The 67,912-nt window shown below is 58.7% G+C and overlaps 2 protein-coding genes and 1 long non-coding RNA gene across 6 annotated transcripts; 2 read left to right on the forward strand and 1 right to left on the reverse strand.

Moving 5' to 3' along the window:
* Nucleotides 1–466: 466 nt before the first annotated feature.
* Nucleotides 467–31,441, reverse strand: LOC308356420 (soluble calcium-activated nucleotidase 1). Of its 3 annotated transcripts, XM_080825402.1 has the most exons (9): nucleotides 31,330–31,429; nucleotides 20,281–20,933; nucleotides 18,222–18,425; nucleotides 8,198–8,353; nucleotides 6,761–6,841; nucleotides 5,615–5,806; nucleotides 5,027–5,158; nucleotides 3,671–3,929; nucleotides 467–1,887 (listed from the first exon to the last, which is right to left on the reverse strand). In XM_080825402.1, the coding sequence occupies exons 2-9, from the start codon at nucleotides 20,909–20,911 to the stop codon at nucleotides 834–836; spliced, it is 2,709 nt and encodes a 902-aa protein (XP_080681528.1). In that variant the 5' UTR covers nucleotides 20,912–20,933; nucleotides 31,330–31,429; the 3' UTR covers nucleotides 467–833. The 3 variants fall into 3 exon arrangements, with proteins under 3 accessions (XP_080681528.1, XP_080681529.1, XP_080681530.1); XM_080825403.1 differs by lacking the exons at nucleotides 18,222–18,425; nucleotides 20,281–20,933; nucleotides 31,330–31,429 and having other exon boundaries at nucleotides 8,223–8,353; XM_080825404.1 differs by lacking the exons at nucleotides 467–1,887; nucleotides 3,671–3,929; nucleotides 5,027–5,158; ... (1 more) ...; nucleotides 6,761–6,841; nucleotides 8,198–8,353 and adding an exon at nucleotides 16,886–17,343 and having other exon boundaries at nucleotides 31,330–31,441.
* LOC308356422 lies at nucleotides 6,920–8,186 on the forward strand. The gene is made up of 3 exons (XR_013968080.1): nucleotides 6,920–6,975; nucleotides 7,576–7,735; nucleotides 8,043–8,186. It is a non-coding gene; the product is annotated as an uncharacterized lncRNA (long non-coding RNA).
* Nucleotides 31,442–38,639: 7,198 nt separating the features above from the next.
* On the forward strand, nucleotides 38,640–56,673 carry C1QTNF1 (C1q and TNF related 1). Of its 2 annotated transcripts, none has more exons than XM_080827125.1 (5): nucleotides 38,640–38,725; nucleotides 44,035–44,131; nucleotides 51,383–51,545; nucleotides 53,877–54,016; nucleotides 54,591–56,673. In XM_080827125.1, exons 1-5 carry the CDS (start codon nucleotides 38,684–38,686, stop codon nucleotides 55,139–55,141), a joined length of 993 nt encoding a protein of 330 aa, XP_080683251.1. In that variant the 5' UTR covers nucleotides 38,640–38,683; the 3' UTR covers nucleotides 55,142–56,673. The 2 variants fall into 2 exon arrangements, with proteins under 2 accessions (XP_080683251.1, XP_080683252.1); XM_080827126.1 differs by having other exon boundaries at nucleotides 51,386–51,545.
* Nucleotides 56,674–67,912: the final 11,239 nt, after the last annotated feature.

A 67,912-nucleotide genomic window follows, 5' to 3' on the forward strand; every position in this document is an offset into this window, starting at 1 on the left:
GTCTGTGGGTCGCCCAGTACCGTTCAGCACATCCTTCTGGCCAGTCCACCCTGTCGTGGGTGTTGTGGCCGGCCACCTTGCTGAGGGCCATGGAGGTTGCTTCCAGGTCCTATTCTACAGGCACGGGGTCCCCGACCCTGCACACACATGAGGATTGACAGAAGCGCGGAGCTGAGCAGTGGCCGCTCCTTCTCCCTGGAGCGCACCCCCCCCCCCAGTTTTCATGCACCGCTGCTCATTCCTCATGTCCCCACAGAGCTCTAACCCCGAGTGGGGCCCCCGCCACCCCCCGCATTTCCTTTGGTTTCCTTCACCTGTCTCTCCAATTTTAACAGCCCCGCGTGTCTGTCTGCTTGTGTCCTGACCCCCAGATTGTAGCTTCATGAGGACAGGGACTGTGTCTGCTCATTCTGTGCCCCAGGGCCCAGCACGCCCAACGCCCGAGTGCGGAATGGACTCATGACTGTGCACGAACACGGGAACCTGGGAATCCCCAGGCAATCTTAGTGATCTCAGATGGGGGACAGCAGAGGGCAGGGGAGTGAAAATCGGCGTGGAAAATCCAGCAGCTGCCCCACCCAGGTCCCTCTGCTTCTCCACCTGGAAACTAGCCGGGCGGCAGCGGTGTCGGGGTTGGGGGTGGGGAGTGGTCCTGGGACTTCTGGGCACAGTGGGAAGCATTTGTTGAAACCTTCCAGTACTTTCTCTAAGCTCAGATCCATGAAAGCAGGAGGGCCCTCTGGTGGCCACTATTAGGGATGTCTGCAGACGAGAAGCAGCTGGGGGTGGGGGTGCGCAGCTCTGGGAAGCCCCCGGGTTCTCTGCGCCCCCTTCTAGTCCACGTCCGAGGAGTTGGTCAGGTAGAAGGGGCGGATGACCGCTTGGTAGCTGCTGAAGGAGCCTGCCGGGCAGGGGAAGAGGGAGGCGCTCCGGGAACTGTTGGTGCCCAGGGCACTAGGGATCCTGGCCTTCCGTCCCTCAAAGTCGGTGACCTGGGCCACGAAGCGCCCCCCACAGACCATCAGGGCTTTGTTTTCATAGCCGATGGTGGGATCTGAGTAGTCAGACTTGGAGAGGCCCAGGAGGGGGACCTCGTCTGAGGAGCACGAGAACCCGTAGTTCCAGCAGCTCTGCACGGTGGGAAGGTAGACCAGAGACCAGGAGATGCGCTTGTTCTGGAACAGGAAGCTGGGGTGCTGTGGGGTCTGGAAGGACCGGTAGTTGTCGTTCCAATAGCCGGACGAGACCCGGGAATTGCCGGAGACGGAGGCGCTCCAGGTGGGCGAGGCGTACAGCCGGGGCCGGTAGGCGTCCTCGCTGAGGTTCAGGCCCCTGTACTGCGCCAGCAGCCGCAGCGGCACCGTGTGGAATTCCAGCGCCTGCAGGACCTTCTTCTGGAACAGCGCCTCGTGGCCCCCGTACAGGGACAGGTTGAACTGCAGCTCGAACAGCACCTCGGGCAGCATCATGGGGAACCGGATCTGCTCTAGCAGGCCTTCCACATCCCCGCGGGGAGGCTGCTTCTCCCGGCTCCACCCGTCCAAGGCCGTCAGCAGGGCCAGCTCGCTGGGCACGGCCAGCTCGCTCCTGGACAGCAGGATCCGCAGCAGGGCGGTGGGCACGGCCGGCCAGGCCTCGGCCTGCGTCAGGGCCTCGAAGTTCCAGGCCAGGAACTGCACACACAGCTCCTCCAGCGCGGGGTCCCGCGTGGCCAGGGCGTAGGCATAGAGGTCCAGGGGCGTCTGGAAAGAGGGGTCCTCGGGGAGGAGGATGGCAAAGAGACCGGCGCAGAAACTCTGCAGCTTCTGGGCCCCGTAGGCGGAGGCGAGCTTGTGGAAGCACTTCATGGACGTCAGGGAGACGGCCAGCCTCCGGGAGTAGAAGTACCTGGGAGGGGAGCGAGAGCTGAGCACCCGGCGTCCCCTGCCCCTGCAGGAAACGGGGTGCCCGGGCGTGTGCCGAGCCTGCCTCTCCGACACCACCGCCGACCAGGTGTTGCCCGCTGACCCACAGACACCCCCTGGGGTGCTACCCATCGCGAGGGGCATTCTGTGCCCCATGGATTTATCCTTTGGGTCAACCCACCTTCCCGTCCCAGGCTGGCTCAGAGCCATGTGCACAGACAAGCAGGCAGATCCCAGGGTCCCAGAGCACGAGGCTCCGTCCCTCCCCCGTGACCGAGGCCGCCCCACCACCTTCTGCTCTCCGCCTTCCCCGTCACTGCCAACCCCTTGGGTGGGCACAGGTGCCTGGAGCGGCGGTGTGGCACTGCCCCCTCTTCCCGCTGGCACAAGCCCAGCCGGACCCTTTCGGTCCCCGTCACCTGTCTCGTGCCCCCGTGACATGGGCGTCACCCCTGCTTGCCCCCTGTCCGCTTCCCCTGCCAACTGGGAGCCCCCGCTCCTGGTGACCCAGGGCACGACTCCAGCTGGGCCCGGGAAGGGGGGAGTGGGACGGGCACATGCCCTCATCCTCCAACATATCACAGAAATCCCTGACCCCACTGGGAGGGGCGCAGGCTAGCTACCAACTTCTCACGTGGCCGGAAAGAAACCATTTTCATCTCTTTCCGTGGCCATTTGTTGTTTTCTCTTATATGTCACTTCCCGCTGTATAAAGCTTTAGATCTCAAGAACAAAAAGAAGCAGTTCTTTTTAAATGGATGCTTTCTGAACACCGGCCCCCGGGAGGCCCCAGCAGGGCGGCCTGGCAGGAGGGCGACGGCCCAGGCGCAGGACAGGCTGGTCCCTCGTGTGTCAGTTTCCTCATCCAGGGCATTGGTTCCCGCGTGCTGCCGAGCCCACCACGTGCACAGCGCAGCTGGGTGCAAAGGCCTGGGTAAGACTTTGTGATGATTTGGGGTCACAGGGTCCCTGCCTTTCACACAAGCAAGGTCATTATGTGAGGAGTGGGAGGATGAACTCATAACTGGGTTGTAGGTTCTTGGAAATCTTATACCACATCCTTACGTTACCTAAGAGGTAGGGGTATGTGTGTTTGTGTGTGTTTCTGGGCCTCCTGATTTCTCCCCAACTACATGTATGTCTGGGCCTCCCCAGAGGCTGTGTGATGTGGTGTTGGGGGGCAAGTGGCCCAGACCCGCGGCCTTGAGTGTGCAAGGAGCCTCCTGCTCTGGGCGACCCCCGGGACTCCTTCCCAGCTCTGCCCTAGGCCCCTGTAGCCACCTCTCACCAAGCCGGGCCAGGCATTTTGTTCCTGGAGAGTTCGGAACCCACAGAGCACTGGAAACGTCTTAGAATAGTGGCAGTTACTCCGGGAGGTTTTTTATGCAGTGTTTGGTGAAAGTCGGTGTATCGGTGTGTGTGTGTGTGTGTGTGTGTGCACGTGGGTGTCAGTGCAGAGTATACACATATACACAGGAGTGTGTGAATGGGCGCGTGCACACAAGTGTGGCAGGGAGAGTGTGTGTACACACCGATGAGTGTGGAATGGACATGACTGTGAGCCCAGCCTGTGCACCCACGAGTGTGCACGCGTGCACGAGTGTGGTTGCACGCAGGTGTGTGTGGGGGTGAGTGTGCGAGTACGTGTGTGCCATGCACATGTGTGTGTTCATGAGTGCACCGGTGTGCTCGGCGCCGTAGCCCTGTGGTTCGCTGTCGGAGGGGACAGGCCTGAGCCCTGGTACCCCCAGCCCGGGAGCGGTCACCTGATGAAGTCTCTGACGACAGGCAGGCACTCCGCGTCCACCTCCATGGTGACCGTGCGGCCCGGCTCCTTCCACAGGGCCTGGGCCTCGGGGTTGGAAGACAGGATCAGCCTATGGGCACAGAAGTCCAGGCCCTCCTGCTGCTGGTCGCGCGCCCTCACCCTGATGGACAGGTCACAGCCCGTCTGGCTGTCGAAGATCTGCTCGAGGGCCGTGGGGAGCTCATCCGACAGGTCAAGGGTGTGGGTGCTCTGGGTTTCTGGGAGGGGCGGAGAGGAGCGCATGGTCAGGTCAGGCGCTGTCACCGAGAGCACTTCTCCTCCCTGGACTCAGCCTCCTCCCAGCCCCAAAGACCAGGGTGCCGCTCCCGGCTGCGACCCAGAGCCCCCCCCGCCCCCTCCAAGCACCCCGGGTTAGCTGCCCTGCTCCCCCACACTCAGGCGGCCCCTGCTGACTTCCAGAGCCCGAGGCCCCACTGTTTACAATCTGGACCCATCAAGCAGTGACCCATGTGGCCCCTTCTAAGAACCCAAACCTTCTCCCTGGCTTGACAGTCCGAAGAGTGAGGGTCTCTTGGAAACTCAGTTTCGAGCTTTGGGGTCCCCGGCAGCCTCCCTCAGGGACCAAGGCCTAGAGAAGCAACTCCTTGCCGCCCCCCTCCCCGTGACAGTCCCAACGCCGAGCTGAGAACTAAACCCACCTGGTCTGTCTGTGCCGCCAGCAGGTGTGAGTCGGTCCTGACACGTCAACCAGGTGGGTTCAGCCCCCCATTCCTCCGGCCCCCACTCCCACTGTGGGCTCCCCACCAGACTGCTCCCGGCCCTGCCCCCTCCCACACCCCACCGCGAGCCCTCCACGCCGCTGCCCTATCCTCGTATCAACGCTCTGATGTGCCCTCCGGCCCCGTGCGAAGCCCAGGAAGGACAAGGGACAACGGTGACGCTGGGCTCAGGGACTGCAGAACACAGAGCGCCTGGTGAGGTCGGCGCGTGTCGTGGGGCAGGGGAGGGGGGCCAGGGGAGAGGCGGGAGGGGCGGCCTTCCACCACGGAGCAGGTTGAAGGCACATTCTGCTTGCTGTGCAGGCATGTGGGTGCCGCCTTCCACGTTCCAGAACGAGGACTGACGACGGGGAGGGGCTGGGGTTTAGAGCAGCATCACGCAGGTGGCCCGTGCAGGTGGCCCACGGCTCTGGCGTGTCGGGCCCAGGTGAACACGGCCTCCACGAGCCGCTCCGCTGGAGGACGGTGGGGAGTTTGGGATCGCTGCTGGGCTCTGGAGGTTGTCCTGCCCCCTCTGGGCCTGGGGGCGTCCCAGGGGAACTTGGTGCGGAGGGTGTGTGTGCCCCAGGGCTCACCATTGGTGCAGACGGCGCTGGCGTCCTGACTGTGCCTACACCGGCTCTTCAGCCAGCCCAGCGACGTGCAGTTGGCCAGCGAGGGCTCCGTCCCTGTGCACTCCACCTCGTCCAGCATGACCGGGCCGGTGCCTGGTGGCACAGCAAGGAGGACGGGGGGCTGGGCGGGGCTTGGGGGGAAGGGCCGGTGCACGGGCTGCTCCCCCAGAAGCCGTGCAAAGGCGGGAGAGTGGCCACAGGGGAAGAAGAGCTCTGTGGGCCTCCCGACCTGCGACTGGGACCACGGCTCTCCATCCCTCCCGGTCCCCTGTGCCGTCCGCCACCCGGTAGGACCCGGGGCTGCTGGAGCGTACCTCCGGGTTTAAGCTTGGAACTCTGCCACAAAGCAGTCTCTGCTGAGCAGTTGGCCTAGTTCTGTGTCATCGGAACCACCCTCCCTGCACCAGACTCGGGGGGGGGTGTTTCAGGAAGGGATGCAGCCCGAGGGAACGGGGCGGCAGGATCCCCAGTGTCTGCCAGGGCTCTGTGAGAAGGAGGGCCACGCGCGGGGCTTGGGTGACGGTCCCTTCCCGGGGCAGGCAGGCCTACCTGGCCCAAAGGCTGCTCCACCCAGAGCCTCAGTGGCATTCGTAAACCCCAGGGCCCGGCAGACGACGCTGGCATCCGTCAGGTCCCACAGGTTGTCACACACGGTCCCCCACTGGCCTCTGTAGAAGATCTCCACGCGGCCCTCGCTGGGGGTGTTCCCGTCTGCCAGCCGCATGTCCCCATCTTCCGCGCCTACGGGGCTCCCGAGGGCACAGACATCAGCAGGGATGGAGGCCAGGCAGCCGGGGCCCCGTCCCAGCAGGGAACCTGCCCGTCACCTCCCCCACCTGGAAGCGTCACTTGTCAAGGTCCTCCCCGGGGGTGCCCACTGCCCCTGTAGCCGTATAGCCCCCCCATCCATCTTCGAGGGCTCCCCCACTGGGGAGGAGTGGGAGACAAGCATCCCCCCGAGGGTAAAGCACCTTTTCTTGTCTTCGAGGCCTGAGTCCTTCCTCCACACATAGACAAGGGGCGGAAGGGGGAACCAGGGCCCTAGCACCTGAGGGTGGGGGAGGTGGGGCCCCCGGGAAGAACAGCGGAGGAGGAGGGGCCCACGCTGCCCCCACCTGAGGGTGTATGGGGCTTGGGGTGCACCGTGCGCATGACAGCAAGGACCGCTGGGACGGCTGTGGGGGGAGTCCCGGGGCAGCAGGCCCAGGGACCCCCAGCCCAGGGACCCCCAGAAACACTGGCAGAATGAGTCGGGTGCAGAGACAAAGTGGGACTGTTCTGGGACGGGATCAGCGAGGGGCCGGGTGCCATGTCCGAGGGCAGTTCTCAGCTGGGGGAGTAGCCAGGCTCCATGGGGTCTCCTGAGCGCGGGGTGCAGAGAGCACGAGGACTGGCGTCCAGGACACTGGGAGTCTGACTGTGCGGAAGCGTCCTGATTCAGGCGCCACCCACCCCCGCTCCCCGCATCTGGTCTGTCCGATGGGCTCCTCCTGCTCCGTCCCTCTGGTTCCCACGGGATGAAATCAAGAATCCCTTGTTACCCCACAGAACCTACAAGCCACCATCACTTAGGATAACTAAGGGCTTCAAGCAGGAGAGAAGACCCGGGCTGACCCCAGGGACCTAGGCACCGAGCAGAACACTGCCCCGGTTCTCAAGGGGGAGTGGTGGCTTCTTAAACGCGGCACAGCTCACCTTGAGTCCCTGCCACCAGCAGCCACATCCAGAGGAACAATGGGACGGCCATAGCCTCTCCTGGGAGGGGAGGCCCTTGTCCTGGGGCGGAAGGAAGCCGCAGAGTCAGAAGGCAGAGCTGGACAGCCCTTGGGACCAGGCCCTGTCAGTCCGGGACCGTTTAGACCCTGGGTGTGGAGGACAACAGCCAGGCACCGTCCCTGCTCCTCTGAGCTGTGAGTGGGACGGGGACCCCTCAGCTGCTGGGGGAGGTGGGGTAAGACTTGCCCAGACAAGGGAAGGGGCCCGGGGAGGGCTCTGAGCAGCGGGACAGTAACAACAAAAGCCCTTCTCAGAGAACCAGGCCCTGGGCGTGGCCGCCGGCAGGGTTGGGAGGGAGGGGTGGAGGGAGGAGTCGGGGGCCTGCGGGGCCCAGACGGGAGAGGCCTGGGGGGCCTTGCTAACGGTTTGGCTTTATCTTCAGGCACTTGGACCCCTGGGGGAGTGCCTGGGAAGCTATCTGTGAGCCCCTGAAGGGAGGGGACGTATCAGGAGGCCACAGAAAGCCAGGCAGGAGTGACAGAGAGGGCCAGAGGAGGTGGCTGGGAGGGGGACGGAGGGGGATCAAGGCTGAAGTCTGGGACTGACTCTGCAGCTGGGTAGGGGCTGGGGGAGCAGGTGCCTGGGTGGGGACCTGCCTGAGGTCAGTGTCCCCAAGAACCAAAGGCTATGAGAAGCTGGGGCCACCAAGACCACACAGTCAGCCTGGATGGGGCCCGGGGGGTACGGGGAGGCCCAGCTCTTCCAGCTTCTGCCCGGAGTTCGTGCTTCTCCAGAATTCTTGGTGCTTGCTCCAACCTGCTCTCCACCTGCTGTGTCCCCGCCACGCCCTGAACATGGAGGAGCCAGTCCCTGTCTCTCGGGCTCCAGAGAATCTCGCGGCCCCCGCGGCACTCCTGGGCCCAGCAAGAGGCAGCTGTTGCAGGCACCCTACAGGTCAGGGCCTGCTGACCCCGAGGCAGCACCCCGCTTCTGCATTAACAATGGCCAATCGTGCCTGGTGTATTGGACGCAAACGTGGCTGCCCATAGGGTGCTCACGGCCACCTACTGTAGCCTGATTCCCTCTCCCACTTATGCGGTTGGGATAGGGACTGCTTGCCCCTGGCTCATTTGGTGCCTTTGGCAAATTAGAAAAAGATACTTTTCCCCTGGACAGGCGTAGGCCTGGGCTGAAATGCACAAACTGGGGAAAGCACACTGGGCTGAATTTCAAGCCGGCTTGCCCCTTTGTCCTTGTGCAGTGAGCAACCTGAGCAGCTGTCCATACAGAGAGACCTTCTGGATCTGGGAGCAGCCATGATGGTCCCTGGGCTGAGGAGGAGCACCAGATCCCCACTTGGGTACAAAGGGGGCGATTATGCCCACTAGGTGACATTGGGTAGAGAGGGACACCCACCTGAGAGCAGGAGGCACGAGCTTACCTGCCTGAGGCAAGTTCTGTCGGCTGCCCTGGAGCCTCTCCCCTTCCTGCCGCAGGCTCCCTCTGCAGGCTGTCCTTCAACCCAGAACACCCTCCCAGTGTGGAGTGTGGTCAGGCTGGTCCCAGGAAATACTAGAGAAAACAGTCTAGTTTCGATTCCTAGAAACCACCTGACTTGGGTTTCTTCTGGGGTTGGCTGCCGACAAGACTCCTTGGGCCCCTCCTCCCCCTCAGCTCTGACCGTGGGTGTCGGGGTGGCGGTGGCCCGGGCGGGGAGGCATAGCTGCCCATCACCAGAGCAAGACGGCCAAGAGCCATGCGTGAACATCAACAATCTTCCGAGCCGGATGGGCCCCCAGGGCTGGCGTTGGGGGAGGGCGGGAGGAGCGTAGGGGGAGGCGGGGGGGGGGGCAGGCACAGACAGGCAGGGTTGTGCCGGTGTGACCGGGGGTTCCCCCTGAATGCTCTGAGCCGTGTCCCAGGTCTGGCAAGTGGCCAGCAGGGTGGACGCCGCCGGGATGGCTGCTCACTCTGAGTCCGCCTGGCTCTGAGCGCTTGGCAGGCCTGACCCCCCCAAGAGGCCCCCCTCTGCGAGGCCACACGGAGCCATCCCCCAACAGCGGGAGGGAGGCTCCGAGACATGAGACAACACGCCCTGGTATGCAGCCGGCACGGGAAAGAGCTGGGCCCCCCACGCAGCAGCGACCCCCAGAGCCTGTGCTGGTCACCGGCAGAGGATGCCACCCACCCCCGAGGCCGGCTGTTCTCCCAGTGTCTCTCTCCCGGCGGGGCCGGGGACGCAGCCTCTGGAGTGGCTGTAGAGAGTGGAGCCCACCTTCCAGCCAGCCCTGGCCTCTGGGAGAAAGCGGCACCGCCGTTTCCCCTCAGGGAAGCACCCTCTCTCGCTCCCAGGCTGTGCTCTGAGGACCCCAGGCTCTCCCGGAGTCGAACCCAGAGCTGCCAGCTCAGAGCCCTGCGGGCCCCTTGCTACAGGGACGGTGTCAGGGAGGGCCCGTGAGGGCACCCAGCGCAGTGAGAGTCAGCTTCGCCTCTTGGAGGGACCCTCTAGGGGGCATGGGGCAGAGCCGGGACACGGAGGCAGCAGCAGGTCCTGATGCGATGGTCTGAGCCACTGGCTCCAGCTGGCCTCAAGTCAAGGTCAAGTCCTGGGATTTGCGGTTAAATGAGGCAATCAGCGCCCTCTATGTTTCGGTCACCTGCATCCCAAGGTTCTGGACGAGAGCTGTCCTTCGGAACGTCCCCCGGTCTGCACGTGAGAATCAGGTGGGAATTTTACCAACTCCTGATGCCTGTGTCCACTCGGTCACCGTCTCTGGGTGGGGACAGGCACCTTCCAGGTGGCTGCCCTGTGCAGCCAGGGCTGAGAGCCACTGGCAGGGACAGACCGTCTCCCCGGCGGCCTGTGGTCCCGGGGCTGAGGTCGCGCATTTAATGTCACGCATTTAATGGCTCTTTGCCCAAGACATGAGGTTTTGGGGAGTGCCAGGGTTCAGCCGACTCCCTCCAAGGACACTGCAGACATCTGGAAATAGGGCTGGCGGAAGAGACGGTGAGTCTTAAGACCCCACCTGGATTAAGAAGCTTCAGGTTTGCGGGCACAGAACCTCCAGAACCTTCCTCACACGGTTCCACGGGCCCCCCCCCCCCCCGACACGTGGCCCGTCAGGAAAAGGAGACAAGGAGGCCCTGCGGGAGGGGTTGGTGGTGTTGACCGCACACAGGAAACAGCCAGTTGTCCTGCCGGCAAAAACCTGTTTATTCCGGAAGAGCCGCGATTTGCAACCTGGACCAAGGAACCCACGCAGAGCCAGGGGCGGTCCGCGGGAAAGGCGGGAAAGGAGGGTCATTAGAAACAGAAAGGCCGGGAGTTGGCAGCATGGGGGCGTCTCCCAGGCTGGGCTGTCGTGGGGGAGGAGTGGGGAAGGTAAGTGGTGTGTGTGTGGGGGGGGGGCAAGCAGCTCCCTCCCGCTGGGTCTGCAGCAGCCACGGGCGCCGGCCGGGAGGGCGCCCCCTGCCGGCCACCCCGCTCCACTCTAACGGAGCTTCTCTTTCGTTAAGTTCACAGCGGCAAGTTTAAAACTCAAGTTGCTGAAGCCTTAGCCCCACAGTCCTGGGAAGTCCTTCAAGTGGAAGGGAGTAAAATACAGGATTGAGGCCTCTTTGCGGGATCAGCGTATCTGCTTCCCCGGGGCTGTCTGCAAGGGCACCACGGACCTGGCACTCGAGATGCCTGGTCCGGCGAGGAGTGGCTCAGTTCAGAGAAGGAGACTGAAAGCCCCGGACACCGCGGATGCCTGGGCCCGGCCGTGATGGTGTGCACGCTGCTGCTGTCCCCAGGAAGCCACGGCCACCGAGGCAGGAGAGATGGCTCAGCCAGCCTGTGGGCTACCCCACCTCCTGCCCAGTGTCCATGCCACCAGATACTGCCATGGACTGTCCACATGCGTGATGTTCACCCAGTGCTGGGAGCAGCTGCTCTTCTTAACCCCCTCTGTAGGTGAGAAAACAGAGGTGCGGACAGGCAGCATCCAGCTGGAAGGGAAGAAGCTGGGATTCAAACCCACACCTTTTCTTTTTAAAAAATTGGCTTGAGGGGCACCTGGGTGGCTCAGTGGATTAAGCCTCTGCCTTCGGCTCAGGTCATGATCTCAGGGTTCTGGGATCGAGCCCCACTTCGGGCTCTCTGCTCAGCAGGGAGCCTGCTTCCTCCCCCCTCTGTCTCTGTGCCTGCCTCTCTGCCTACTTGTGACCTCTGTCTGTCAAATAAATGAATAAAATCTTAAAAAAAAAATTGGCTTGAGAACAATCTACAAACAATAACACGTGTGGAGTGAATGAGTTCTGACCCAGACGGCAACCGGGACCACAGTCACGGTACACAGAATGTCTTCATTACCCCGACAGAACTCTTATGCGCCTTTGCAGTCAGTCTCCTCCAGCAGCCCCTGTCCCTGGCCACCATCGATCTGTCTGTGTGTTCTAGAATTCCATAGAAGTAGAAACATTCGGTCCGTAATGTTTCGTATCTGGGTCCTTCTACTGAGTGTGATGCTTCACAGGTTCATTCATGCAAATACCAGTGACAGGCTCGTTTCTGTCCTCTGTTCTCGCCCCCCAGACGGACGGACTGCCGTTTGCTTCTGCTTTTCTGTGTCGAGGCCATTTGGGACATTCCCGGGTTGCGACTGTTATAATAAAGCTCTTCGGACCGTTCGGGGAGCAGACTTGGTGTGAACCTAAGTTTTGTTCTCTTTTGTGTAAAATACCTAGGGATAGGATTACCCGGTCATATAGTAGATGTTGAACTTTTTTTTTTTTTTAAGTAGGTTCCATGCCGAGTGTGGGGCTTGAACTCACAACTCTGCGATCAAGATCTGAGCTGAGATCAAGAGTCAGAAGCTTAACTGACTGAGCCATCCCGGCGCCCCTAGATATTTAACATTTTAAGAAACTGTCTGACTGTTTCACGCAGTGGCCCGACGGCTCTGCATCCCCGCTGCCAAGCGTCGCAGTGTCCCTGCCAGTCTAAATCCTCACCGACCCTTGGTGTCGCCAGTCTCCTTAACTGTACCCATTCTGGCGGGAGTGCAGCAGGGCCTCATAGCGCCAACGCCGCTGAGCTCTCGTACGCTTGCTTGTCGCTCGTACGTCCTCTTTGGGGAAGGGCCTGTTTGGAGCTCAGGCGCGTTTTAAACGGGCTGCCTGTCTTCTTACTGAGTTGTCCACGTCCTCTACACACTCCGAATGCAAGTCCTTTAGCAGATGGGATCTGCAAATCTTATTTTCATCTTTCCATGCCTTTTCATCTTAACAGCGTCCTCTGAAGGACGAAGGTTTCAAATCTAGATGAAGCTCAAAGTATCATTGTTTTGGTGACGTGCGGAAGATGTCTCTGCCCGACCCAAAGTCCGTGGTCTCCTGGAGTTTCGTAGCGTTCGTTCTTGCCTTTAGTTCTATGATCTACCCTGAGGTAATTTTGCGAATGGTGGGAGCTAAGGGTTCCAGTCGTTGGTCTCCACAGAGATCAGACTTGTCCCCACGCCACTTACGCAAAGACAACCTTCTCCCCCACTAAACTGCCCTGGCCCCTTGGCCCCGAAGCCATGGACCACACACATAGGGGCCTATTTACGGGCTCCTTTCTGTGCCTTCGATGTACAGGCCATTGTTCTCCTGCCAATATGACAGCTTTGATTGCTTATGGCTTAATATATATGAAGTCCGGAAGCCAGAGAGTGGAAGGCCTGTGACTCTTTCCATCTCAGATTCAGCAGTCCCGTCCGTCGAGACGGCACCTCGTCCCGTGTACTCGGGCTTTGATCTCATCCGTGTTAGCAGTTTCGGTCTATACGCCTTCCCCGTGTTTGTATCTAACCATTTCCATCTATTTTGTGGTTTCCAGTCACTCGCTGTAGCTACCCAGGAATGTTAGTTTCTGTACGGGCACCATGCGTCCCTTGGCTTTGCTAAACTCAACTGCTAGTTCCGGTGGCTCTTCTTTGGAGATGTCTTGGGCTTCTCCATCCAGTTCATCTTGTCATCGGCAAGTAGAGCCAGTTTTGCTCTTTCTCTTCCAGTCTGAGTGACTTTCTTGTCCTTGCCTCACTGCGCTGTCCGGGACACCCCGTCGGACGACGGCGACGAAGCGTGGTGACATAGCGACGGTGCTTACAGGCGTGGTAAGTGGAAGGGTCGCACCGGAGAAGGCTGCGTGCGGGGAACAGAGCTTCACTGAGGTTGGCAACGTCCGCTGTTTAAAATGATTTCACCGTAAGAAGCTAAGCCGTGGTGCGGGGGTGGTGACAGTGGCCTTTCTTGCCTTGTTTCCAGAGGAAACCCTCCAGTCTTCCAGCACCAAGGAGGACCTGAGCTGTAGGGTTTCGCATGTGCCCTTTACCAGGTTAGAGACGTTCCTTTTCCGCTCGGTTCGCTAAGAGTTTTGTTTGCTTGTTTTAAAATCATGAATGGGTAGTGCGTCTGGTCAAGTCCTTTTCCTGTATCTTTGGAGATGATCATATGGTTTTTCCTTCTTAGTCTGTCCATGTGGTGGATTTTGGCGATTTTCGAATATTAAACCAATCTTGCATTCCCAGAGTAAGCCACACTTTCTCCTGAACTATTTTCACTTTCATATGCAGCTGGATTCAACCAGCTAAACGTTTGCCGAAGATTTTTCATCTGTGTTCATGGGGGGATACTGGTCTGGATTTCTTTCTTTCTTTTTTTTTTTTTTTTGGTAATATATTTGTCTGGTTCTGGTATCAGGATAGTGAAGCCCCCATAAAATGAGTTGGGAAGTGTCCAAAATCACAGAAGATTTTGTGGGGGCTTGGCATCATTTCTTCTTCAAATCTTTGATACAATTCACCAGTAAAACCATTTTCTTTGTGTGAAGGCATTTCATTTTTGTTTTATTTAGATCTTTTTAACAATTTTATTAAGGTACAGTTTACTTTGGAACTTACCAACTGGAAGTGTACATGACAGGGTTAACAGGGGGAAGAAATTAATCTCAGTCACTTGTGTTTCACTCCGTCCCGAAGTGGCTTTTGGGAGTTTTCTTTCTGCTGATCAGCTGCGCGCCGAACAGACGGAGAACCGTGGGGGCCGAAGTCACCGCGTGCGGTGCCCAGAGGCTCACGGCTTCTCAGAGGGCCGAGGGCGGGTTTTCGGATCCTTGCTCCTTGCTTTGTGATGCCGTCTCCTCCCGCCCCAGGCTGACGCGCTCCTGCGTCTCCCTCACGGCTCTCCTGGGACTGTTCTTGCCAGGATCGCCAAGAACACTGGGTCCTCCTTGTCGCTCAGTCCGCGGATACTTCCAGACCTTCCTACTTGACCTCCCTGCGGTGTTTGGTGGTGGGTCGGGCTCCCGGCAGGAAACAGAAGGCTCCAAACCGGGGTCACCGAGGGAGCTTAAAGAAATGGGTTAGTTACAAGGTGTGAGTGAGCAGGGGAGGGACACCACGGGGGTCGAGTGGAATCTGGAGCTCGGCCGCTCTCGGGCCGGGAGGGACCAGGGCAGGGAGGCTGGAGCACAGGCTGAGAGAGTAGAGGGACTCGGCTCGTGCGATCGCGCCCGAGGCAGCCCTGCGGGAGGGAATCAGGGACCCCCAGCTCATCCTCCTGCCGGTCAGGGTCATCTCAGAGGGCATAGGTAAGGCTCACTCCGGTCAGTCTCTGGGGACCAGAGCAGGGCAAGGAGGGGAAAGTAGGGTCTGAGGAGACAAAAGGAACTGTGGGCGCACTTGGCTTTAAGACCTCACGCTCTCGTGGTTTCTCCTCTTCCGGTCCAGGCCTCCCTTTCCAGTGCTCCGGAGGCTTGGACGTAGAGCTTCCTAGGATCCTGCCGCCCTCGGAAACGGTCTCATCCCCGCAGCTTCACAGCCACGCTAACGAACCCCTAACGGGTCTAGCCCTCCTTCCTGGGATCCTCCTCCTGCCCAGTGATCCGGGGCGCCCCAGTGCCCGGGCAGCCGCGGGGGGGTGGGGGAGCGCACACTAACCGAGCGAGCATCGGGCCACTCCCGACAGCATCCTCCCTTTACAGACGAGGAACCCGAAACAGAGAAGTTAGGGCAGCTGTCCCAGGTCACATGCAAGTGTCAGGGCCAGGACTGGAGCCTGCGAGTGGCTGCCCAGCCTGTGATCTTAACCACCACGACCAAAAGAGCCTTCTTCAGATTCAGGAAAAGCCGGGACTGGATGATTCATTTTCCAGAAAAGTCTTTCCCCATCTGCCGATGGTGCCTGTCCCGTGAACTCCCATGGCATGTCAGACCCCAGCCCCAAAACAGAAGGACAGAGCGCACCCCTCAGACAGCTGTCCTGTGAAACCACCGTGGCTCTGGCTTTCCCGCGCAGGCCCTCAGCCACCACCCAACACGGACCAGGAGACAAAGAGAACTCACAGTCCCCTCTGGCACTTTATTGTTTGCACAACAACGGCTCCAGTTGGAAGGAACACAACCCTTCCGCGGACAGTAGCAGATACAGAAACCAGAAAACCCCTCTCACTTTAAAGAGTGGAAAATCACAGACAGTGCAAATGCTCTTCAGGGCACCTAGGCCGTGGCTGGAAGGTCTCAACTTGGTGACTGATCCGAGCCCTCCGACTCTCCCAAATTCGCCTCTGTCTTAAAAACTTGCGCTGCCCCAGCATCAGTGACATTCATCAAGAAGGGGGTCGGGGAGCCCGGCCAGGCAAAGTCAGAAGACCTCGTCTTCCAGGCGAGGTCCGGCGGGAACCGAGTTCCAGAGCAACGTGTCGCATTCTCTCGCGGCCTGTCCTGCCGTGGAAGAAACACACGGCAGCACAAGAGGGACCTCACCGGGTTCCTTCCTAGAGTCGGTGAGAAAAGTCTGACGGCCGTTCCCAGGCCATCCCCCTCAGCCCCCACATCCTCCTGAGGGGAGAGGAAGCTTTAGGGGAGGGGCGCTATGGGCTGACGGTGGGGCCCTTCTTGGCTCCGGGCCTGCCTCACCTGTCCTAACCCCCTGCCTTTGCCTGGAGCATGGAGAAGAGGCCAAAGGATGCAGACAGGCAGGTTTGTGCGAAGTTTCTAGAAAGAAAGACTGCAAAGCTCCCCAGGGAAGGGGGAACAAAAGGTCAGGGGATAGAAGCCTTGGGGCCAGGCAGACACCACCACTACCCTCTGGAGGACAGAGCCCAGCGCCCGGGACCCAGGGCGGGTGTGGCAGGACACAGGGTCCCTCTTGGGTCAGGAAGTACAAGATAGTCATTTGCGGAAGCCTTTCAAGGCCTGACAAGTTCTGGGAGCTGGTCATAGAAAGCAACGCTTCGCCTTCGTATCCTTTGACCAAGGACTTGGAAATGTTCAAAACTTATCTTACCAACGGTGAGAACTTAATTCCAATCTCCTCGCCGCTGGAAATGAAGTTGTTAACTGTGGGACTTTGCTCTGTGCGATCAGATTTGGTGGTTCCGAGAAAGGAAATTGGTTTAATTAAAATAAGTTAATAATTACAACTTCAAAGTGCTGCACGGCCACAGAAGTTTCCCCGGACGGAGAACTGGAGTCGGCCACGCGGCGTGGAGACCGTCTGATGTGAGGCTGAGGACAAGCGAGGGAGCTTGCGTCCTTGCCGGCAGAATCCGGAGGCGTCCCTGGAGTGCCCTCACCCACCAGCCCTGCGACTCTCTGCAGTGTAGACAGACGCTTTCCCAGGAACCTGGAGAACTGGATTTAATGCACGAGGTTCACGAAGAAGGAAGAAAAGGAGGTGGCCTGGGAGTTCCTGACGGGCCGGTCAGTCACTTCGGACTCGCTGTCTCGTTCCCAGAGGGGCACAGTGCTTGACGCATAGCAGGAGCTCAACATACATTTATTGAGCGGAGGAACAAACAGAAAGAGGAGAAAGAGAGGCCAGAGGGAGGAAGGGCGAGGCCAGGTTACGGTGGGGGGGGGGGCCCAGCTCAGGGTGCCTGCAGGGACGGCTCCCGCCACCAGATGGCAGCGCACACATGGGTCGGTGCCCCGTGGGGACCAAGCCGCTTCCCCAGCTCCCGGGACTCGGGGTTCCGCCACACCACGCCACGCAGCCTGGGGCTGAACTCCCTGAACCAGGCAAACACCTCGGAGTTCCGAAAAGGAAAAGGAAGCAAAACAAAACACCACAGAAAAGTGCAGTCTCTGGTTTTTATGGAATTCGAGTCCTGATGGAGCTGAAAACAGTCCACCTCTGGGCCTCGCTGGTTTGAGTTTTGTCCGTTTAAATAAACTCTATTCCTTCATATTTCACGTTGCCGATCTTGGTCTCAGGCAGTAGGAAACGGCCGTCCAGTGTGAAGGCCATGATGTAGGTGGCGATCTTGCCCCCGTCCTCCTCAGACTTGAGGGCCACAATGATCTGGTCGTCGGTGTTGGGGATGAACTTGAAGGAGGAGAAGCCGTGCGTGGGCACCACGTCCCCGACGCGGCTGACGGAGATGTCGCCGAAGTCCTGGGCGGCGCTCAGGAGCAGGTTGGTGCCCTTGTGCTCGTCGTCCTTCTCGCTGTACCGCTCGTGGCTGGCCCGGCGCGGCAGGAAGAACCATCGCTGCAGCGTGTCACTCCAGCAGGCAGATTCGTGAATGAGGTAGCCTGGGGACACACGACAGACCCACAGGTCACCAGACTACCCAATGGGCCTGGCCCCGCCCCACCCGTGACCAGATGTGGGCAGGACGGTCCGCCATACGGGAGCGCGCCCGCGGTGCCTCCTTCCCCGCACAGGCTTTATGCCGCGGACACTGCGAGGCGGTGGCCTGTCCTGTCCGCTGGGGCAGCGTCCCCACTCAATCCTCTTCGGACCTTCCTCTGTCCTATAGGCCTCTCCACCTGTCCTTGTTCTAGATTATCCAGAGTAACAAAGACCACACAGGCCCTTCTGTCCTCGGCGCCCCATCTCTGGTCACCTGTGGCCATGAGTTCTGCTGGCATCTCTGTGTCCTTGGTGCTGAGGAGCACAAAGCGGGACCAGGGGAAGGGAGCGGGGTGAACGAGCAGGTTTGATTGGTCAGGCAGAGGTCGGGGTCGGGGGAGAGGTTGCTCAGAGTTGAAAAGGAAGTAGCATGCCTTCTATCTGGGGGCGAAGCAGTGTCCTCAGCGTCATACTCCCCAAGCCTAGAGCTGCCTGTCCACTCTGAGCAGGACGACCCCCCACCACACACGGCGACAACTCTTGGAAGGCGAGGCGGAGAGCCAGCGCTCTGTCGGGGGCGCGACAGCCAGAGAGCTCAGCGGGAGGGGGCTGCAGTCTGACACAGTGGGAGGCCATGTGTCGGGGCGAGTGAAGGAAGGGCAAATGGCTCCTGTCCCCAGAAGCCACTGGCCTGTGGGAGCGGCCATCACGGACAGAAATCAACAAACGTGAGCCCCGAATGACCCTGCGGTGGTTTGGAAGCAAACGGCTGGAGAAAGCACATGCGCAGCACGCCAGCCCCTGTCAGACGCCCCCCAAGGCGGGGCCAGGCCCTTACCTGGAGGCTGGATCCCTGCAGCGGCCCGCAGAGCATTGTAGCTGGACACCCAGTTCTCGTGGTCCACGCTGCCTCTGCAGCCCACCACCTTCACCCACTCTGGGTTTTCGTTCATCACCTCCCCCGTGCTGGTGGTCCACTCCTTGCCCAGGCCGCCCACATACAGATGCTCGTCCTTTACAGCCAGCCACTCGGCCTTGAAGCCTGGGGACAAGGAGACGAGGGGGCATGCCTGAGAGAACAGCCACCCCTCTGCTCCCCGGGTTCCCGTGGCGTCCGGCGACGTTGAGTGTCGGAGATGACCCATGCCGGACTTCCCACGAGGCGGTGATGAGAGGGCAGGGGGCAGGACAGCCTGGCTCAGGCTCCGTTCCCAGAGGGTCGGCAGTCGGGCACCTCCCTCCGCCTTCTACGCTCTCCCCTCCCCACCCTCTAGGATGTGTCACGTTCTCTTTGGCCACTGGGTCCAGGAACCCTCCGCTGGGACGGCCTCTCCTAAACGGATTCCAGTGCCTCCTGCCACTGGCACCTCAGCTGCCTGCCCATCCACTCCCAAAGGCCCTGCCCGCCGCTCGTCAGTCTCCTCCGATCCGCACGCTGCTTCTCAAGCCGTACGCCCCAGCCTCAGGACCCCTTCAACCCAGGGCCGAGGAAGTGTCTGGGGTGATTACCACGGCAGAGAGCGGTTCCCCACCACCATGCCTGGTGCCCACAGAGAGCAGGGGAAGTGCCAGCAGCCAGAGCTAAGAGGGGCTGGTGGGGGCGCCCGCAGTCCGCGCCGAGCACTGTGATCATTCATTTGCCGTGAGCCTGACCTGCAGGCTGCAGTGCCCTCAGGCTGTGCGGGGTGCGCCCCCCCACCCCGCACTGTGTTCTAGACTGCGCTTGCTTTCCCAGATGTTCTGCAAGCTTCTCGCTGGCACTGAGGACCCAGAGCAGTGGCCCGCCCCGAGCAACGGCAGCAGCCAGCAGAATGCTTCTCTGCGGGCGGCTCTGGAGGGACCTGCTGAGCTCCCATGGTCCCAGCGGCCTCGCCAGCTCCCCTGGGTCACGTTCCAGAAGAGACCCTCTCCCTTTACCAGGCCTTCCGTTCTTTCCGATGACCCGACCACAGGGCAACCCAAGGCTCTGCTTTCTTCCTGACCCAGCGGGGAAGACCTCAACTACGACGGCTGCCCATGAACGCGGACCGACTACAGCAGGAAACGGGCAACCCGCATCTTCTCTGAAACTTGCTCCAGATAGTTCCCGGCCCATTGCCCCAGGCCTGGGCAAGCGCGGAGGGGTTTTACAACCGCGAGGAGAGCTGGCAGACAGCGTGTGTCCCACGGGCCCCGATGGTTGCTGCCATTCCTTTTCTGACCCGAGAGGGGCCGGCAGCACGCAGGTTCCTGGAGCGTGCGCACCCACGCGGGGCACGGGGACGAGCACGGAGGCCTCTGTCCACACCCGCGCCCGCGCCCAGCGCCTCCCTCGCTCTGTGCTCCCCCTGCCTGAACGCGGTAACTCCTTTCCAGCACACAGCAGAGCAGCGGGTCACAGGAGTTCCAAGCTCGGATCCCACTTGAGCCCAGTCACTGCCACCCACGCACAGACCCTCCTGCTGCCGTGTCGGCAGAAGGGAGAGCTGGACAGCGTACATTTACCTTCTCAGTAAAGTCTCAGTTCAAAATGGGAGCAATCTGACCCCACGGCTTAAAGGTACGATGTGTGGGGCTGTCATTCCCACATGCTCTGAAGACCCCTTGAAGACGTAAGAAGGGACTCATTCCCAGGAGCGCCGAGAGCGGCGGCGACACGGCCCTCACACTTGTCCTGGGAAGGACCCGCTTCCTGGCCAGTCTTCTAGAAACAAGCTCCTACTGTAGAGACGGCTTCGGTGTGAGGCCAGCGGGGGTGGGGTGGGGGGCGGCAGCTGTGGGTCGGAAGGAGGGAGATGGCTCTACCTGGTGGTCTCTGCCCCCGTCGTGTGACTGCTTTACCACACGTGCGCAAGCCAACGCAAACCCCGCCCCCACCACCCCAGCCGAAGCCGGGAGACTGGGAGGGCCCGACTTACCTTTCCCTACAGTTCCGTCGCCATCGGACAGAATCACCCATGGCACGGCTCTGGTACCCTCGATCTGGTAGATGACCCCGGTCCGGTCGTCCACAGAGTAGAGTCTCCCATTGAAGACGATGAGCTCAGACAGCTCCATGCCCCGCCCCTTTTCAGCTAGGTGGGACTCGAGGATCCCGTGGCCTTTGTCCCACTCCACGGCCACCTTGTCCCCGCTGTCTGACAGGGTCAGATAGCCCTTCTTCAGGTAACTGAACCAGGTATTTTCCTCTTGGGCTCTAGACTCTGTGTCCAAGTCGGCAATAACTGCGATTCGGTACCGAGTCCCGCCCGGCGTCCTCTGGGGGGCAGACAGGGGGTAGGTGTCATTGTACCGGTCAGCAGGCACCTGGCTGAGCCTCCAGTTGTGGGTGTTGGGTGCAGGGGGCCTGCCTGGGGGTGGGCGGTGGGAGTAGAGCAGCCAGAGGACAGCAGCGCCCACGAAGGACGGCAGGATCACTTTCCAGCGGGGACGGAAGCGGGGGTCCGCCGCCTTGGTCATGGACGCCAGCACCGGAAGGCCCCCCACACTTATCCGGAGGGAGTGCATAGGCTCATTCCATTCCAGGTGGTTGGAGGGCTGGACGGGCATCAGACCGAAGGGCAGGCGGGACCTGGGCACCCAGACAGAGAGGACAGGGGTCAGTGACCTGCAAAGTACAGTGGCTTTCCAATGACTAGAAGGTGCACGGCCCGAAGGCTGCTGTACCCAGAACGGCAGGGCCGCTACTTTGCGGCCATTGTCACTTCCTTGGCTTAATTAAACACTGAGTCTAGCAATATCTTTATTTACTCTTAGTTGGCAGGATGAGAAGTCTTCCCAAAGCAGAATTCTTCCGTCTGCTCCGTCTTGACTGGCAAGACAGAAAGCTCAGTGAGGGCAAGTTCTGTGTAGGCTGGTGCTTTGCCAGCTTAGAAAGAGGGAGCCGCAGGGGGCGAGGGAGGGAGTGGGGGTGCTGAGGGGTCTTGGGGGCACAGGGCGCAGAGAGGTCCCACTGTGTATGCTCGTCAAACATGATCTCATTCGGGCAGCTCTCCCCGAGGGCTCTGCTCCCAACAGCAGCCTCCACATCCCCTTCCTGGGTATCTGCCACCCCCCATGACATCACGTTACACGGCAGTCGGTGGGCTCCGCTGTGTCCCACGCTCCCAGGACAGCGCACAGGGGAGACATCTGCTCACCCAGGGAGTCCTGACTTCCGCCTGGGCTAGGATTCTGTAATATTAATATAAGCATAACGCAGACTTAGGCTAAATGAAACAATTCTGTTTTTGGCTAAGTCTAGCCTCTGGCGCCCTTCTGTTAATGCAAATGACAGAGGAACCAGCGTCTGACCCGCCCTCCGGCCTGGAGCCTAGCATCGGTGCACCGGCCCCAAAGCACAGCGGGCCTCACTGGGGGCCTGGCTTGGCCTGGGACCCCGGCGCGCTCTGAGGTGCAGCAGCACAGCTGGGGGGCGGCGGCTGGCAAGGGCTGTCGTTCCCCACCTGCCCCAGCTTCCGTCCCCAGCAGAGCATGTGGCCTGGTCGGCGAGGCCACTGCGGCGCCAGGCCCGCGTCTGTCTCAGGGCGGCTGCCAAGCTGGGGGGGGCAGACTCGGCAGAGCCCTGGTCTGCGGCTCTCGCCCTCTGTCTCCAGTTGTGACTCAGTCTGTCCCCGCCCAAGACAGGCCCCCGGCTGAAGCACGGGGGCACCTCTGCCCCCTACCCCCAAAACAACCAACAATGGGACTTCAGGGGCAGACGCTCCTCTCATTGCCGGGGGGCAGCGGGGCAGGGTGGGGACTGGGCAGCTCCACACCACCCAGGCCTCTCCCCGCACCCCAGTCCACGCGGCCCACGCGCAGGGGCTGCTGGGGAGCTCCCGTCCACACCACAGGCCGCTGGCACCGAGGGTGGAAAGACCCGGCAACAGTTCCACGTGGAAGCCTTTCCTTCTCTGGCTTTTGGGCGGATGTTTGGGTTTTGCCCATAGGCTCAGGTGCCCAAAAGGGACCTCTAAGGAGCAAGCAAGGTGCCAGGAGGGTGCCATGTGGGCTGGGGGGCCGGGGAGCAGGCTCAGGAAACTCCCCCCCTCCTCCCTCAGGTGCTGTCCCAGGCTTCCCTCCTGGGCCAGGGCGCTCTCCTCCCCCAGGAAGTGGCTCCGTCGTGGCCACAGAGCTGGTGGCTGAGCCTCCTCAGCGGGGAAACGGGGGTCCCGGCTGCTGCCCCTCCTCGACTGCGCCCAGCCCTGGATCTTCGCAAACCGCGACTGGGCCCAAGCCACCCAGCCTGGAGCCCCTGCGTGACGTGGCCGCTGGGCTCTCGCCTCCCACCTCTCACCTCCTGTTCCAGATTCTGCCGGGGTTCCTAACGCATTTGGAACTTACGATTTCCAAGTAAGTCTTATTCCCTCGCCCCCAACTCCTCCCTCCGGAATAGCGCTGCGGATGGGGTGCAGCTACATTCCCACCTGCCTGGGGCCAGATTTTCACCGGGAAGCTGTGACTTCCCTTTTGTGACTGTCACCTGTCACTGAAAAGGGGGAGACGCTCTTTTCTGTGCGAGGCTGTTCTGCGACCAGAAGTTCTGAACCATGAGCCCCTGGAGCACCCCAGGCTTGGCCCCAGTCTCCTTCCACAACAGCTGCTCCGACAGGAGGCCTGTCCATTCGGTCGCCCCTCCACCCAGCTCGCCCCCTGCACTCACTTGCTGCCACGCTCCTCCCTGCTGACCTACGTGCCCCAGAGCCAGAGACCCCTGCTACCCACGCAAGCAGCTCAGACCCTGTCAGCATGTGTTGGAGGAGGAAACCCTCCCTACTACCGGGCCCCTGCCGGGACCTCACCCCTCCAAGCCGGCTCCTCTGCCGCTAACTGGCCGCCACAGCCCTCGTGCACCCCTGCCCAGGCCACTCCTTCCCCCGCACGGCTGCCTCACTTTCTTCTCTGGATGCCCCTCAGGAAGACGTGGCTGCCCGCTGCCCCAAGACGGCCCTGCATGCCTGCCCACTCGCCGGCATGGCAGCTTATGTCATTACTTCCGCTCTACCTTAGCGCCGCGGGGCAGGGACTAGCCCACCGTGAGCTCACAGCCCAGGTCCACAGCGGGGCCCACAGTGGAAACTCTGCATACATTTGCCAAAGGAATGACAACCATGCCCACACCTGCAACAGCCCTCAGCTCCAGCCCTGCCTCCCGCCCCCAGCTGTCACACCGAGCGGTAGCCTGGTGTCCCCGTTGTGATGTGTGGTCCTCCTGGCCCCTGGTCTGCACCCTCTCCATTCCTGAGTCACCATCCTGCCATCGGTCATCTCGGCACATCTCCTGTCTGCTGGCTTCCCGCAGAGGACGTGGGGGCCCAGGGTAGAGCCCCATACGCACACCTCATGCACCAGGCTGCCTGGCCCTGGTCCAGGGGCTCCGGGGAACAAGAGCCCCCATCCTGCTGCCTGGGGATGGTTCCGCTACGCCTGCTCTACTGGGTCCTTCGCCTCCTACATTCGTGTCCAAATCTGCCACCCGAGGAGCCATCTGATCTCCAGGTTCTACTCGCAGGTATGCTGAAAGCACCCGATAAATACTGCGGACGCATGTTTATCCGTGAGCCAGCAGAGAACCATCCTCAACCCCCGACACCTTGGCCCTTCCCTGGCCCTCACCGTCCTGAACAGCAGTGGTGAGTCCCCGATTCTGAATGGAGAAAGAACCCCTTTCCACCCTGAGACACCTTGGTCCCTCCCCGTCCCTTACCACCCTGGAAGAGCAACCCTCCCTCGGTCCCTCCAGGATGCTCCATGTCCCACAGCTGAGCCTCCTGCCAGCAGGGACCGTGAGGCCCCACGGCGACACTCTCCCAGGTCCTCTTCCTCCCGCCTCTCCTCTGCCCCCGAGGCTGTAGCTCCTTCCCTGCCACCCACCCCTTCTTCTGCACCTTCCCTGAGATGACCGCAGTCTCCAGGGGCACAGCCACGAGAGGGAGGGCTCCCCGCGCCTTCCTAGCCTGCACCTGTGCCCTGAAGTCCAGCCCCAGCAGGCCCAGCGGCCGAGCCTCCTCGTCCGCCTGCGGAAAGGGCTCCCTCAGGAATCTCCTGGCCAGCGAGGCGGCTCCCAGACCTCAGGAGGCATCCTGGGGCACAGCTGGGTCACTTCCTCCTCACATCCCAGCAGGCGCCGGGCCCCCTCACCGGCCTGGTCTACACCCCAGCTCCAGACTTGGGGCCTATCTCGCCGTGGCCTCCTGCCGTTCTAGGTCATCCAGGTCCAACCTGCGCTGTGCCACTCACCAGCTGCCCGAGCTGGCATCTCGGGGCCTCGGCTCCTCTGCACGTAAACGGAGGCAGACCGGAGCCCACTCCCCGGAGCTGCCGGCTGAGTCACGTGCTGCAGGACTCGGGCCAGGTCGCCTGCTCCTGGCTGCCCGCTCCCCTCATCCCTTTGCTGGCACTTTTGCCCCCCTGCCCGGAGGGGAAGTAAACCGTCAGGTAAACCGGCACGAGCGGCTGGCCCATCCTGTAAGTAGAGAGCACGGCAGCCTCGTGAGGGACGCTGCGGCCTGCAAAGTTGAACACACGGACTGCCCATCCGTCCAGAGAAACAGTGCGCGGCCTAGACGCTCTCAACTCCAGCCTCCACACAGCTGATAGCGTGATTTTTCTAAAAAGTGAATCCGATTAAAGTTCTCTGCTAGATCCCAAAGCTGGCCCACTAGAGGACGAACTCCTCAGCTGCCCCCCACCCCCGCCACTCCCCTAGTTAGTGCTGGGCATTTTATAATTCCATAGCCCACAGCCAAGCCCCTGTGCATGATGCTTCTGCCACCAGGGATGATGATCTCTCTGACCACCCAGAACCATCTGGAAGTCCCTGGGTGTGCCATGATAGTGATGCTTCTGCTGTCCCTTTCCCACCCTGTCCTGGGTCTATGGTGAAGGACCCCCTCCCCGACCAGTGAGCTTCCCTCCTGTGGACACCCAAAGGTGTCCCGGCCTCAACCCCAAACCTGAGTGTCCCCTCATCTGTCAATAAAGACTCTGCAGATGTGGCTCAGTTGAGGGTCTCGAGATGGGAAGTTAATCCAGGGGAAGCCCAGAGGCGACCCTGAGTGTCCTTATGAAAGGAAGGCAGAGGGACATTAGACAGTGATGGAAGAGGCCACTGACCACGAAGGCAGAGAGGAGAGTGATGTGGCCACAGCCCGAAGCACCTAGAACCCCCAGAAGCCAGAAGAGACAAGGACAGGTTGTCCCCTAGAGCCTGCGAAGGGAGCACAACTCTTGATTTCAGCCCAGTGACACGAACAGTGGATTGCTGGCCTCGGCACTGTGAGAGCACGCGTGTGTGGTTTCCAGCCACCATGTTTGTGGGAACTTGCCAAGGGAGCCCCGGAAACAAGTGCACATTCTCACACACGGCCCTCTGTGCCTCCTCCTCCCGGGACGTGGCTCTGTAACAGCGCAGACCACGCCTTCCTGCCGCCATCTGTCCGGCTTGGCTGTGAGCTCCTGGAGGGCAGGGAGCCCCCGGGCCCCGTCACCTTCTGTTATTCAAGGAATGACCTCTTCCAGGCAGCGCGGAACTCTGTCCGCCTTCCAGAAATCCCTTTTTGCCGCTGGAATCATTTCTCTTTGCATCAAAACCCAACCTGGATCGCCATCCCTCCGCTAAGATCCCAGGAGTTACTTTCATTTTGTAGCAGAAAATCAGATGCCTATTTGTTCTCCACAACTCCGGCTGGTCCACACCCAGAGCTGACGGTGAGCGGCCTGTCTTGTGTAGAATGAGAGCCTGTGTTTTTATTTCAAAACAAAACAACACCCCCTCCCCCCAAAACTTCCAGCCATGCACGCGGTTGAAGTGTGCCGGTGAAGGCTGAGTGCGAAGTGGACGAGTGCGAAGTGGACGAAGCCGCTCCCAGGAGAGGGGCCCGTGGGATGTGGTCTCCTAGAACCCCTCGAGGTTCTAAGCAATCCAAACATTTGCTGTCCCGAGACAAGGCTGTCAGCCCCACCACCTGCAGCCTAATGGGCTGATTTGGTATCTCCGGGAAAATCAGAACCAAGCTGCTACGGAAAACGTTGCAGGCTCTTTGGCCAAGCTCACCTGTCTGGGTGGGCCCGCAGTTCTCTCCCGCTCAGAAACCCCCAGGGACCGCACCCCTGGGGCTTCGCTTCTCCTGCGCCAACCACGCTGCAAGGCGAGGTCCTTGCAAAGAGCCACCCAGAGGAACCACCACCACCCAGGCTGCTCCAGGCCCAACTTCCTTCCCCACTGCCCTCTTTTTCCAACAGGTATCAAGAACGGCTAACCGACTCCCCTATGTCTCGGGTTTCTTTCGCCAGCACTTCCTTCTAACACAGGCAACAGCAAGGTGTGACTCGGTGTCTTTCCACTCCCAAGTGGGTCCCTGGACTCCAAGGGCGCACCACTGCCAGGGAGACGCTCCTGCCCTGGCCCCCGGAGGAAGGGGCCACCCCTACCTTCTTGGGCCATCTTTGGGATTCTACAGAAGGCTCGGAAGAAAGGTGGCAGCCATTCCCAATACAGCCGCCAGCCTGGAGGGTCTCTTTCTCCTCTTCCTTCAGGTGTGTGGCCAGTGGCCGAACAAACAGGTTTCACAGCAGCTGCCGGAGCAAAACTCCTCCCTTTCAGGATCTAGGAGGGGCAGGAAGCAAGAGCGCAGCCTGCTCTGCCTCCCCTCTTAGGCTCTGCCTCCCCCCTCAGACTGTGCCTGTGCCCCTCAGGCCCTTTGTCCTGGACAGCGGCTGCCTCCCCTTCCCCACCGCGGTCTGTGAACGGAACGGTCCTGCGGGGCTCGTGTCCGGACAGCAGGCAGGTCAGAGTCCACGCTCTGCTCGCAGCCTACGTGCACGTCCTGGTGGGAGAGGCGCGAGCTCCTCCTGCGCTCGTCAGAGTGACACAAAGTGGCCCAGAGGCCCAGGGCTTCAGAGCCTCCAAGACCGCTGGGTGTGTCTCAGGGGAGCGATCATCGAACACCCAGGCTCTGTGAACGCGTTGCCAGATCCAAGGGGCTCTCCTGCTTGGTACTCACCAAGCTCTAGTGTATTGGAAAGTTTCCTTTCGAATTTGGGCAGGTGTGAGAGGCAGAGGCCAAGTCACAGAAGCCAAGTATGTCCTCCAGGGACTACCTGAGGTCCTCTCCCGACAGCAGTCTCCTTAAAGGCTGGGGTGCCGCCCCTCGCACTCCCTCGCTCTGCATACAGCAGGCGCTCACGACTGCTTCCTGAAGCAAGTTAAACACAGCTCAGGATAACTTCTTCAGCCGTGTTTCCGTCTATAAGCCTACACCTGAGGAGAGTGGGGTTTCGACGGCTGCTGTGAGCACCCCGGCCTGACGCGGCACACTCATTCACGGCCCTGCAGGACCCCACTGCCGAAAGCAAGGGCTGTGCTCTCTCAGAGGCCCCCGCGGAGAACCCTCCCCCCGGACGGCTGCTGCTTCCGGAGGAGCGGGCACTGCTCACCTTCCACGCAGCAGCACTGCGTCTCCGCACCTCTCTGCTACCCCCGTCCCCCACTCCTCTGCCTCTGTCTCCTGCTTCCTCTGGCCGGGGTTACACTGGGCCACCTGGACACTCCAGGATGCGTTTCCTGGTTCAAGGTCAGCTGATTAGCACCCTTCCTTCCATCTGCTACCTTCGTCCCCTCTTGCCACAGCACGCGCTTGGAGGTTCTGGGGATTAGGACGTGGCTATCTCGGGGAGCCGTTACTCTGCCGACCACAAGGGAGACAGGGAGAGGATGTCCAGCTTTCCCAGGGGCTGGGACCCGTGCACACACAGCTCTGTCCATGGCGCGGGTGGCACAGCTCCAGAGCCCCGCACCGCCTGCCCTGTTACATCACAGGAGGGCCGTGTGTGCCGGTGTTGTATCGCCAAGGTTACACGTCGGGAGGACCTTCGGCGAAAAGCTGCCCTTCCAGTCAAAGCCGCATCCCAAACAACACTGCATTATCAGGGCTGTTTTCCAGAGAGCTGAGAATAAGGGGACACAATAAAAATCCCACCACGCACCCAGATCAGTGGGCTTGCACCTGCCCGAGCCCGTCTTCTGTCCCGTCCTCTCCAGGGCCAGGCTCCCCGGACACAGCGGTCAGCACCGCAGGACGCACACGGCCCGGCTGGACCCCCTGCGGCCATTGCGGCCGCGCTGGGATCGGACCCTTCCACGCTGTCCCTCAGTGCCTGCGCGAGGCCTTGTTTCCCACGGCACGTCCCTGGTGAACACGGACACAGCGGCACTCTGCTTGGGAACCCTGAGCTGCAAGGTCCGGTAACCACCACGCTTGTTACAGGTAAACGAGAAACAGACGGACAAACTGAACACCTTCCCAGATCTCCCTGCTGTCAGGACGCTCTTGTCTAAGTAACTGTCTTGCTCTCACCAGGAGGAAAGCCCACACAAAAGCCCGAAAGCCACAGTCCAGAGTATTCTGGAAGGAAGAGAGCACTGGTTAGACGTCCCCTCCCGCGTCCCTGGTACCATTCCACAGATGTCTACGCGACACAGAAAGGACATCCCGGTCACGGTGCTGACGCATTTCAGGGCGCCCGGCCGCGCCCTCAGATCTGAGATGCTGCTTCCGAAAGAGGAAACACTCGGGTGTGTGCGTGGCGCCCCAGACGGCCACCGGAGGGTCTTGAGACTCCGAAGAAAGGGGCCACGTACTTGTGAGGCCGCACGCGCCCACCTCAGGGGCACCCCGCGGGGGGTGGGGGGGACACACCAGCAGAGCGAGGCGCGGGCCCGTCCCTGTCCGGGTCTGCCTGCACCCCCTCTGTGGCTCAAGGAAGCGTGGTGGATCGACAGCCGAAACCCACACACTCAGGGCAGGGCTGTGGCGGAGAGGTGGGGCGGGAGCCACGGCCGAGGTAGGCTCCAGGGAGGAGAAGGCTGCTGCTGCGGAGAGCATCAAACGCTCAGACCGAGGGAGGGGAGGGACGCGACGTGGCTCAGATACTCTTGCAAGTCTAGGACTTCCTCCACCGCCCCAGGGCGCCCCACGCCTTCCGTGACGGGTCCAGCGAGAACAGGAGACTGCTCAGCCTCCAGGCTGCCCCTGAACAGACGCACGACTCACCGGAGCCCCCACCGCCCAGGCCCACAGGGAGCAGCCTGGCCCACCCGCGTGCCTTTCGGCGGGGCCTGGAGGCCGGAATAGAAGGCTCATTGAGGCTGCCGGGGAGGGGCCTGGGAGGCCGCTGCCCGCGGTGCCCGCAGGCCCACGCTGGACTGTCCCGCCCAGAGGCCTGCGGGCCGGGGCTGGGCGCTGGGGGGACATCCGTCCCAATACCGCTCCGAAAAGGGAGAGGAAGGAGAGGCTGCAGCACCTGCTTCCTCTTCGGGGACCCTCCCGTGACCCTGTGCTCTTGCCGGGCTTGTTCCCTACGCTGAGGAGCTGGGAGGAGCCCGCTAACAACAGCAGACGCGTGGCCCCAAACCTACGCCCTGGAACCCATGCTGGGGAACGACGTCGAGCATGTCATCTGGGACCACGGTGACAAGTGGGGCTGGTGCGCTAAGAGACCCCGGCTCCCCGGGCACACCAAGGCGTCTGCGAGAGAGCTGGATCTGGCAGGCAGGAGAGTGACGGCGAGTCCCGGGATCCGCCAAGCCTGGGGACACACAGGGCAAAGGGAAGGCAGCAAGCAGTAGGGACGAAGGAGGGGGCGCCACACCTAGGGTGAGAGGGTCAGGCCAGATGGAAGCGCAGGAGGACGGCAGGTGGTCTGGGTACAGAAGGAAGGAAGGTGAGGCCAGGGTCGGGGGAGGGTGGCCTGCTGCAGGTGTGACAAAGTGCCAGTCTGAGAGGGGAGGGCTCCCAAGTGGGAGGGGATAGGCCCAGCAATCATGGAAGGGGTACTAAAATCATGGTGGGGGTGGGGGGAAGGAAGGGACTGGACTCAGGGATAGCTGTCCCAGTGAAAGGAGCAGTACTCCAGGGTTCAAAGTTGTCCCATGATAGTCAGAGGGGGGAAGAATCCCTCAAGTCAGAGGGAAGAGTCAGAGCAGGGTAGGAGTCCCCTGAATCGGATGGGGGAGATGTCCCATGCTAGTCAGAGGGCATGGGAGTCCCACACTAGTCAGAAGGAACAGGTGTCCTGAGCTAGTCAGAGGTAGGAGGTGTCCTGCACTAATCGAGAGGGTAGGTATCCCGCACTAGTCAAAGGATGGAAGTCCCTTTAAGTCAGAGGGGGCAGGACTCCCACACTAGTCAGAAGGGGTAGGTGTCCCACACTAGTCAGAGGGGGGAGGTGTCCTGCACTAGTCAGAGGGATGGGAGTCCCATAAGTCAGAGGCAGCAGGAGTCCCACACTAGTCAGAATGGGTAGGTGTCCCACACCAGTCAGAGGGGGGAGGTGTCCCGCACTAGTCAGAGGCGAGAGGTGTTCTGTACTAGTCAGAGCCACTGAGAGTCCTGCAAGTCAGTCAGGGTAGGTATCTCTCAAGTTGGAGGGGAGAGGTGTCCCATGCTAGTCGGAGGCGGGAGGCAACCCGCACCAGTCGGAGGGGAGAGGCATCCTGCACCAGTCAGGGGGCAGGGTGTCCCACGGCTAGTCAGAAAGGGGAGGTGTCTCTCAAGTCAGAGGGGGAGGGGTCCCGCACCAGTCAGAGGGGGGAGGTGTCCCACACTAGTCAGAGGGGAGAGGTGTCCCATGCTAGTCAGAGGGGGAGGCAACCCGCACCAGTAGGAGGGGAGAGGCATCCTGCACCAGTCAGGGGGCAGGGTGTCCCACGCTAGTCAGAGAGGGGAGGTGTCTCTCAAGTCAGAGGGGGAGGGGTCCCGCGGGAGGTGTCCCGCACCAGTCAGAGGGGGGAGGTGTCCCGCAGTAGTCAGAGCCAGTGAGGGCCCCGCGAGTCAGTCAGCGTAGGTGTCCGCCGCCGGTCGGACGAAGGAGACCGTTTCTCGGGAGTCTGAGGATCGGGGGCGGGACGTGGCGGGGTGGGAGGGCTACGGGGCAGGCCCGTCGCGAGGGAGGGCGCGGCGGCCGCGGGTGCAGCCGTCACTCACCCGGTGCAGGCTGGCTCCGGGGCCCGCGGGCGGCGGGGCTCCCCTGCGGCAAGGCCGGGACCCTCCGGGCGGCCGACTTCCGCCCGGCGCGCTCGCCGGGTCTCCGGGGCGCGCTCCCGGCAGGCTCTGCTCTGCGGCTGCGCACCAGCGCGAGCGGGACTGCTGGGAGTTGTAGTTTTTACTGCCCGGAGGCCGCCTCCGGGGGCCAGGACCAGAGGGAGGCGCGCAGACTTGCGCGGGGACCGCCCCGCAGGCCCCTTCCACCGCTTTGTCCCGGAGCGTCGGCCCAGCAAAAGCGGGAGGCGGGATCATTTCTCGAGCGGAGATTTTAGGACCTCTCGCCTCGCCCTGTCGACCCCTGGGGTCTCCTGGGAGGCGGGGAAGCGCGGACCCCTTTCTGGCACCCTCGTTGTCAGCGAGCCCCTCTCCTCGGCCCTTCGGATCTGCCACTTGGGAAAGCTGAGATCAGCGCGCAGGTCTCCAGGCTCGGAGTGTCCTGGCGGGGGAGGGTGGGGGTGGGGGTGGGAGTGGGGGTGGGGGTGGGGGTGGGGGTGGGGGTGGGGGTGGGGGTGGGTTCCCCGCCGCCGGTCTGCAGTCAGGGAGCCTCCTCCCCAATAAGGGTTTTCAGTTCGCCCTGCTTCTCCAGTCCCCTCGCCGGCCCCTGCGCTATTTTCATGGGATATATTGCTCTCCACCCCCAAGTCCTGCAAAAACGCCCGTTTTGGAAATAACGAGAAAAGCCCGGTAGCAGTGAGTTAGGCGAGGACTGGTGCTCTGCGGGCCTGCAACTCGCGCCTTGGCCTGCGCGCAGTCGCCCCAGGGCCTCCAAGAGCCTTCCCTTAGGTAACGGATGCGCAAGAGAAAAAATCAAATTATGTAAATGGTGTCCGGAGAAAAACAACCTCCCGGTCCCTGTTCTGCATTCCCTGCCCAGAGGCAGTCCCCGTTCCTAGTTTCTTGCCGTTATCGTTACAGAGATTTTGTGACACGCAAATAAATCACAAACGCGTATATTAAATTACTTTTTTAAAAAAACCAAATGGAAATTTGTTATTTCCACTCGGTTATTTGGGGGGGGGGGGTGGAAAGGGGACAAACCCCTGTGGAATTCATTTGTTTCTCATTATGCGAAACTGAGTTCTAACTATATACCATACATTACCACTATTTTAAATTATTCAAATCTTTTATTTTCTAAGATCTCTATATCTATATATGCCTCCCAGCCTGAGGAAGAAAAGGCTAGTCCTGCTCTCTGGAAAGGCCTCCAGACTCCTCCCCCTTCCAAACCCCCTCCCACCCCAGGAAGCCAATGCAATTTTGAATCACTCTCACGCTTTATGTTGTAACTTTAGCAAATAGGTATGTATCCCTCAACAATATGTATGCCTACTATAACTTGTACAAAAAAGGAAATAAAACTGTACGCAATGGCCGGGAGATCCTGCCGCTTCGCAGATACTATCTGGCGTGTTCACGCTGCGGATCTGATGGGATTACATGTCTTCTCACTGCCTGACGGCTGGGAGGTTGTGTATATTTCCCATGTTTTTTGGCCATGTATATTTCTTCTTCTGCAGACGCCCCAGCCTCTCAGTGTCATTTTTAGGAAATAATCCATCGTTTCCATTGTTATGTGTGCAATACCTTTTTTGTCATAGATCAAGTTTCCATAAATACATGGGTCTGTTTAGGGGCTTTCTAATATGTCATATGGGGACAGTTGTCTTCTTCAGTACCACTGTCCTCACTCTTACCACTTTTTTTTTTTTTTTTTTTTACTCTTACCACTTTATAATAAACCTTCACATGTTGTAGGACAATTCCCCTTCAGGCCGCTCCTACATCCCATCCACCCCTAACTTTTGTTTTGTTTTTTGTTTTGTTTTGTTTTTAATTTTATTTATTTGAGAGAGAGACAGAGTGAGAGAGCATGAGAAGGGAGGTCAGAGGGAGAAGCAGACTCCCCATGGAGCTGGGAGCCTGACGTGGGACTCGATCCAAGGACTCCGGGATCATGACCTGAGCTGAAGGCAGTTGCCGAACCAACTGAGCCACCCAGGCACCCCTAACTTTTGGGGTTTTGAATGGAGTTTACAGATTAATTTGGAGAGAACTGCTATCTTACGACGTTGAGCCTTCTGCCGAAGAGCATGGTTTGCCTTTCCATTTACTTAGGTCTCTGTTAATGTTTTTCAGAAAGGTTTGTCATTTTTCACTTCGCACCACAGCTTGGTCTGTGTCGTTATGTCGGGACGTGTTTCCTTCTCTACAGAGCTTCGTTGTACTCCGCTGTGTGGCTGTCCCGTTATTTCTTGTACCAGGCCCGTAATGCTGTCCTTTTAGGATAGGTGTGATCTTCTTACATTACAACAGTGTTTCAGGGCAAGTCCTTGAACTCACGAGTTGGAAAACAACTGTGAGTCCGTCTGTAGGATAAATTGCTGGAAGGACAATTACTAGCTCAAAGGGTGTTCACGTCCTCTAGTGGACAGACACCTGCTTTCCTGCCTTCCAGAGAGACCAGGCTCCGAAAGCGCTCTTCGCGTGCCCCTAGGTGTCCCTGTGGTTTAAATTCCCCTTACTTCCTGTGCATCCTTGGAGACATCACCTTGGCCTTCGTCCAGAACTTTCCTCTCCCCCTTTTGTTTCCGTAACTCTACATAAAAGACTAGAAAATCTTCACTTTAATCACCCGTCATCTGTTTACTTACATTCTCGCTCACTCATGTCGCAGTGAAGGCTTAGAAGGGAGCAGTCCACCAGGGGGCCCTCCCATTTTATTTATCAAGTCCAGGGCTGCCTGTTGGTGACAGCTCCAGGTTATCTCTGAAAGGGCAAGAAAGGAACTCCCGCGGTAGGGATGTCGACTCGGAGAGATGGAGAAACTGAGGCATGGGACAGGAAATGTCTGATTAGAGTCAGGAAGCACGTAGATGGCAAAAGGCAGACTGCCAGTGCGCGTGCTTGTCCCTCACGGTTCGTCTTTGCGTCCAGTCAAGGGCGGCGGGGGGGACCTTCCAGAGAAAGCCTTGTCCTCCTTAGACGGAAGGCTTCTCCGGGTGTGAGGGCCGGTGAAGCAACAGGTAGGTCTGTTCTGTCCTTGCATCGGCCAGTCCTGATTCCCGCCTGCCCCCAGCCTTCCAGAAGGCAGGCACTGCCATCCAGGAGCAAGGAGCGTGGGCCAGTGGCCAGGGAGGCCGAGTCTGGCCGCCAAGTTTCCATCGCTTCCAAATCTCCACAGAGACTCCCTCACCCCCGCCCTTGGCAGTGGGACGCCGCCATCAGCCCGCCTGTGGCCCCCCTCTTCCGAACAGAATGCAGAAGTTTGCAGTGCCGGTCTCTGCCCTTGTGGGATGGCTGGGCAGCCTGGCCCAAAATAGCTAGGACAGGCAGAATGCTGGGGCCACAGTGGGAAAAAAAAATCACTGCTAATGATAGGCTGTGCTTATCTGGAACCCAGCGTCTTACAGACGTTAACTGAGGTCACATAGTCTTTTCCAGGAATGAGAAAACAGACCAGTGGCCAGCAGTGATATGCCCAGGGAGAGAGAAGGGATTGCCAAACAGGGAAGGACGTAGAACGTGCTGCCTCCTGGGAGTGTTCTCTCCCCCGTGAGTCTCTGGTCTTCACGTTCCATGAGCTGCCCTTGTCTGAGGATGTGGGGCCACTTGGGAGGGTTCTGGAAGCCATTAAGTGTTTGGCCCAGACATCCTTGTGTAGGAGGTGTGAGCTCCTAGGGAATTCCAGGATGGGCGTGACCTAGAACCACTTGGGAAAACTGAAGAGAGAGACCTTGCGGGGGGAGGGGCTCATCGTTCTGGTCGGCCCTGGCCTCTGACCCATCAAGGGGCTGATGAAATCTCCCTCAGGCACGGCTGCTGGCTTTGGGTTCTGACTTGTTAATTTTTTGGGGGGGGGGGTTGGTACCAAGACTCCTGTCCTTAATTCTGGCCAGGACTTTCCAACACGGAAGATACTTGCTGAATTGGGAGCATTCTGCCCTCGTTGCCTGAGGGCACTACGGCCTTGATGGAGGACCAACAATCAGGTAGTCGGCAGGACCGCCCGCGGCTTGCCCAGCGTCGCTTTCCTACTTCCAGTTTTAAAGCAGTAAGGAAGCGGGTGACGAAGAGCATTAGGGACCGGGCCAGCTCGGTGTTCGGGTGACAGAATTTGTTTCTTTCATCGAGGGCTGAGCTGGCCTTGTGACTCTTTGCCCCTTTGCCTATTGGCTTGAGCTGTGGGCTGTGATGCCCGAGATGTGCTCAGACTGTGGTTCCCTTTCTTCTGGAACTTTCCATGCCTCTGAGCCTTCTGTCTCACGCGGATGTCTTGGAAAACTCCAGGTCCTCGTTGCCACATTTCATACCAGCGCCCCTCTGCCTCCTGGTCTCTGCCTCAAGAGATCTGAGTAATCCCTTTCCTAACCTCCTGGGAGATGTGGGGGCTCGAGCCAAGAGGAGGGAAGGAGGAAGATTATACTTACCATAATGACAGTCATCACGAGCATTCTCGTGCTTTGTATCTGCTGTCAGGCCTTTCATCGGCCGCGTGACAATTACAGAGTCACAGTCCTTTACCTCAAGTCCCCAAAATACGAAAAGCTCTGAAAACGTGGTTTTCCCCCCTGAGTTTAGCATGAGGGACTTTGGCAGAAGAGCGTGACCTGCAGTGTTGTGAGGGTATCCAAGGGTCTGGTGCGGGGGGCCCTGCGCAGAGCCCAGTGGGGTGAGATGTGCTGAAAGATGTCTGCATTTTACTTTGGCCGCATCTGACTGCATGGGTTCTGGATTAGAGACCCTGGACCCATCTCCGCTTTATAGACAAGGAGACTAAGGCCCCCTGATGTCGGGCAGCACTCCAGGCTCAGGACTTAAGGCCTCTGGCCAGAACGAGCAGTTGCCGCTGGAAAGCAGGGGCATTGACTGGCTGTGTTTCTAGAACTCTGCTCTCTATTGGGCCTCTGGATTCCTGTCTTTTAATTATCTCTAAGATAACTATCTTTCAGGGGCACCTGGGTGCCTCAGAGGGTTAAGCGTCTGCCTTCGGCTCAGGTCATGATCTCAGGGTCCTGGGATCGAGTCCCATGTTGGGCTCCCTGCTCAGCGGGGAGCCTGCTTCTCCGTCTCCCTCTGGCTGTCTCTCCCCCTGCTTGTGCTCACTCTGCCTCTCTCTTAATGAATAAAAAAAAATCTTAAAAAAAAGATAACTGTCCTCCAGTTCTTGAACACTAAAGCCATCTCGGATGGGATAAAGAAAGGGGCAAATCTCTTTATCTGTTTTTCCTCCAAGCCACGTGCCCAGCCTTGTGTCCTGGTGCGGCTCCAGGACTCCCAAGCTCTGGGCCTCCGGGGAAGGGGGAGGGGGAGGCTTTCCCATCACATCCAGGATGTTTCTTGGTTCACAGGAGTTCTGAGAAAGACACGGCTTGTCTAAGGCCCCAGACGAAGGCCTGGCAGGGGCTGCACAGAGACGTGGCCTACTTGTCTCTCTTGCTTTTCTTGTGTGTCTCCCCCGCCGGGCATCCCTGCTGCGAAGGCCAGCTGAGGACAGAGCCACTAGGGGAAGGTCAGCCAGTGTGCTAGGCCTGGGTCCTGTTGGCCAGGAAAGCGCGCAGGAACCAAGACGAGCTTATCTCTGGGTTTCCTGTGTCGATAAGCAAGCAGGGATGTGAGTTTTGCCAAGCCTCAGGCATATGCCAAAGATGTGAACGATTCCCGAGCGTCTCCCATCTCCGACAGAGACACATTTACGTGATCCTGCCAGTGTCCTTGAAGTTCTCCAGGGCCCCTCAGGGATCAAGGCGTCTCTCCCTTTGTTCCCACGGGAGCCCGCGGGCGGCCCGTGTCTCTGTGGCGCAGCCGCTGGGCCCTCCTGGTTTTGCCGCCCAGAGCCGGCGCTCCTTGTGCCTGCTGGGGGGGGAGGTCTGCAGGCCCCCCCTTTCCTCAGGATTTCTCAGCCCTTCGGGCAGACATGGGGAGCAGCAGGAAGGAATTTCCAAGGCAAGAGACATTAGGGTGCCATCGTCTGTGTTTTCCCCGGAACATCTCAAATGAGCACCCCCGTTTCTACGTCCCCTGTGCGCACGTAGCCAGGCAGAGAGGCCCCTGGGAGCAGCGATGATGACAATCCACAAGTTGCAGGTGTGACATCCAAGCCGCTCGGGGAGAACGTGGGAACACAGTCCGGAAAGAAGCAAGCAAGCGAGAAAACGGTTCTCACCACCGCAGAGCCTCGTTACTCTGGCCAGATCCTTCCTCTTCTTGTGATATGATAAGATGCCAGAACTCGCCGTTCTGACCCGGTCTGGGGACGGAGACCAGCCTGACCCGGGCAGCTCCGCAGAAGCCGGGAGCAGCTATCAGGGTGCGAGGCGGGGCTGGGGGAACCCGTTTAGGGTGCGAGGCGGGGCTGGGGGAACCCGTTTAGGGCCTCTAAGACGGGGAAAAGGCCTGTTTTTCATATCAAGGAACCAGAGTCTGATAGAGGCCGAGCAATGCTGACGTCCTTCCTGGCCCTACCCAGACCGCACTGTCCTCTGGAAAATCTGCGCCTCCAGCCAGGGCTTCCTAACCTTTGGATCACAGAGCTTTCTGAGAATCCAGTCAAAGCAGTAGATCCTCCCCGCCCCGCAGTGAACATTTGCATGCACACACAGCTTTGCGTTGTTTTCTGGGGGGGGGTCACAGATTCTCCAAAACCTGCCTGTGGTCCCTGGACCCCAGCAGGGAGCCTCTGACTGAAACTGTGTCCCAGGTCTGCCACCGTTTGGGGACTCGATCCCACAGCATTGGCAACAAGTGCCCCCTGGGCTCCTAGGAACCCATCCCCTACCACCCAGCAACTTGGGGGCCCCCACCCTCTTTGTCCTGGGCCCCCAGCCGCCCCCACACCTGGAAGGACCTCCAGAGGCTGGGATGGGTCCCCCGTGCCTCCCAGACTGGGCCGGCTCCCCAGGGTGGCCAGGAGGAGGGTAGCGCGGCTTTCCCCTGCCCGCGGGCACACACACAGTTAATCCTCGGCGGCTGCTGTTTGGATAATGTGCGCTGGGAGCGTTGGAGGCTCGGCGCCCTGCTCACATCTGGCTGGGGTTTGCTCTTTACGAGTCTGTCCCGCTTTCTCGTCTCTTCCTTTACTTTCGAGAAACCGCGCTTCCGCTTCTGGCCAGAGAGACCTCGGACCGGAGGAGGTCAAGGTGCCGGGAAGGCAGGGACCCGCTGCTGCCTGCACCCGCCCCCCCCCCCCCCCCGCACCTTCTTCCCGGAGGACTTTTTCCGTCCTCCTGGCTCTCTCCTCTGACAAGTCTGTTCTTCCCGCGACCTGGCTGGGAGGAGGCCCCGCCGCTGGGAGATGCTCCAAGCCCGAGAGGCCGCTGCAGGACGCGGGCTGGAGGTAGGTGGGGGCTCCAGGGGGTGGGACGGGACGCAGGGCTGCTCTGCTCCTGCTCCGGGCTTCGGTCGCTTCGGCGCGGTGGTTGCCAGAGCAGAGTGGGAGGGGCCAGGGTGGCAGTGGTGGCAAGGGGCAGAAAGCCTGGGAGTTGCGGGGCTGGTCCTGCGGGCGCCGAGAGGTACCGTGCGGGCGGGGGGCGGGGGGCTCCATCACCCGCTGGGACGAGGGAGCAGGGGCTCTGTGGCGGCCGGATGCTGTCAGGAATGACTGTGCCTGCCTCTTCTTTGTGGACTGTGTATCCCGCTGCACCCTTCTCTGGGTGTGAGAGGAAAAGGAGTGGTACCCGGGGCCCTCCGTTCAGGTGGGGGCCCCCAACCCCGATACTGCCTGGATCACCTCAGAGACAGGTTTGCCCAGCCCTGCCGGGGGCCCGTTTGGACCCCACACAAAACAGGAAACGCTGACTTGGGCTCCCGCATCGGATGGCCTTGGTGTTCTGGAAGGGATTCAGCGTGGACAGGAGACTATCATGTCCCTTTCCCTGGGGACCGTCCTGAGCTTCCTGAACCACTCGAGAACCACCCCTGGCCTGGGGCCGAGTCACCCAGCTGCCGTGCGCCTCTGGACCTCTGTGTCGAGACCCCGCGTACTGCTCTGTTGTTCTAGGCGTTCCACGGGGACGGGTGCGATTCCCACTTGCCCCGGGCACCCACATTGTGTTAGGCTGGTTCCTAGCATGCTGTCTCCTGGGCAGCCCCGTGTCCTCTGTGGGCACGTGCGGGCCCTCCCCGTCCGCTTGGAAGGGAGGGAGGGAGCGGCCTCCCCCCGTGACCGGTCGGGCTCGTCCATCTCACCGGGTTTCCAGGAATGGAGGTTAGTGCCACACACTGGAGCTGCTGCTTCCCGAGCTTTGGAAACGAGGCGTGTCCTGAGAAACTGAGTTTTCTCAACCACTAGCTACATCCTGGGTCCCCAGGGGAGGATGTGAGGTCCTCCGGGGCTGCCAGGCCTTTGCTTTTTATAGAGCAGGAAAGCACGCAGTCAGCCCCACATGCAAGGTTGCAAACAGATGCACTTGACCGTTGTGTGCGGCAGGGAGAGGCCTGCCCCATGTCCCCACCGGCGAGAGGAGGAAGGGGGGGATGGGGGCTGAGGCTTGAGTTATCCTGTCCCGTCTCCCTTCCCCACTCTCCCTCTCCACCTGAGAGCTGAGAGGAGCTTAGGGTGAGTGCTGTGTGTGCGTGTGTGTCCCGCACGGCAGGCGCTGGGGCAGATGCGGATTCGATTCTCCTCGATCCTATCAGCGGCACTCTCAGTGCTGAAGAGCTCAGAGAGGCTCCTGACTGGCCCACGCGCACTCGTGGAGGATCCCCTTGGAGGGCCGGCATCTCAGTGCCCGGAGAAGGAGTGTAACTTGCTCAAGGGTCAACAGCTCTCCAAGCCAAGGCTGATCCGCCTCCCAGTTGTCCCCGGAGAAAGCGCCCCGGGGGCAGGAAGGACAGCCAGGTTCTGTTTCCCAGGGACCCCGCCCTCGCCTCCTATTCTCGCCCTCCTCCCCCTCCCATCTTGAGCCTCTTATGATGCCAAGGGCAGTGCTTCCCATGAGCAAGAGGTCAGGGAGACAGAGAAATGCGGGTGCAGGAGGTGTTGGGGGCTCCCCCGCGGGCCAGAGGGACAGGTGTAGCCAGCCAGCGAGGGGCGCCCGCGCAGGTGGGCAGTGAGAAGCTGACATGGTCCCAGAAAGGCGCACGGCCAGCTCCCTCTTCATTCCTGGGGTGTGAACCTCTCTATTCAGGGCAACCAGCACAGCATAATTTTTTTCAGAACATGCTTCTTTCTGTTGTTCTTCCTGGTGCCTCCGGCCCTCCTCCTCACCCCCCCCCCAGCTGTAATTAGCATGACTCATAAACCAAATATTCTGGCACTGAACTTCACCCACCAAAACAAAGATGAAAAGAATTTTGTAGATACAGTCGCGCTGCTGGGCGTCCTCACCGGACATGAGCTTGCCCTTGGGGCTCTGTCTGCTGGGACCGGCCCCGTGTGGGGGACCCTGTTCTGGAACTGGGGGCGGCTGGGACTCCAGGCCCCCGGGGGGCGGCGACGGCTCACCCAGGGAAGGGAGAGTGGAAAGGTCCTCGTGCCTGAGGCCATGTTGCCGAGCCACCGGAGAGGAAAACGGGCGTTTCAGAAGCAGCCTCGCCTCCCGGCCCTGAGAGCCCATGGATACTTACGCGGAGGTGATGCCCCCCGCCCCCGCGCTTCGTCTTGGTGGCGTAACTACTGCGTGGGCCTAGGGTTATTAATTTTTTTTTCTTCCTGTTTTTACCTGCTGAAATCTGTCTTCTCTTTCTTAAAGTCAAGTGAGACAAGGCAGTCCCCTGGACAGGACCGTGGGTATCCCCCTGACTCCACACTTGGTCTGCCCACTTGGAGAACAATCTGGAAAAGAATGATCAAAGCCCGCACAAGGCGCTTTGGCCCTCTCTCTCGGGGCAGCCCAGAGAGCCTGGGACTCGGGATTCTCGGGGCCCTGCGAGGGGATCCGGGCCTGGGCCCTGCGCTCTGACACAGATGTGCGCAAGCAGGCTTGCCCGCTCCCTTCCTGCTCTGCAAGCTCGGCTGTGGGCTTCTGCTGTGACAATGGAGTGGTCCCGTGAGCAGGAGACAAGAGCTCCCAGCATCCTTTTTAGCCTCTTATCCTCACCCATGCTTCCTTCCAGGACCGGGCTTAAAGTGGGATCGGTGTGGACAGAAGCACGGAGGCCCCCTACTGCCCACCGGGGTGTCTCTGGCTTGCCCTGCAGGCCCCTGGAGTCAGCCTCGTCTCCAGCCAGTCCTCCCGGGGCGTCCCGCCCTGTCCAGGATGGCTGTCGGGTTGGCTGTGGGCCAGGCTGGGCCTCAGTGTCTGACCATCTCCCTGGCTCCTGTAGGAATTTTCCTTGAAACAAGACGGAGCAGAGCTGGAGACTGCGGGCAGGGAGGCTGGATGCGAAGGGAGGACGGGAAAAGAGGCAGACAGGCAGGGAAGGCAGTGGGGGAGGTGGGGGAGTGGGGAAGTCAAGTCCTTGGCGCCTGGGGCACGGTCAAAGGCTGTTGCTGGCCCCAGTTAAAGCCATACTTGCGGAATCTCCCAAAACCTTTGCCTGAGGTTGCACCCCCACCCTAAGTGGGGCCATCTGGTTAGCAGCCACCCTCTACCCTGGGGACCAGGGAAGGAAGAAGACCTTGCCTGGGAGAGCCGTCAGCCCTGGTGGATTTGCAGGCGAGGGCAGGCCAGAAGTTGGGCTGGGCCCTGCAACTTTGCCCTGCAGGTTTCTGGGGCTGGTCTGTAGATGTGGGGAATGGGGTGTGCGCAGAAGCACTCGGGCCCTTTCTCCTTGCGAGGAGTCTGAAAGTGGGTTCCGGTGAGAGATGGGTGGGTCTGGGTGGGTTTGGGGGTGGCCTGGGGGCTCTCAGGTCTTTTGGCATTCAGGACTCCCTCCTTCCCCACGAGGGTGCAGCCATGAGAGCAAGACGCATGGCTCTGTGAAGCGGCCATGAGCTTGGCCAGAGGAGCCCCTGAGAAGGAGGCCTGAAGGGTACGCAGAGCTGGCCTCGGGCCGCTGGGGAGGTGAGCGGGGCCCTAGGCCACCTTCCCCTCTGCGTTCCCTTCTTTGCCCCCACATTCTCCAGTTTCAGCTCCTTCTCTGCAGGAGCCCCCGCTGGAGTCTCCACCCAAGCCTGACCCCCAGGCAGACCCCCAGGGATGGGCAGACACAGAGCACCCATGCTGCCCACTCCCCCCCCCCGACGCCAATTCTGTACATCTTTGGTTCCTGCTAGCTGTGCTTGGCCACGGGTCTCTCCGGCTTCTGTCGGAGCCGCACATCGGAGTGCACTGGGGGCCGGGCGTGGGCGTCCCTGTCCTTCTCCTTTCGGAGCTCCCCAGGGGGCTGTGTGTCTCTACCCTGTGAAAGCAAGGCTCTCAAAATGCTCATTCAATGGGCCACACTTCCCGCACCGCTGACATTTTGAGGGAAGGGGTGGGGGGGGGGCGGTTCCTGGTGATTTTGTGCCTAAATCCAAAGGAATTCAACGGTGGGGGGGCAGGGTTTAAGGTGGCAGCCTGGCGACAGGGAGATCTTAGCACGTGGCTTCAGGGACCATGGTTGTCATGGACGCCCATGCCCCGTGTCGTGCGGTGCCCGACACAGGTGCTCAGTCGTCGGCTGAATGTGCGCGAATGGAAGGGCTCGGCTCGATGTTCAGCTCCCGCTGAGAGAGCAACGTAGGTGGACGCCCAGAAAGGCAGGAGCCTCAGTTAGCCGTTGTAGGGAACTTCTGCCAATGATGGGGCTGCTCCTGGGCTCATTAACTCCCTGGCCGTCGCATAGGGTTCCTAAGGATGGGAGCAAGGACTTGGCTTCCTCGGTCCCACGGACTCCGCGGCAAGTACCACCAGCGAGAGGCGTGTCAGGGACAGAACAAATCCCCCCTCCTAGGGAACAGTGATCTCTCCACCAGGCCCGACTCTGGTCCAAGTTAGGTGGCCCTCCCTGGCCTAACCCATATCCATGGTAACTCCAGGGGTTCTGCTCCCCCGGGGGGCCCGGGAGGGGGGAGGCTGTATCTCCTTGCTGCGCTGTGTCCCCGGCCCCCACCTCATCCATGGAGTTTACACTCCAGGCGGCCCTGCTTGTCCGCAAGCCCCTCCTCTTCGCTTCAAGTCAGACCCCCTACAATACACAGAATGCTCTCTGAGTCCCCAGGGTGGGGTTCATTCGTCATTGTTCCAAGTGGAAAATAGTGTGTACTTAATGCAAAAAAGTATGTGCCTGCTAGAGAGGAAAAAAATCAGAGAAGCCAAAATAAGAAAATGGCAAACATGCCTATTTTCATCACCCCGGGGATAATTGCTGTTAGCAGCCAGGTGGGTGGCCGATCAGATCGGCGGCCGGGTGCACGGACGTGCGCTGGTGTGTGTGTGCTTTCAACTCAGCCTTCACTCATCGGGGAGATCTCTCTGATTAGCGGAGAGGCGTCTGTTAACCGAGGTCGCTAATTGGCACTGCCGGCTGGAGCTTCCCCTCCCCCCAGGTGCTTATTTACTTATTTACTTGCCTTTGCACAAAGCACGCTTCTCCTGGTTAGGTGACTCGTGACCTTGGTAATGGAGGCAAGGGGTCGTAGCCCGTAGGAAGCAGACTGTCTGAGCGCAGATTAGAGGGAAAGATGACTGGATGGCCACGCCAGGATTCAGCCTTGCGACGACGGCACTCCAGAGCCCACCCTGGGTCACTGTCCCCCTTCCCTCCTCTCTCCCCAAATAGCCCCACCCAGGAGCTAGAGGGAGATTTGAACGCCCTGAGGCCCTAGCAAGAAGTGTGGGATCCTGGAGTCCTGTTTGCACGTTGGCTTTGCAGAAAGGTGAGTGTGGAGTTCCATCAGGGTGGGACATCAGACGTCCGACGCTGGGGACGGGTGGGACAGCAGACACAGCTCCCTGGGAGGGGCTCCTGGTCCGAGGGGCTGCCTTCCTGGAGGGGTGCCCTCAGGCTGGGCTCTGAAGAGCACGTGCTGGCTGGAGAAGGTGGTGGGGGAAGGGACAGAGAGAGGAGAGCCTGCGGCGGGTCTGGGTCTGGGAGCAGAGCAGTGAGCAGCTCCAGATGGCTGGAGCGGGGCGGCGACGTGGCCAGAGGCAAGACAGAAGCCAGGTGGTGAAGCTCCAGGTTTAAACATTTTCCCGATTTTCACGGAAAGCCTTTTAAGCCCCGGATGGAATTCGCATTGGCAGTTCTGCCAGGTGCCTCTGGTGAGCAGGTGGGAGGACGGAGGAGAGACAGAGCATCGGGGGGCTGAGAAGAGGTGACTGGCCAGGGAGGAGAGGACCGGAGGCCTTCGGGGGGCTGGGTGACGGATGAGAGGTGACAGGTGCGTGAGAGGCAGGGTCTGAGTGGCCCCTAGATTTCTGGCCTGGGGCCCCCACGTGAGCGGTGGCTGTACCCTCAGAAGTAGGTATGGTGGGGACAGGAGCGGAGTTAACTGGGGGTTCGAGGTGGGAGAGCAGGGGGCCGAGCAGAGAGCAGTGTTCAGAAGACAGATAACCCGAGCTGTCTCATGGAAATCTCTGCCATCATGGAAATGTTTTCCAGCGGTGCTGTCCGAGAGGGCAGCCCCCTACATCGTCCTGGTGTGGCTGAGAACCGAATTCTTCATTTTGCTTAATTTTAACAAATTTAACTGGCCCCAGGGGCTAGTGGCCACATTGTTCTGGGGGGCATGGGCCGATCACTCCTCAGCCAGGCCGGCGTGGGGACAAGGACTGGGGAGCTGTCACTGTAGGAAGTGACAGAAAATTGTGTTTCGAAGGGGAGGGCCTGACGGCCAAGGCCACAGCCTGGGAGACACCGGTCTCTGAGGGGGAGACGGTGAAGGACAGATGTTGGGGGACAGGCTGAGCCGGAGCGGGGACCAAAGAGAAGGAGGCCAGCCTGGCGCTGTTTGCACGCTGAGCTAAATTATATTCGTGACCGAGAAGCCACTAGGTGTGGGACAACGTTCTATCTTCTGCCATGCTTCCTCGGGGGTGTCTGTGAGATGTTGGGGTGATGTTTAGGCCCCAGAACGGAAGACACTAGTACAGCTTGTAAAGGGACGGGCTTGGGCCGCGGCATTCCCTGGCTTCTCTCCTTCCTCGTCTCCGGAGCGCAGACCCCGAGGGCGTCCCCGCTGTGGGGAAGTGGGCCCTGGGCCAGGCCACCTGCAGAGCAGGCTCACGGCACAGCACGAGCCGTCGGGGCTCTTCTCTCTCCGGCAGTTCTCAAAGCAGGGGCGAGCCTGCAGCCCAAGGCCTGGCAGCTGGGAGGTGATCTAAGGACAGTGCTCTAGTCAAGGAGGTCTTTGTTTGCACCGGGACCGACTCAGAGCTGGAGAGGCTGGGCTGGCCAGGTGCCCCCGGAGGCCCGACGCCTGCAGCCCACGTGGTCCCGCTGTTTGCGGGGCAGGGGCGGAAGCCAGGTGAGCCTTTCCTTGCCAAGGCACCTTTGTCCCAGGAGAGGTGGAGATGTTTTAGGATTGGTGGGGGGGGGGGGGGCCTCTCGCCTTCTCGTTTCTGTACTGTTCTGTCCCGAGCCAGGTGTCTCTGCTATCCAGGGAAGAGGGAGCCCTTGCTTATTAACCAGGAAGTAGCCCCCAAAAGACTCCATCTCCATCCCTGGCCATGTGCTTTGGAGGTCACCAAATAAACACCAAGACCTTAAAAAAATATATCCTCCTTCTCTAAGCCCGACAGAAGCTCCCTGGAGAAGGGAAAAGAGAGATTCAGCGAGTGGCATGGGCTCCAGGCAGGAACCGACCGTAGTGCCTTTAATAAGGGGTCCTGGTGCTCCCACCGCTGCCTCCTTTATGGGGGGGGGGTGGGAAGCAGGGAGGGTCTGGGGCCAGCTGCGCTGCCGGGCTGTAGAAGGGGAAATCCGACCTTCGGTGGGCTTCTGGAATCGGCGAGCACACGTCGCTCATCACCTGGAAGTCCCCCGGCCTCCCTCCTTCCTGTCCCCAGAGGAGTCTGGTAAGAGGAAAGTTAGCGTGATGAGTGGCTTCTGGGGAAGGAAAGCAGGGGTCACGTGATGGTCATCAGGGTCCGAGGGACACCCCAACACGACGCGCTCTCCTTCCTGGGCACCCCGGGACCTAACCCGAGCAGGCTTCCTGCAGCAGCTGGAGAGTTCTGAGCTCCCCCGTGGGAGAGTTCCCCCAGACGTCAGAGCGGAGAGAGGGGCGGCCTTGGAGTTTCCTTTCTGGCTGGGAGGACGCTGGGGAGCGGGAGGTGGTGGGAGCGGGTGTGTGGAGGGGGCCCTGGCGGTGGGAGCGCGGTTGATGCCACATGGAAACAAGGAGGGATCCCATGCCATGCTGAGTTGCATTCTTGGCCTCGAAGCCATCAGGTGTGGGAGAAAAGTCCCATCTTATGCCAAACTTCCCTGGGAGCCACGCGTAAGATTTTCGGGTAACGTCCAGGCCCTAGAAAAGCCAGACAAAGATATTTGTCTTGGGTGTATTGAGGTCTGGGCCCCAGCCAGAGCTCCTGGAAAGCATCACGTAGAGACAAAGGGTGGAAAGGAGGAGAGACCTTCAGGAGGTATTAAAGGGGGTGGGTGACTGATCCGATGTGGCGGATGCAGGAGAGGAAGGAGCCCAAATGACTCCCAGATTTCTGGCCGGCTGCTTGTGCTTAGCCTGGCCTCCTCCCCCGCTGATGCCATCTGGTCCCACAGCCCTTCCTGCCATGATCCGAACGCTCTGTCCAGCATGGCGGCCACCGATGACCGCCCCCGCGGCTCGGGATCCGGCTGGTGTGGCCGAGGCCCTCAGCTTTGAATTTCGTTTTATTTAATTGGTTTAAAACGAAAGACACGTGGCCCAGAGGCCCTCTCCCTGGACCACGAAGGTCTTGAAGCTTCGTTTCCCGCTCACCACCTTGCCCCCGTGCTCGCCGTGCTGTCTTGAGCCGCGATCCAGCACCCGTCCGTCTCGTCACTGGACGGTCGTCTTCTCGAGGTCAGGGAGGGAGTTTAGTTCATGGCAGGATCGCTCCCTCCCGAGCTCCGACACAAGGCCGGGCACATCTCCAGCCTTCGGGGAGCCAGGCCCGTGCGAGATGTTCTGGTGAGAGGGAGGGAATGGCTTGTCTTCTAAGCCGCTTCTAATCCAGGGAGGCCCTAGGCTTCTCGCCTCCCAGAACAGCTGGTCACCCGCTGAGGATTAAGGGAGAGGGAAAACCATGTTTGTAAATGCTTTTGCCAGATGGCCCTGGTCTGGGTGTGGCATCACGGACAAAGGCAGGCATGTGGCCACCGGGCTCTAGAAGTTTCCTGGCTGATCCCAGGCAGGGCAGCATGGACGGGGGGTGGGATGGATCTCAGACAGGGACGAGGACGTGTTCTCTGACGCCGTAAGTGGCCCAGCCCCCCCTCTGGCACCCCCCAGTCCTGCAAAGGGGGTTCTTCCTTGTTGGGGGGAGGTTAAGCTGAAGCCAGAGGGGAGGTCCGAGGGGAGAGCAGCCGAGGGCGGTGGGCCTTGTGGGGCAGGGAGTAGGAGGAAAAAGGTGGCCGTGGAGTGGCCGTGGGATTCGGCAAATGAATTTCTTCACTGCGTTTGAGAAAGACAAGTCAGGAACTTGAGTCACGTTGCAATTGGCCTCAGATGCCTTGACGGCAAGGCAGCCTGGAGGCTGGACCGTGTGGGCCAGATGGTGAGGGTTACACAGCGCTGGCGGAGAAGTCCCGGCGAGGGGAGCCTTCCCGGCCCCACCTTTGCTGGGTGCAGCTTGGTCTTCTCAGCGACCTTCCTGGGGGGGCAAAGCCTCGGCCTCTGTAGGTGACTTCATTTCACTGGAAATCGCTAAAAGTGATTTGGAGCCAAATTTGGTTGGATGTTGGGCAATGCTGTTTTTGCCCAAAAGTGACTAAAATGATCATAATGTCATGACGCTGGCGTTTCTGTGGGACTTGGTAAAATGGCTCTTCAGATATTTTTGGAGAAGGAAAGATTTCACTCAGGGTTTGCTTTGGCCCCGAAAAGGAGGCTCTTGAGAAGAACCCGGCACCCTCTGTCACCGTTCACTTTGCCAGCCCGGTGCCTCTGACTTCTCGCTGGGTCCACCCCACTCATCCCATCACCCCGAAGGCCCCCGTCCCCAACGCTTCTGATCGAAGTCAGGAAAATCCCTTCTTATGTAGGAAAAGACATACCAATGTGCCGAGTGGTGCTCCCGTCGGGGGTTGAGCCCTGAGCTTCAGCCGGGGCGGGGAATTCTGCCTTCCCAGCATACGTGCAGCAAAGCCCGGAGATGTTTTTGGCTGTCCCAACTGGGGGCGGGGGGGTTGTCAGTAGACTACAGGGCACGGAGTCGGGGTGGCTGGTAAGTTTCTTGCAACGCACAAGACAACCTCCCTCAACAGTGAGTCAGCCCCAAACGCCAGGCGTGTGGAGGTCGAGAAACCCTGGGGACAACAGAATCCGATTCATGTGTGTTTGTGGCTACTCCCCGACTTTTCCAAAATGAATATATATTATTTTGGATTCAGGAAAAAAAAAATGTTTGAAGAAAGGAAAACCTCTTTTCCTTTCAAGTGATGCAAGCCTGGCATCTCAAGGAGGGGGGAGAAAAGAGTCATTATTGAGGTGCCAAGGAAAAACAGGAAATACAGAAAAGGGGAAATAAACAACGTTAGAAAATGCCACTTCACAAACATTTGTCGAGGAGCGATCAAATTCAGGGTGCTGCGGGGCGCTCGGCGGGTCCAAGAGGAATGAGACCGGGAGGTCAGGGTCTGCTGTGCACAGTCTTACCGGCCAAGCAAAACGCTGCAGGACGAGGCGACAGGAAAAACACAATCTGAAAGGAGGACGGAGAGGTTTTGGCAGCTGAGGGACGGGGAAGGCCTCGGGAGGAAGAGGAGGCGCCTGAATCGGGTCTTGAGGACCGGGTAGGATACTGATGGGATCGACAGAAGCCTGCTGAGGTCAAGTCCACGGCCCTCCTCCAGCCCCCGCTTACAGGTGGGGCGGTCTGAGGCTGATGAACTTCTCCACATCTCTGTTTCCTCATTTGTGAGTTCGGTATAAGAATGAATGAATGTCGTCTCCTTGAAGGATTCACCGCAGGCCCTGCCGAGGCGGCTGCGGGGGGCGGGGGTAAGAATGACGGATGAGGAAGCGTTCTCGACCTAACCCTGACTTACGAGATCAGAAGAGTCCATTGAGATGATGCCGGGAGACTCAGCATTGCACTTGGGGGGGCTGTGGGTCCTACGAGGCTGGTTTTTAATAGAAGAGAGGAGGGGAGTGGGAACTCCTGGGCAGGGGCAGGATGTGTGCGTGTGGACAGGTGCCAGGAGTTTAGGGGAGGGGCTGGAAGCAGGGCTCGAAAGTATGGTCCGAGGCGGAGGGGAACGGGCAGCACCGGGGACTTTCCGGGAGTGCAGACCCTCGAGGCCCCGTCCCAGACCCGCTGGATCAGAATTTGCATTTTAACCAGATTTCCCAGGTGGTATGTGTGTACGTGAAAGTTTGCAAAGCAGGGAGCTTGTGCACAGGTCGAGACGTGCTGTACAAGGCGGCCAAAGAGTGGGGACAGACTAGGGTGTCACCCATGCTCTGCCAAGGAGAAATGATGGCTGGACAGATGGACGGTTGGACGGTTGGACGGATGGATGGATGGATGGATGGATAGGTAGATAACTTTAATATATATTTTATAAATTCACATAAACACAAACAGTAGAGATTGAGTGAAGGGGCTGGTCCAAGTAGTCTCTTGGCCACTGGGCAGGTCTCTGGGTCCTGATGCTTAGGACGGATGGTTGGTTGGTACAGAGCCCAGAGGTGGGGAGGCCCAGCTGATCCACTCCATGCGGAGAACTGAAGACCCAGCAGAGGTGTGGAGGACAAGGGAGGAGGGGGTTTCTGGGGAGGTGACCTCCCCAGCTCAGAGGCTCAGCACGTGTCTGGGGATCCACCCAGAGAGCCTCTGGCTCCCGCTGTTCCTGTCCCAGGCCTCGGGTTCCCAGCTCTCTGCCTCCCCCATGCTCTCCTAACTTGGCACGGGGGCTCTGGCAGGGAGGGCTCCCAGGGCAGCCCCTCTCCAGTGCCACAGCAGCGGGCCCACCGACGTGCAGAGTAAAAAACAGAGCCCCAGATTTGACCTGCGGAGCTCTAAGGCCGTGCCCCACCAGCTAGAAGTTCTCTGAGTGACGGGGTGTTTGAGGGCAGCCCGTGGCCTCCCCCAGCCGATGGAAGGAACATCATCTGCATAGACTATTACTGACCAGAGAAAGAAATCTGTCTCGGGATTTAGCTGTCCTTAAACATAAAAGAGGAGTTAAGGGACAATCAGATATTTTTCTTTAATTCCTTTCAAGATGCGCCTCTCACTAGCAACCTGGACCCCACCGGTAACCTGCATTCAAGCGCTGGGGGTTCTCCCTCCCCCAGACCTCCGTCCCTCACTGGGCTGCTGAGAGGGTTGGACTGGTGTCCCCACTGGGCCTGCGAGGTGTTGAACCATCCCAAGATGGGGTGGGATTGACCAGTTACCTACCCCTCCCACACCCGGGACGTTTCCCTGCCTGCCCGAAACAGCCAGGCACGTGGGACTGCCAACGCCAGACGGCAGAAAAGGCTCCCCGAGTTGGCTGGGGGAGACGCCTCTAGCGGTGGAAAGGGGTGAGATGTTGTGCCTATTTGAAGTCCAAGCACTGCCCCCTAAGGGGCTCCCTGGGGACCCATAGTGGACACGTCTTTCTAGAAGGACTATTCTCAGTACCGGCTGAGGGGCTGTCCAGGGCTTCCCCCGAGAGCTCCAACGCCAGCCCAGGGGTGGCACGTGGCTGTGCACGTGCATGTGCACACACGTGTGGTGGTGTGAGACTATGTAGGTGTGCGAGTGTGCACGTGGGCACGTGTGTGTTGAAGAGTGTGCACATATGTGAGTGTGCACGGATGAGCGTGGGGAGAACGTGCGGGTGTGTGTGAGCGTGCGTGCACGTGCGTGTGGTCGCCCTCCCTGAAGCTGCGGTGGCTGAAGCCTTCGGGGGATCGTGGGTCAGGACCCAGCTCGGGTTTGCTGCTCCGCAGGGCCCGCCCCAGCCCGAGTCCTTCCCTGGGTGTGTTTCCCAGCAGGCACCAGGACGATGGGCTCCCGGGGACTGAGACTCCTGCTGGCCTGCGGCCTGTTGCTGGCCTTCGCCTGTGGCCCGGCACTGGGCCGTGTGCCACATGGTCTCCAGGAGCCTCCGGAACAGGAGGGGACCAAGGAGCCGCTGCTGGACCACGCTGAGAGGTGAGAGACAGGGAGGTGCGGAGGCAGGAGCTCGGACTCGGTGGGTGGAACCTGGGGTCCGGGGCACCCCAGGGGGCTCGTTCAGGGCTGGATGCGAAGGGGCCATAGCCGAGGCTGAGGAAGGGTCCTTGCACACGCTGGTCCCAGAGGACAGACCTGACGCTTCTCCTCTTGGTGACCCTGGGGCCTTATCTGAAACTGAGGACGGTGACTCATCTTGTTCTAACCCCAAAGGGATTGGGTTTCTGTAAGGTTTTGCAGCCATATCCTTCGGTAAAGACTTCTTCCAAACTGCACCCCCCGCCCTCCATTTGTCCTTCTATCCTAGTTTTGTCCTTTGAGAATATCTTCAGGGCTCTGAGTGCTGCCTGCAGGTGTAGGCAGGGACACGGCCGTGAGCTGGCCCAGGGACCCTGACCATCTGATCAGGCTGCCGGCGGGAGAGGACTGCCAAGGGCCGGCAGAGAAGGGGGTTGCTTTTCTCGGAAAGTCATGAATTTCTCCTGAATGGCGTCATCTTCATGGATGTGACCTTCGAGAACGGAGACTTCAGGCTCTCTGGAGTATTTTGTAGGGAGGCACAGGATGCTTAGGATTTCTCGGGAAACGGTCACGCATCAAATGTGAGGTCCTAGACACCTGGGAGCTAGGCTGACGCTTTGAATTTCTTCATTATTTTGAGTTTTGGGCTGACTTGATACCCAAGGCTTCAGGCTATCTTCAGAGCGTGATACGGGACACGCTGACATCCATCATCTCCTCGGCCTCCTCCCCCTCCTCCTCCCCCTCCTCCTCCTCCTCTTCCTCCTCTCCTCACTTTCCATTCGATGAACACCGAGTGCCCACTCTCGATCTGGCCGTCTGCTGGGCCCCGGAGGAACGCACAAATGACGGTTCTGGCCTCCAGGGACTCTGAGGCTGTGGGGATGCAGACACAGCTGACCCAGGGCCCGGAGGAAGGCTCTGCAGTACAGGTGTGCCCGCAGTGCTGGGGGCGGTGGGGGAGGTGGGAGAGACTGAGCACGGGAGCGCCCCCATCTTGAAGGATACCTGGGCCTGGGGAGCATCCCACGTGCCGAAGGAGGGTGTGACCATGCCAGGTGGGCCTGGGGTCGTGGAGCTGGTACTGGAGGGTAGGAAGGGGAGGGGAGATGAGCCTGATGGGGAAGGGTCTCTTGTGCACTTGATCCTACAGGGAGTCATGAGGGATTATCTTGAGGGGGTGGGGATGTCACGGGGAGGGTTCGATGTCATGACGTTCCAGAAAGAGCGTTGGGGGAGGCAGAGAACAAGAGAGATGGCAGGCGTGGAAAGGGGCGGATTCCAGGAACCGCAACGGTCCCCCAGAGATGGGGAGGCCCCAGGGCCCAGCTTCCGAAGGTGCCTTCGTGAGGGGTGGGGCTGACCCCGGGATCCTCAGAACGTGGTCGTGAGCCCAGAGAAGCCTCTTGAATGAGCCCGAGGGTCCATTCTGGGCGACTGGTGATGGCACCGTGAAGAGGGTTTGGAAAGAGAAAGAAGGTTCTGGGGGCAGAGTGACGGGCCGACACTTGGACACATCACCTTGGTGGGGCTTGCTGACCATAGATGGAGACTTCCGGCGAGAGGTGGGGGGCCACCTCAGAGGCCTGTGTTTAGGGGGTGTGGTCCATTTCCTGGATTGTCTGGGGTTTAAGAGCAGGAGCAGAGGTAGAGAAGGAAGTGGCCACAGAGAAGGAGGGACTGTCTCTGAGACGTCCGGGCTCTAGGGCGGGAGCCGGCAAGAGCCCGTGCAGCACAATGCAGTGCCACAAGGTGGCAGCATGGAGCCGCCAGCGGCCACCCCGCCCGCCCCGCGGTCCTTCAGGGGTGGGTAGTAAACAGTAGAGGGGAGGGTCCAGCCGCCAACGCCGCAGCTCAAGGGAGTCCTGAAGACGGAGCTGAGCCCTTGCATTTACAAACGAGCCATCTTAATGTCCCAGCTCCTGGACATCGCATGAAGGGGACCTGCGGCTTGGTCACACATCATGTGAAACCCCTCCCGGAGGGGCACATCTCTCCAAGCAGACTGCGTTTTGCGGGGGCCTCAAATTATCGGTGTTTTTGTACTCATTGTTTCCATTATGAGTACTGGCATGACCAGAAGGCAGAGCTCGTGCTGAAACTTCCTGGAGGGTCCCAGAGCTTGCCCAGAGCCAAGGCTGTCCCCGTCCAGGGAAAGTGAACGCCGGCTGGCACGTCCAGGACAGAGGGAAGGCGTGCAGGTAGACCAGACCCTCCGGCGGCAGAAGTGAGAGGAGGTCCCAGCTCCGAGAGCTCATGGCTTTCCCTGTAACACCTTTATTCCCTTAGGGATGAAGAAAACCATGAAAAGCACAGCCCCAGGCCGGGGGAGGAGGCCGTAGCTTCCCCGTGCTTTCGCTGCTGTGACCCTGGTACCCCCGTATACCAGGCTATCCCCGTGCCACAGATCAACATCACCATCTTGAAAGGTCAGATGGCCGTGAAGCCAAGGGGACCTTCCCATGGACGGGAGGTGGGGTTGCTCTGTGCTGAGCAAGGACAAGAGGCAGTGGGTGTAGATGGCTCCCACAGGGCCGGCGCAGAGGCAGGCTGTTCTCTAGACGTGCAGGCTCTGCCCCCTTGCCAAGAGGAGAGACTGGAAAGAGGCCCTCGGGACCAGGGCCGGAGGAGGGTTTCAGCCCTGGGGCTGCACCTGAGCCTCCATAACCTTTGTTTACAGACTCGGTGCCCCGCCCCCTCCGCCCCCAGCAGGGCCTTCTGACATGCCCCCAGCCCCAGCCCCGTGGTCCAGATAACCCGGCGCAGCCCTGCGGGTCCCACCCCAGAGCACTGGGGTGAGCCCGCCACCTGCAGCTCGTTTGCTCCGAGTCCGCCGAGGGCTGGCCGCAGTACCTGCTGCCTTTGGACAAACCCCCGTGTTCCCTTCTCTCTGCCGGGACTTTCCAGAGGGGGAAAAGCAAATGATTGCCTCTGGATGACAACAGAACCATCCTCACGGCTGGGTCAGCCGGCCTGACGCCGCGTGTCTTCCTGTCCCTTTAGGTGAGAAGGGTGACCGGGGAGACCGCGGCTTACAAGGCAAATACGGCAAGACCGGCTCTGCGGGCGCCCGGGGCCACGTGGGCCCCAAAGGGCAGAAGGGGTCGATGGGGGCCCCCGGGGACCGCTGCAAGAACCACTACGCCGCCTTCTCGGTGGGCCGCAAGAAGCCCCTGCACAGCAACGAATACTACCAGACCGTGATCTTCGACACGGAGTTCGTGAACCTCTACGGCCACTTCAACATGTTCACGGGCAAGTTCTACTGCTACGTGCCGGGCATCTACTTCTTCAGCCTCAACGTGCACACCTGGAACCAGAAGGAGACGTACCTGCACATCATGAAGAACACGGAGGAGGTGGTGATCCTGTACGCCCAGGTGAGCGACCGCAGTATCATGCAGAGCCAGAGCCTGATGCTCGAGCTGCGGGACCAGGACGAGGTGTGGGTGCGCCTCTTCAAGGGCGAGCGGGAGAACGCCATCTTCAGCGACGAGTTCGACACCTACATCACCTTCAGCGGCTACCTGGTCAAGCACGCCGCGGAGCCCTAGCCCGCCGGCCCCGCGCCGCGCCCGCCGCAGCCCCCCTGCTCCCCCCACCCCGCCCCCAGGCCTGGCTTCCCTGCCCCGCCGCCCCAGCTTCGGCCTCCTACAGGACGCCCTCCACGGAAGGGGGAGCAGGAGCAGCTGCGCTTGCCGGCCACGCGGGCTCCCGGGTGGGCTCAGCGGGCAGGCACCTGCCGGGGCGGGGCGTCCAGCTCCCCTCCGTGCGCAAGTCCGTACGCGACCCCGCGGGCCGGCCACCACGTGGCAGGGTGTCCCAGAGTCATCCTTGCTGCCCGTGGCTGGAAAGACCGAGCGGAATGCTGAAGTCTGTGAAAGGAGGAAAGTAAGCCTTGTGGGAAAAGGGAGGTGTGCGTTTTGGGTCTCCTCCGGCTGTACTGGCTCCCGGGGGAGGCTGTTCTCGCACGTTCCGGAAGACCTGAAGTAGATGCTGTGGGCCACGGGGAATGGGGTGGAGGGCGCGGGGACCCTCTTAGGCCACGGAGGAGCCTTCCTGGCAGCAGCTGGACTGACACCCACGTCCTGGGGCACCATGGCCTTGCCCGCGGGTCTCGGGGCTGAGAGAAGCAGCCGGCTCGCCGGGGCGCACGGACTCCTGACAGCAGCCGGGGACCTCAGGAGCCGCGGGAGCCGCAGATGTTTCTACGGGGAACGCGGCTCCGTATAGCCACGGCCCGGCCGTCCATCCTGGCACGGCTCTGCTCCACTCCCCCACGCTGCCCGGGAGCCCTGTGCAGGGCCCTCATGCCGGTGACCCTGCTGTCAGGACATCCCTCCTCCCAGACAGGTCGGCCTCCCAGACGGGTCGCCGTCCCTCCTCCCAGACGGTCTGCCATGGAAGGCACTGGGACCTCCGTTTTGTAGCAGGGTCATGGTTATATACTATTTTCTACCAAACCTCCTTGCACACCATCTCCCAGCCCTGTTTCCCGGCGGGTTCAACACTCGGCAGTCCCGGGCCTCTTCCCCAGGCCTCTTGGACCAGCAGCCTGAGACAACACGGAAGGGGCTTCCATTGGGGCCCGAGCGGGGCAGAGCCGGAAGGGGCTAGAAGGCTCCCGGCTACTGTCTCGGAGGCCCTGTGGGGCGCCATCCCTCTGCCCAGGGCAGAAGGCATGTCTCAACCACGGGAGTCCGAACCCTCTCTCTGAGGCGGGGTGTAGACGTCTGCCGCCTGGAGTTGGTGCTCTGGCCTGTGGCTGGCTTTTGCCGGGCGGCCCTTCCCTGCCTCTCTCCATTAACGTCAGGGCCAGAGGCCCCATCCTACCTGCTCGGGCCCCTAAGCCCCTACAGGAACCTTCCTTCCCACCACCCGGTGACCCTTGGTCTTGACCCCATCCCTCTGCTCTGCCAGGGCCTGGCCACCGGGTCTGGGGTCTGCACATCCTTCCCTCTGAAGGGTTTCTGCTGGTCAGACTGGAAAAACGGTGTTTCTCTGGGCCTGCCGGTGCTCGCCCGCGCTTCGTGCTGTCCCGATGCTCTTTCAGAAAACATTAAACTTGGATCCACGTGTCTCAGCATCACAGCCTCCTCAGTCTGCTCCTTGAACCAAACCCTCTTCCTTCCTCACCCCGTCCCCGCAGCCCCCCTACTGCCCGCTGGGAGCCTGGGGGCACCCGGGGACACAGCTGGGCACAGGCTGGGCCCTGAACTGCCTTGTGGCTCACGGGAACGCGCTCTACAGGCTGAGCTGGACATGGTCTCCTTGGGCACCCGGTGCTTCCTGGAGCCAGTGAGCGGCCGGCGGGCGGGCCAGGGTGCCAGGGTCCCGGGGCTGCTGTGACAAATGGCCAGAAGCTCGATGTCTTGAAACAACACACATTTATTCTCTTGCAGCCTTAGAGTCCAGAATCTCTACACGGAGGTGTTGACGTGGCCAGGTTTCCTCCCTGTCTGTAGGGAAGGACCCCTCCCTGCTCCTTACGGCCTCCGGTGGCCCTGGTATTCCGTGGCTGGTGGCTGAGTCACTCCAGTCTCTGCCTGTCTCCGTCTTCACGTGGCTTTCTTTCTCCCGCCCGCCACACCTCCCTCGCCTTTCCCTTGTTAAGACACCTGCCATTGGATTTAGGGCCCCTTCTAAACCCAGCATCTCCTCTCGAGGTCCTTAACGACATCGGCACAAGACCTTATTCCCAAGTAAGGTCACGGTCATGGGTGTCAGGGGCAAGGACTCGGATGTACCTTTTGGAGGGGGGGGCTGCAATTCAACCTCCTACAGTGACCTGCAGGCTCGAACACCCCCGCCAAGAGCTTCCTTCACGCTCAAGCAGCGAAGAGCAGATGTTCCTCTCTCTTCTCCCCACGGCTTGCCAACTGGGTTAGCGGCCAGGGCCCCGGCCTCGCCGGGAGTGAGGAGGCTGCTCTGATTCTCTGGTGCCAACAGGCTGGCAGCAACAGGTGTCCTTCTCTCGCCCGGTTCTAAGATCAGCCCGTGCTCAGCCCTGGCTGGGGCCGGGCAGGAACGGGCAGACACTGCAATTCTGCTCCCAGTAAGACGGAAAGCAGCCCCCGCTTCCACAGTGCCACAGCCGTGCACAGAAGCAAGAGCCTCTACCGGCTGGGGGGAGGGGCTGAGGGTGTTCCCCAGAGAAGCACGAAGGAATGGGTCCGCTCCCTCCAGGTGCCCCAAACTGCTCACTTTGATAGGCCCCTTCCGCGGAGCCCTGACCTCGGCTAGTAAGGCCCTGAAAACCGTTCCTGGAAAAGACCTGATAAACTCACCTGCAAAACCAATGCTAGTGTTATAGCAAAAGGACTTAAAAACAGCTGGTGACTCAGCCAAAGGAGATTACTGTTTAGGCTACAACTTTCAGGACACTCTGTAGCTGGGGTGGGAGCGGGGAGGAGTGCACTCCTCATCCTATGGGATGTGTGTGTGTGTGTGTGTGTGTGTGTGTGCATGAAAGGCGACGGCAGGATGGCAAACGGGTTTTTTGGGGCCATACTAACGGGAATAAAATGAGACCTCCCAGATCATGGAAAAACAACAAGAAAAAGTTAACAGAAAATAGTAAAAAAACCAAGATGCCTCCAGATGGCATCCCTACCTTACACCATATACAAAAATTATCTCGAAGTGGATCAAAGTTCTCAAGATAAGGGCTAAACGTACAAAATGCTGAGAAGAAAGTATGGCTGTAAATCATCATCACCTTGTATCAGGCGGTAGTTTCCTAGATGTGACACCAAAACCCAAGTAATCCAGGGGAAGTAGATAAATCGGACACTGCCAGAATTTAAAATTCTGGACTTCAAAGTACATGACTAAGAAAGTCAAGGGACAACACGGAATGGGAGAAAATATTTGTAAATCGTACGTCTGGTAAGGGACGTATATCTAGACGACATTAAGAACTCTTGCAACTCAATGATTAAAAAAAATTAAAGAGAGGCAAAGTTCCTCAAACAACGTTTCTCGAAGAAGACTGACAAATAACCCAGGAGCACGTGAAAAAGACGCTCGTGCCGTTAGCCACCAGGGAAACACAAGTCCAAACCACGGTAAGATACAACTCACAACCAACAGGATGGTTGCCATCAAAACGACACATGTGGGCAAGGATGGAGAGAGGCTGTCACCCTTGGCCACGGCCGGCCGGAACGTAAAATGGTGCAGCTGCTTCAGAAAACAGCCTTGTGCTTCCTCAGGACAGTAAGCATAGAGCTACAGGTGACCCAGCAAGTCCGCTTCTAGGTGGATCCCCGAAAGGAACAAAAACATTGTAGGCCAATGTCCTTGGCAGCATGATTCACAATAAAAAAAAGCGGAGACAATCCACAAATGTCCTTCAGGTGAGGAATAAACGAACAAAATGGGGTCTGTCCGTGTGACGGGACAGTACTCAGCTATAAAGAAAGTCCAGACACCTGCTGCATACAGCACAGACGACCCTCAAACACAGGACGCCAAGCGGAAGCAGCCGGTCCCGTAAGACCACGTACTGTATGATTCCACTGATGTGAAACGTCCTGACCTGGCCAATCCGTAAAGACAGAAAGTAGATTGGAGGTGTTCAGGGGCTGAGCTGTGCGGGGAGGGCGTGGCGCTAACAGGGACAGGGTGTTCTTTTCAGAGGGATGAAAATGTCCTAAAGCTGGTGACGGGGTGGTCATGCCACTGTGCGAATGCACTAAAACCAAGAACTGCATGCTTGAAACGGGCAAAGTGTATGCCGTGTGGATTATATCTCGGCCGTTACAAACACACACGCTCACACGCGAACTAGAATGCCTCGCCCTTCTCTGTTGAGGCCTGGGGAGCCCTGGAGCTCCAGACGGGTTGACTTCCAGGGCCAGGCTCATTATTCCGGGTGTGGCTCAGGAGGAGGCCGGGGTCCAGGGTTCAGGGCGTTGGGATGGGGTTGTCAGGCTTAGTTCTTCCAAGAGCTTTATTTGACAAGGGTTCTGGAACCAACTGTTGGATGAGATCACACAAACGCAGGAGGCTGACTCAGGTGCCAAGGGAAGCATTCCACAAGGAACAGCTAATTGAGGACCATGCCTTTCTCTCTGATGTCCCCACACAGCTGGAGTCGTGACCTCAGATGCCCTCCATCAGCTGGCCCTGGTCACCAGCCCCTCCTAGGGCTGAATGGAGCAGAGCCCATTTCCCTTTATGCAGATGGTCAGGCGAGGACAAGAAATTTCCACTTTAGAGGCTTTCACCAATAAGAGTAGAAGTGTGTAAACTCTAGATAACTCGGAAACCTTCCTGCAACACGCTCCAGCGGTTGAGATAGCCACCAAGTGAGCCGTCCATCCGGTCTGTGATCCTCCTCACTAAAAATATCCAGCAAGTGTGTCTTGTGTGTGTTGGGGGGGGACTCACAGTAGCATTGTCGCAGTCAACCACTGAACAGCTGTGCGTGCTACGTTGGAGCAGATAAAGGTAAGACAGAATTGTGGCAGAGAACGCGAAACTAATACTAATTAATAAAATAAATCAAAGGGATCGTCCAGAAGTGAGAAACGGAAGAAGAGACGCGAAGGGCTCTGTGACGCCGCGTGCCGCACGTTGTACAGAGTTGAAGGGAAAAGCCAGCGGCTTAGAAGATAAATCAGAAGATATTCAGAAAGAAGCATGGAGAGATGAAGGGAGGGGAGATACAGAGTGGAGAGCGTATTCACAAGTGGGGGGGGGGCGGAAGGGGAAATGGAAAAATGTTACAGAAATGATATTTGAGAAGAAAGTGGCTGAGAATTTCACCCGATGGATGGAAGTCACAAAGGCACAGACCTGAGAAACTCAGTGAATCCCAGCAGCATGAATGAAAGCAAGGGTGCGCCCGGCACAGACACGGGCGGCGGGAGCCACTACAAACCAAAGACAGATTCCTGGGAATGTTTTTTTTCCCAGGAGCGCTAATGAGCCTGACAGCTGACCTCTGGGCAGGAGGGGAAGCCGAGTGAGACTGAAATGGCACATCTGAAGAACAAAAAAGGGATAGTTGTTGATCTAAAGTTCCCTGTGACAGTATAAAAAATAAAGACAGTTTCAAGCAAACAAAACCTGGGAGCCATTGTTGATGGCAAACCTGCACAAAGTGAATGGGAACCCGGGGGAAGGTCAGAAAAGCAGACGTGAATAACAAAATGGTAAATTGGGTGGTAATTCCAAACAAATAGTTCCTGTGCATATAAAGAAAATATGACTTGGTGCCCGAGTGGCTCAGTCGGTTAAGCAGTTGTCTTCGGCTCAGGTCATGATCCTGGGGTCCTAGGATCGAGCACTGCGTTGAGCTCCCTGCTCGGCGGGAAACCTGCTTCTCCCTCTCCCACTCGCCCTGCTTGTATGCCTCTCTCTCTGTCAAATAAATAAATAAAATCTTAAAAAAAAAAAAAGATTCTCCTGCTCCCTCTGCCCCTCCCCACCCTGCTCATGTGTGCACGCCTTCTATCTTGCTCGCTCTTCTTTGCTCTCTCTCCAAAAAAACAAGAAAACCCCAAAACCCCACAAAACTAGCACATCAGAGAAAGCAGACATTAATGCATGAAGTGTTACTAGAAACAAAGGTGGTCATTTCACGATGACTGTTCAGTCAATTCACCAGGAAGAGAGAAGGCAAATTTAAAATCTACACGCGCCTAATAACTCACCCTCCAAATATGTAAAGGCAAATGAAGAGGAAAAAACAAATGCAGAGTCATAGTAGGAAATTGTATCACACCCTTCTCAGTAGCTGGTAATAATCACATCCTTTTTTTTTTTTTTTAAAGATTTAGTTATTTATTTTAGAGAAAGAGAGAGAGTGAGTGCATGTGCAAGCATGGGAAGGGGCAGAGGGAGCGGGAGAGAGAGAAGATCTCTAGCAGGCTCCCCGATGAGCACGGAGCTGGAGTGGGGCTCGATCCCATGACCCTGAGATCATCACCTGAGCCTCAATCAGGAGTCAGGATGCTCAAATGACTGAGCCACCCAGGAGCCCCTAGAATAATCCTATTCTTTAAAAAAACCAATAGAGGATTTGAGAAATATGGTAAGAAAATCTAACTTAATGATCATTTATAGAACACCAACTGCAAAATACACCATCTCCTCAGGCACACATGGCCTATTTTTAAAAACTGACCTGGGGGGCGCCTGGGTGGCTCAGTGGGTTAAGCCTCTGCCGTCAGCTCGAGTCATGATCTCAGGGTCCGGGGATCGAGTCCCGTATCGGGCTCTCTGCCCCACGGGGAGCCTGCTTCTCCCTCTCTCTCTGCCTGCTGCTCTGCCTGCTTGTGATCTCTGTCAAATAAATAAATAAAATATATAAAAAAAATAAAAAATAAATAAAAACTGACCCGGTTTTAGCCATAAAGCAAGTTTTACTTTCAAAGGACTGAATGATACGGAGTATTTTCTCTGGTTTTATCCAGTTGTATACTCGAGTATATAATTCAGTGATGCTAAAATTCCATGACAAAGAGCAAATTAGGGCACCCCCGTATGTGTGGGAGTTAGGGAACCTACTTTGAAATAACCCATGGATTAAGAAAACAAATCCCAAGGGAATTAGAAAATATTTTGAAATTAATTAAAATGGAAAAAAAAAACCCACGATGGATCAAAACCTGTGGGATAAAGTAAAGCCATGTTCAATGCGCTGCCTTCACTCATGTTTCAGAGATGAAGAAAGACTGGAAATCAATGAAATGAGCATTCACTTCAAGAACTTAGGATTCACTTCAAGAACTTAGGGTTCACTTCAAGAACTTAGGGAAAGAGCATCGAATGGGCCCAAAGAAGGGAGGAGGAAGGAAACAACACAGATAGAAGGAAAAAACACTGCAAAAGGAAGAGAAAAAAAGGAAACACTATGGATGCTACAGACACGGAAAACACTACACGCGTGTTAGGGACAACGTCACGGTAACGCATCTGGAAAATGACACGAAATGAGCACTTCCCTGTTTCCAAGAACCCCAACTCCCAATGGTGACGCAGGAGGAAAGGGAAGATCTGAAGACTCTGGAAAGAATCAAATAGAATCGGTAACGGAAAGGCTTTTAACAGAATCAGCTCACGGCTCAGATTGCTTTACGTGTGAATTTTTACCAAAGGTTTGTGGACAAGCAACCGTAATTAATCTTGCACGGGCTCTCCCAGAAGAGAGAAAAGGGCATATCCCCCACAGTTTCAGGAGGTGATCATAGTGCTGATGCACTATGGGTTGGGGAGCACCGTGGGAGAGGGGGGTCAGACGCAAATGGGGTTTATTGTGGGAAGGCAGGCTTGGAGAACATGGTGAAGTCAGTGTGTTTTAGCACATTAACAGGGACTTACAGTGAACTGGTTTGATGAGACTCAACATCCATTCGGGATGCAAGGGTCTCTGTAAACTTGCTGTGGGACAGGGTTCCCTTGTTTGTTTGTTTGTTTGTCCTGTGGGGCTTGATCCCAGGACCCTGGGATCATGACCTGAGCCTAAGGCAGATGCCTAACGATGGAGCCACCCAGGCGCCCCTGGGGGTTCCCTTGCTTAATAAAGCACACCTGGGGAAAAACTGCCAGCACACACCTAACTCCAGGTGAAGTGTGGAAAGCTCTCTCTCGGAGACTGCGGGCAAGGCAAGGACACGCACCCGCCGTTGCTCTGGAGGTCTCGCCCTGTGCGGTAAGAAAGGGGAAGTCGGTGCAGGAGGTGAGGATAGAAAAGGAGGAAATAAAATGCCGTTACTCGCAGTTGATGAGTTGCACAGAAGACCCAGAAGAACGTGCAGGTAATCGTAGTGGAAGGCTGCAGGGCGATACGCACAGCCGCTGCGCCGGCAGCGAGCAGAAAATGAAGTCTGAAAGCAAACGCTGGATCCGTTGTCATTTGTCACGTAACAAACCACTTAAAACACTCAGCATCTTAAACGGACCCACAGCTCCGTGTTTCTCGTGAGTCTGGAGGGGGGCTGGGTGCTCCGTTCTGCTGGCCTTGCTGGGCTCCCTGGCAGTCCGCAGTGGGGCTGGGGCAGGTGGCCGGGGCTGGGGCAGGTGGCCCACGTCGGGCTCCCGTGCATGGCCGGGGCCCATGGGGCTCGTGCTCTCTCCCACACTGTCCTCCATCCCACCCCCCATCCCTCCTCCACAGCAAGGTGGTCTTAGCACAGGGGGCCAAGAGGGCAGGGCCAGAAGCCCCACGGCCTTTTGAGACCCAGACTCACAAGCCCCGGCAGAGCTCGTTTGGCCATATTCCACCAGTCAGTCCGGAGAATCGGGTAGAGACTCCAACCTCCGCTGGGAGGAGGGGAAGAGAATTTGCACACATTGAACCCAGCAGGATGCCGCTGACTCGTCGTTGACTGTTGGGGTAGATCTAACAGGAGGCGTGGAGGATGTCCATACGGAGAACGACGGGACATCATTCGGACAATATAACGCCCAAACCCGCGGACGGTGTGCTGGTGTTCGGCCCCCGAGAAGGAAATGGCGAGGCAGGGCTGGGTATGGACGAGATTCATAATCAAAGTCTACAGTCAGGAACAGCCAGATGGAAGAGGTACAAAGGGCAGAGGATGTGGGAAGGGGTGCGGGGGTTCCAGGCGCTCGCTGGGAGGCGGGAGGCGTGCTGCCCTCCCAGCACCTCCCCGGGGTCACCAACCCCAAAGCTCTCCCAAGCCTGGAGCTCGGGGGTTTGTGCGCAGACGTCATTCTACAGGCACGGTTGATTCCATCACGGGCCGGTGCTGATGAGCTCAGGGCCCGTCCCTTTCCCCTCCCAGGGGGTGTCGGGGGTGCTCTCGAACGTTCCAGCCTTTGCACGGAGGTGGGCTCCGGGTCAAGCCAGGCCCCCGTGCTTAGGGGCTTTCCCAAAGTCTGGGAAGTCCGTCCCCCTGACATAAACTCTGGTGTGGTTGAAAGGGGCTTATTATGAATAAGAAAAGACACCTTTAGGGCTCTTACACTTAGGAAATTTCCAAGGGTTTAGGAGCTCTGTGCCAGAAATGAAGGCCATTTATACACTCCTTTTTTTTTTTTTTAAGGTTTTATTTATTTATTTGAGAAAAGAGAAAAAGAGCAAGAAGGCGGGGAGAGAGAGCGGCAGAGGGAGCGGGAGAAGCAGACTCCCCGCCGAGCAGGGAGCTCAACACGGGACTCTCGATCCCAGGACCCTGAGATCATGACCTGAGCCGAAGGCTGACAGACACTCCACCGGCTGAGCCACCCAGGCACCCCCCCCCAAGTAGGCATTTATTATTATCAAATCACAGCATCACAGAGCCCCAAGTAGACTCAAGCACGTATGGACACTGAGTTTCCAGAAAGGAGCCCTGCAGAGCACTGGACAAAGGCGAGTCTTTCCAAAAACCACAGAATGACTGGGGATCCGTGTGGTAAAAAAATAAGACGCCCCCCCCCCCCGTCATCAACAATGACTCCAGCTGGGCTGCAGGTCTGAAGGTGAAAGGCACAACAGTAGCGCTTCTAGAAAACAACCGGACGGAGCGTTCCGCGTGGTTGTGCCTTTGGGGTAGGGAAATACATTTTGAAAAACACATGAAAGTAATAATCACAACAGACGAGACTGATGAATCCTCCTGCAGCAAAATCCAGGGCCGTCTGGATGGCACAGGGAGAAGCTAACGGAATTCACGTAGTCTTCAGAACTCGATGGAAATGTTAGAGCTGCCTAAGGATACTGGCGGGACGCAGTGGAATCATTCTCGGAGAGACGTGCATCTCTCCCCTCTCCCCGCTGCATTTGCACGAAAACAAGAAGGATTTACAAATAAGTGTACCCAACTGTCCACTTCTGAAACCAGAAAAAGAACAGAATAAATCCAAAGAAAATGAGAGGAAAGAAAATACAAGCAGAGGTTAGGGAAAGAGAAAACAAACCAAAAAAGAGAACAGACCCAAGTGCTGGTGTTTTGAAAAGACTAATAAAATAGACCGTCCCTCGGCAGAAAGTGGCAAGAAAAAAAAGAGAAGAAAACAAATAAACAACATTGGAATTAAAGAGAGGGCATCACCGAGAGAAGAAAAACTATGATCAGGAAGGATTTAATACCCCCCATTTGAAAACCTCCATGAAATGGACACTTTTCTAGGAAAACATTTATTAGCAAAACTGGCCCGGGAAGAAAGGAAAATCTGAACAGGCCAGAGACCAAAAAAGGGAGATGACACGTTAAAGACCTACCCCCAGGGGCGTCTGGAAGTTACAAGTCTGCAAAATACACACGCCCCACCCTTAAATGTGACAATTATTAGCCAAAAACGTAGGAGAACCTCTTCTTGACCTTAATGCTGGGACAGCCCTCAACAGCAGAAAATAGCCAACTCATAAAACAATGTTAGTAATTTGACCATCTCAGATCTGAAATGCCGATCCTACCGGATACCTTGAAAGAGTTCAAAAGAAACAGAGCACATCAGGGCGCCTGGGTGGCTCAGTCGGTGAAGCATCTGCTTTGGGCTCAGGTCATGATGCCAGCGTCCTGGGATCGAGCCCCACATCGGGCTCCTCGCTCGGCATGGAGTCTGCTTCTCCCTCTCGCTCTGCTCCTCCCCTCTACTTGTGCTCTCTCTCTCAAATAAATTAATAAAAAAGTATTTTTTAAATCTTTAAAATTAGGGGCGCCTGTGTGGCTCAGTGGGTTAAGCCTCTGCCTTCGGCTCAGGTCATGATCCCAGGGTCCTGGGATCGAGCCCCGCATCGGGCCCTCTGCTCAGCGGGGAGCCTGCTTCCCCCTCTCTCTCTGCCTGCCTCTCTGCCTGCCTGTGATCTCTGTCTGTCAAATAAATAAATAAATCTTAAAAAAAAATCTTTAAAATTAAAAAGGTACGCAGCCCATGTATTTGCTCCGTTTACATGTGTATGAAGCAAAATGAAAGTATCTGGGACACGTGTGGATCCCCCACATCAGTCAGGGAAACACCCCAGTGGAAACGGGCAAGGGCTTCAACAGGGGCGGAGGAGTTCGTTTCCAAATGGCCGGCCGAGAAACAGAGCCAACGACGACGCACCCGTCAGGTGAGCCACAAATCTGTAAGTTAACCAACAGCAGCGCCGAGAGGCCTGCGGTGACAGTGACGCAGCCTTGCCGGCGCGGGGAAGAGTGTCGAGGCCGGAGCCCCGCTGGACGGGCTCCTTAGTGGCTGTCGAGTCCGGAAGTGCACGGCTATTACTGGTAGCAGCTCGTGTGTCTGTGTCTGGAAAAGAAACACCAACCAACCAGGGGTGCCCAAGAAGGTTCCTACGACGACATTCATTTTAACATTAAAAAACACGAAAGCAAAGGCAAGCTTGCCGTGGACACGCCCACCGACGGGTCGGGGTAAGCAGCCGCTGATGCCTTCAGGAGGCGACGTGTTTAGCGACAGTGCAAATGCACGTATTAGAGCCCCATAAATCAGCACGGCTGGACTGCAAAAATATGTCTGCGGTGGGGTGGAGAAGATACAAAGTGATAGGTATAAAACGATACTATTTTTATGAGCTACACATCATGCTGCAGGTGCCTACCTGTGCGTGAAAGGATTTCATCTGGAAGGACACAGGCCCGACTGAGGAAATCAGTGAAACGCAGGGGCATCTCTGAGGTACAGGAGGCAGGGGACCCACAGGGCGGTGGGTTAAAAGGAACATTAGCTTTACCCAGAGCACTCTACATTTCCAGAAAGAGAAAATGGGTGTCATGTGCGTGTAGGGACCCGGCGAGGGCAGGCACCCCACGTATGCCACTGCGCTGTCGGACAGTGAGCTCAAGTCCACGGCCGGAGCCACACAGGCAGGCCGTGTGTTGGGGGGGCGGGGAGGCACATCCTGAATTTTATCTGGAAATCCTACCAGGTTAAGGTTTTAGGGGGCCCAGCCAGATCTCAGAGGGGGCTGGAGCTCCAGCAGGGACCAATGTGACCTCAAGGTAGCCATGCGGACCTCCAGGCTTGTCCTGATCCCCAGGGAGACCAGGAGCCACAAGGGTCTGCCGGGAAGGCAGCAAGCTGGAGCCAACACGGAGGCCACAGGACCTGCTCTTCCCTGTCCCCCCAGATCAGAGGCCAGTGCTGTGCAGATTAACAGAAAAGAGAGACCAGAGAATATATTTTCCCCCAGAAACGGAGCATTACCTAAGGGCTGTTTAGGACATCTCTAAGAACTATGTTCTGACGGTTAGGAGGAAAAGTTGATTTATTTAGTAATTGCGAAGCTGCAGATAAGTGCTTTCGAAGAGCTGGTTAAGGACAGCCCAGATCAAGACTTCCCATTCCCTGTGCTCACCTGATCACAGCCGGAGTGAGCTTTGTGGCCCTGCTCCCCCTTCTCCTGGCCGACTTTCCAGGGC

This window comes from Martes martes (genome assembly GCF_963455335.1).
Source record: "Martes martes genome assembly, chromosome: 16".
NCBI lineage: Eukaryota > Metazoa > Chordata > Mammalia > Carnivora > Mustelidae > Martes > Martes martes.

Coding starts and splice junctions, on each gene's coding strand:
- LOC308356420 (XM_080825402.1), bottom strand. CDS start 20,911: ATGCCCGTCCAGCCCTCCAACCACCTGGAATGGAATGAGCCTATGCAC. Junction 6,842..8,197: donor CTCGTGCCTCCTGCTCTCAG/GTGGGTGTCCCT, acceptor CTTCCGCCCCAG/GACAAGGGCCTCCCCTCCCA. Junction 5,807..6,760: donor GCTGGTGGCAGGGACTCAAG/GTGAGCTGTGCC, acceptor GGAGCCCCGTAG/GCGCGGAAGATGGGGACATG.
- C1QTNF1 (XM_080827125.1), top strand. CDS start 38,684: ATGCTCCAAGCCCGAGAGGCCGCTGCAGGACGCGGGCTGGAG. Junction 38,726..44,034: donor CTGCAGGACGCGGGCTGGAG/GTAGGTGGGGGC, acceptor CTCCCCAAATAG/CCCCACCCAGGAGCTAGAGG. Junction 44,132..51,382: donor CACGTTGGCTTTGCAGAAAG/GTGAGTGTGGAG, acceptor TGTGTTTCCCAG/CAGGCACCAGGACGATGGGC.